At 34.9% G+C, this 67,646-nt stretch overlaps 1 protein-coding gene across 1 annotated transcript; it reads right to left on the bottom strand.

Annotated features, from left to right (window-relative positions):
* Positions 1 to 593: 593 nt before the first annotated feature.
* LOC149806270 (transmembrane protein 220-like) lies at positions 594 to 34,814 on the bottom strand. Its single transcript, XM_089951220.1, has 8 exons — positions 34,751 to 34,814; positions 22,547 to 22,613; positions 18,877 to 19,054; positions 17,593 to 17,622; positions 15,786 to 15,846; positions 10,746 to 10,878; positions 2,950 to 3,015; positions 594 to 1,996 (listed from the first exon to the last, which is right to left on the bottom strand). Exons 3-8 carry the CDS (start codon positions 19,012 to 19,014, stop codon positions 1,831 to 1,833), a joined length of 594 nt encoding a protein of 197 aa, XP_089807346.1. The 5' UTR covers positions 19,015 to 19,054; positions 22,547 to 22,613; positions 34,751 to 34,814; the 3' UTR covers positions 594 to 1,830.
* Positions 34,815 to 67,646: the final 32,832 nt, after the last annotated feature.

A 67,646-nucleotide genomic window follows, 5' to 3' on the forward strand; every position in this document is an offset into this window, starting at 1 on the left:
CACCACAATGACTGAACTTTGATCCCAAAATAAACAGGGTTCTTGCATATCCCTCAATAACCTTGACCGTTGGACCCTCAAATATACAGGCTTCTTCCCTGTCCAAAATACAACCCATCTGCAAAGTAGGGTAACTGTAGATTGTGGATTACTCATGTCTGGTAATTTTAAATGGTGGAAAACTTGTGTTACTGGTTTTCAGAAACGAAATTGATAACAAACAGCACCAACATAATGACAGGTGTATATAAATGTGGTTGGAAAGATGAAACCATTATATTGCAAATATTTAATGTATACAGCATCAGGAATTATTTATTTTAATGAGCTGATTAATTAGGCTGGCTAAAAGAAATCTAAACAGATGGACATATGGACTGAAGAGATGGGACTGAAAATGTCATTACTACATGGTTCCCATATCTAATGTGTGTCACTAATTATACCAATTTCTGTGTCTTGGTGTAGTATAATCTCTTCTGCATTAGTGTTGTGGTAAGCAAAAGAGCAAATAAACACATTAAGTTTCACAAATTTAAAAAATGCAGATTTTATTTCTTCCAACAGAATACAGAAACAAAGTAAAAGTAGACTGATTTCTATGAATGGTTTATTATTCTTGAATTAATATCATATATTATAGCTGAAAAGCAAAAGTATTTTATTTAATTAATCTTAACAAAAATGATTCCTGATACTTGAAGAAGATAAGGACAGACACATGATATACAAAATTAAGCATGTAAAAGCAAGTATTATTGGGTGTGTTACAAATAACATCATCAAGACATCCGACTTCATGCACAGAAAAAAGACAACACAAAATAATTTATTTCTATAATACATTATTTCTGAACACATAAATTAATCATAATTAGGCAAAAACAGTTCACCTAAGAAATTTCTCCTTGATGCACAGGTTGCCACTAAATGAACAAGCAGGTGCCCTCTACTATACAGGACTGCTTTTAGCAAAAGTAGCATGGAGACAGCTTCTCCTGAATGACCAACCCTCTTGTGGGACTTCAATATAGTTGACAAATGCTTGCATCAAGTTGACATAGCATTGAAATATTCTGGATTTTAAACTCTGCTATTCAAAGATTATGATTAGTTGCTGTTAGAAAATATGTATTTAAGCAATATCATCCAGTTAATAGGTCTATCAGACATAACAAAGTCAAGGTAAATGAGTAATTTATCTAGATTTCAATCCATGGTCTCTGTTTATAGGTCTCAGCTGTCAAGCTCTTCTGTGAGTCAAACAAAATTTAGTGTATCACAAATGGTAAGACACCTCTCTTGACTGTTAGCTTTTCACACCTAACAACTCACAAAAAGCTACAGTGCAGCATCAATAACTAACAGCTTGTACAGTACAGCACCACTCACAAACAGCTTGTACAGTACAGCATCACTCATTAACAGCTCATACAGTACAGCATCACTCATTAACAGCTCATACAGTACAGCATCACTCACTAACAGCTTGTAAAGTAGGACTGTTAACAAATGCTAAAAGCACTAGACTTGCTGAATACAACCAAGAGATATTTTTATGGTCATTAATTGATGTATTGTGCAATATGTATGGAGTGAATTAGGTATGACAATGTCAGTAATATCAGTATTACAGAGCATACAATCTTCATTAAAAACAACATATAACTCTGCACAAGTAATAAGTACTATTTGTTTTAATTTTTTAAATTAAGTTTGGTATTCATGATTTGAAAATTATCCACAATCAGAAATGGTCCACATGAAACAGTTGGCCCTTACAGCATTACAAACAGATCATGGAATAAATAGCAGCGATACAAAGTGACACTATGAGACAACACCAACGACAAACATGTCCTTGCAATGACCCAGTCGTGTGTGCCAGTCACTGACCAGACAGAGTGACCAAATGAATAGAGGCAGTACAGCCAGAGTAATGGTCATCACCAGGAGGGCAGACATCATGGACTTACTGGATACAATGACCCCAGGTCTGTAATGGAAAAATACACACAAATTAACAAAACCAAATTGACTGCTAGTGATGTGGGTTGAGCTGTGTACATACATTTATATATTTCATTTAACAATGCATCACTTACAGATTGTAGCCCACATCTGTAAACACAGTGGAGTATAACAAGGAAGGGAACACTAGCTGGGTGAGGTGAACAAACTAAAGGTTAAGTGTTTTAAATACCACACATTTACATAATAACTGTCAAGCACTACACATTCAATTTGTCATATTTTGGTGGACTAAAACATAAAATGTTCAAAATGGTGTGCAACAAAATACAGTTCATCCCACCCCACCCCTACCCCACATTTCAAGTCCAATGGATCAATATCCGAGTTCCATGAATCAACACAGTAGAATATGTTAATAACTAATAGAATATAAACCTAAACTTGACATAGGAGACACTCTCATATAATGGACTCCTGCTCATGTAGGACAAAATGCATATGAACTATTTCCGTCACAAAGTTACCATTAAAAAAAAGGATATATATCCACAATGAGCAAACCAATTTTGTCACTTAGCATCCTTTGTATAAAGGTTTCACTGAAGTGTCCTTTGTATAAAGGTTTCACTGCAGTGTCTTTTGTATAAAGGTTTCACTGCAGTCTACCAACATGTTAATCAGGCAAATGTAAAATCAAATATCTGCAAGAATATAATGTTTCCAGTGCTGTCAACATTGATGGGAAAACACTTAAAGCTGATGTAATATTGACTAGTAGATGGTACCAACATTTTGCTAACCCTAAACTCCTGAGTACAACACTTGCATATATAAAGGAGAATGTGGTCTACTGAAGCCATACCTGTATAAAGATTAATTAAAATACATACTAACTGCTATTTTCACCTCAGAATACCAATATTTTTTAAATAGCAGGATATTTAATGAACTGAATTTGTCTAGAAATTGTCCTACCTTCCCATGCTGGTGAATCTGCAAATGGCTAACCAGGCAATCACTATCAGCAGGCCAGCCATTTCCCTGGGGAAAGAATGATAGAAAAGTTACACATACAGTCAATAATACCCTAAACCAGACTGGAAATGAGACAATTTTCATGAACATACATATAATTTACAATGACCTTTCCATGTATAATTAGAAGCCTAGTTACACTGTATGTACACTAGCAAAAAGCAAATAGGAATACAGAAAATCAATAATATTTGCATTCCATGATCCAAAATACCATGACTGCCGGCATTCAAATGGTTTAGTGTTATTGTATTTTACACACGCTGTGTTAACAATGCAAGCTATTGTGAAAACAGGATTTTTAATGGTCATTTTTAATATCAGAAAATTATATTTAAATGCTCAAAATTGGTATCTGAGAAATAAATGCTTATTTTTGTCCATATTGGTTTGCCATACTGTTATAATCGCTACCTCAGACTGTTTGTTGCCTTTACTTTGTGTGCATTTCAATAACTGGTTTCTGCTCGTGATGCAAACTGACCTTAATATATTGCTACATAGACACCAATGTACAATCAATACTCAACTGGCCTTCCACAAGCATATACATCCTAGTTAGGCTTTTATTTATTTAATAGCAACAAACTAAGGCTGTCATGATGAAATGCATAAAGAAAAAGAGGAACAGTGAACTATGTAATTTACTCCCACCTCTAATATATTCCACCCCTCCCTGTTATGGAAAGAATCTATAACACAAAAAGCTCATACCTCATCTGAAAATAGTGATTTAATGATTTCTGAGTATGAAAAAAGTCCAACTTCAATGATTTGTCAACATGAAAACATTCTGACTTCAATGATTTCTAAGTATGAAAATAGTGTGACTTCAATGATTTGTGAGTATAAAAATTGCCTGACTTCAATGAGATGTCAACATGAAAACAGTGTGACTTCAATGATTTTTCAGTATGAAAACAGTGTGACTTCAATGATTTTTCAGTACGAAAACAGTGTGACTTCAATGATTTTTCAGTATGAAAACAGTGTGACTTCAATGATTTTTCAGTATGAAAACAGTGTGACTTCAATGATTTTTCAGTATGAAAATAGTGTGACTTCAATGATTTTTCAGTATGAAAATAGTGTGACTTCAATGATTTTTCAGTATGAAAACAGTGTGTATGTGTTTGTGATATGCAGCATGATGTCCCACCCAGTCACATTATCCTGACACCAGGCCAACCAGTCCTAACACTAACCTCTTAATGTTGAGTGTCAAGCAAGGCAGCAATTAGTATCATTTTTGTAAGTCTTTGGTATGACTCAGCCGGGGATCAAATCCACGACCTCCAGCATCTGAGGCAGATGCTCTAACCACTAGGCCACTGAAGTGGTCTGAAAATAGTGTGACTTTGATGATTTGTCAGTATGAAAATAGAGTGACTTCAATGATTTGTCAAGATGAAAATAGTGACTTCAAAGATTTGTCATCAAGCATATCTTTTGCTAATTAACATAACATGTACTAAGTTCCACAGCAATTCAATGAAAATTGCAATGTAGTTGCATTTGCAAAATTTTATGTTTTATTCAGGTGAAAGACAAAAAGGACAAGAATTCCTAAAAATATCCAATACATAGCCAATAGCCAATACACAGACTTGTACATCTTTGGATGATGACCATAAGTTCCAAGTTTCATAGCAATCCAGAAACAAAATGTAAACGCAAACAGCATGGTTAGTTGTACAATCAAGATTTGTTATACACTGCATTCAGCTACAAGAAAAAAAGGCAATAACTCTTTTCAGGAGAAAAGTGATTTGTTGACATGCAACTCTTGAGGTGATGACTTTAATATTCACTAAATTTCATGGCAATCCGTCAAAGTGTGAAGGATTAGTTGTGCTACCAACACTGTGTCTCACAGTGCCTTATGCCAGAAAAAGAAAAGATAATAACAAAAGTTGTGGAGCAAAGTGATTTGTCAATAAGCACATCTTAAAGCAAGAAATTTTATTTTTAAAAACTTGGATTAGTTGCACTAAGATGATCATGTCATAGATTGCATACAGCATAAGGACAAAATAGCCGGGGTCCTCATTAGCCAAGTGGTCTAAAGCACTCAATTTTACTGATCACTGCCATTTCACCTATGCGAGTTCAAGACTTAGGCTTGGTCAGTGTGGGTATGTGAGAAAACGTGCCAGTAGTTTCCCATGGGTCACTAATTCTTACAGGGGTTTTCCCAGGTTCTTCCTCCACAAGTTATACTGGCTACCATGTACAGCCTCTCTTGTGCTGAGAAATGGTGTAAAAACCAAAACAATAACAACAAAAAAGAGCAAACTCTAATAAAAATGGAGGGAGCAAAGTGGTTTGTTGGCATGCACATCTTCAGCTGATGACCACAATGTTCACTAAGTTTCATCGCAACTGACCAAAGACTGGGGGAAATATTGTAATTTATGGAATTTCTCATACTAATTGTTTAATAATATTGATTGATGTTTGGTCACTATCACAAAGCGCAACATACATTTTCAAAAAAAATGTCTTTGGAAGCCATCTGCTGTTTTCTTATCCAATAAAACAATTCCTCAGTAAAGCCTAAAATAAAAACCATACACCACTGGTCAAGTAGTCTTACAGTTTCATTAACCAAATTTTTATTTTTCTATTATAATTGTGAATGTCAGTAACTCAGTGAATCAAATTCTTATATATTAGTTTGACTCTATGGACTTAAACTAAGTAACAGGCAAGTGCAAAACCCAACAAGTTTGTAAAACTCGACAAATAATTTATTTCCCTAGAATAAAAAGTGAAAATTTAATAAGGGCTTATATTATTGTGGTATTAAATCCCAAATGGTCCCAAAAGTTCTCTCACCAGTCCTAATGTATAAAGTTCTAATTAAATTCCAGTGGTGCTTGAATTAAGACCCAGCACTGAAGGTGTTGATGTGCCTAGTCTTGAATGCACTAATGTACCATTGGTCTGAAGTGTTATAATGTGCTAACAGTCTACCAATTAATCACAATAATATAATCCAAGATGCCCTTGTCTGAATTCACCATGATTCCAACTTTCTTTCCAAAAATAATACTGAGCACTTTGTAATTTGTAATAATTTGAATAATTATTCCACCCAAATCAAAACCTGAACACAACAATAAAAATGTTTCTGTTTCTGATGTTACTGCAAGAATGAACAATTTTTCAAGTAAACAAGTTTATATAAAAATATTACACAAAATTTGAGCCTGAATGTAGGTCCAAAGTTCATTTCTAGAAAATGTGAAGTTATAAACAGATAAAACATGTTACTAAAATTATAATAAATAACATAGTAAACATCAGGTACAACAAGTTCATCCATGGTAAATACCAATATCCTAGACCCTGACCCAAATAAACATTTAGCTTTATGGATAATGATCCTAATGTATTTAACCCCCACTCATAGAGAAATATTAACAATGTATTATTTGTCTACAAAATAAAAATAACATAAGTGACTCTAGTTAGGTACACTGAACGTGATTTTGGACAAGGTCAAGTCCATAAAACAATTATACAAAACCTATAATCATGGGGAAAAAACTAACAAGAAATACAAATTAAACATCTATATCAGATATCTTTCAAGAGCTTGTATTATTATTTCTTGGAGATGTCTTCATTATTGAGTTTTTTTCTTCTTTAAACTGCTTGCAAAGGTTTTTTCATCACCATTTACCAATATATGCCCTGAGCCACTAAGAAAAATGTAAAAGAGGACAGGGATGACCTGGAAAAGGCCATGGTAAAGCCTCTAAGTTAAATATTGAATTTCTGATACAAAAAAGACAACAATGCCAATGATGTGAAACTGCACAAATCGTCTATCAGTGAAGTAGATAGTGCTGATGTACAAATGCCTCCAAGTGAAATGGCGCCCATTCATTCTGAGACCGTTTCTGAGCCTGCAGCAGATAAGGTAGACTAAAGTAAGGATTTGAGACACGACTGCTTCCTGATACTACTTAGTCACAAAGCAATGGAAAATACAAGACAGTTTATACAGTTTATAGTGATGTCTAGCACTGGGGCATCATGCCACAGATATTGTAGCATGATGTCCCACCCAGTCACATTATCCTGACACCAGGCCAATCAATCCTAACACTAGCCTCTTAATGCTGAGCACTATGCGAGGCAGCTGTTAGTACCATTTTTATAAGTCTTTGGTTCCAACCTGCAAATGAGGCAGACGCTCTAACCACTAGGCCACCAGAGCAGTGTGTATGGAATGATACTGTGTACTGAATGATACAGAACTATGTATGAAATGATACAATACTGTGTATTGAATGATACAGACCTATGTTAGGAATGAGACAATACTGTGTAAGGAATGAGACAATGCTGTGTATAGAATGAGAATACTGTGTATTGAATGAGACAATACTGTGTATTGAATGATACAGAACTATGTATGGAATGATACAATACTGTATATGGAATGAGACAATACTGTGTATTGAATGATATATACCTATGTTAGGAATGAGGCAATACTGTGTATGGAATGAGACAATACTGTGTATTGAATGATACAGAACTATGTTAGGAATGAGACAATACTGTGTATGGAATAAGACAATGCTGTGTATGGAATGAGAATAGTGTGTATTGAATGAGACAATACTGTGTATGGAATGAGACAATACTGTATGGAATGATACAGAACTATGTATGGAATGAGACAATACTGTGTATGGAATGAGAATACTGTGTATTGACTGAGACAATACTGTGTATTGAATGAGACAATAATGTATATGGAATGAGACCCACAGCTGTTAAGTACCATCATACACAGAGTACTCTATCTGGATGAAAATAGGAGTTTCCAGAAATGTTAAAGAATAAAAGAAGGATCTTGGTAGTGGGATGACCACTGACTACCTGACCACTGACTTGTTCATTTGAGAAAGAGCAGGCATGTATAAGCAAAATGTGACAACAAATGTACCAGTTTATTTTTTATATCAGTACCATTAGGTTGGCAAGGTATCATAGTTTACATAGATCTTTTCTGGGTCTGAACCCTTTATTTTTCATGCATGATCAGTACTCCAAAATAATGTTCTGTTACATCTGACAATTCAAACTTTGGATGAATTATTCTTTTGTGTAGGAAACATTTTATAATTATGGCAGTTATTATACATTGCATGAAGCTACAGCACAAAAGAGCAACAACTCTAAAAAGTTGAAGACAAAGGTAGTTTGTATATGTACATCTTCAGGGAATGTCTAATAATTATCAAGTTCCATGGCAATCCATTAACACATTAACCCCTGGAGCTTTCTGCCATTTTTGCCTGAAAATCGAGTAGGAGACACATTTTGAAAGCTATTTCTGAATAGACTCAAAAACACCTAATCCCTGGTCATCTTTCAATAACATACTGCCTAGTTGTGTTAGAAACATAATTTTTCTTTGGCGATTTGACTCACGCATGAGCAGAAGGGTAAAAGTTGGACTTCTTTCTTTTTTTTTTTTGCTAAACGGAGCCATTATTTTTGTATGGAGACCACTCTTTATTCCAAATGCCCATCTTATCCTACTTTTTGCAAAGGCTCATCTGTCTGCTTGCAGTTCAAACCAGTTTGCCTTAGATCTGAGACCAAAAAGTCTAAAATCCAGACACAAAATGGGATTCACCCACAGGCGAATTTTGCGTTAAAAAAAGTTGGGTCCAAAAAATGAGGTTTTTCTATCTGTATTTTGTAGTGCAACTAGATATTCAGATTATCTGGTATCATTGTAGAGCTACATCTGTCTACCTTTCTATAATGCCACCCACTTTAGTGTATCATGCATGACCATGACGCTACAGAGCTCAGCAGTAGGCTACTACCTCCTGCCCCGTAAAGCCGTCGCTAGGGGTTAATGTGTTAAATGATGTGACTAGCTGTACTAATGCGATTATGCCACACACTGTTAGAAGACATACTTGGCAATAACTCTATACAAAAAAACCAGAATGAAAGTGATTTGTTAATATGCATATCTTCAGGTGATGAAACTAATATTTACCAAGTTTCATGACAATCTGTCAAAATCTGGAGGTTGTTATGAGTTTAATGCCATTTTCAACACATGATAGGCTGTACATGACAGCCAATATATCTGGTGGAGAAAGACCCCAGAAAAACCCTGGGAATTACCACTGACCCATGGGAAGCTACTGGCTTTCTCACACACCCACATTAGCTGACCCAAGACTTGAACCCACATGGACCAAGGTCAGATGTCAACCTGTAAAGGCAAACAACTTAAACCACTAAGCCACCCAGGGTCCCCAACACAATGTGGGACTAGTTGCACTAACGAGCACTGGGTGAATGGATGGATAGATAAAAGGATAAACAAATGATTACTATACAGTGGTCCTCCTCTTATATGGCCACCCCTTCTGCACAAGGAAAGTGGAATAATAAGATGGATGGCCTTTTGAAAGGGGGGACTATATTTTTTGTGAGAAGTATATGCAATGTACATAGTAAGAAAGCTAAATACATGTACTTCAAAGCATTTAATATCTTCATTTAAAAGTAACATTAATTATTAAAATGTTCTTCTTGTCTTAAGAATAGACTTATTTCAACTGAATATACATTAATAGTTCTTATTCTTGATATAAGCATGATATGTGAGCTCGTACTGTTGTCATGCACTTAGTAAAACCATTCAAAAATGTCATTTAAATCTTGGTACATACATAATTCTCTTTCCATTTGCTCCATTTTCCCACTACTGCTGAATAATCTCCTTATCGGTTACGATGTTTATTCGAGTCTTTTCAACAAAAAATTGTTCAACAAGTCCCCCCTCCCCACCAACCCAACTTTCTTCTAAAATAATATGTCTCCATTTATGTGATGACATGAAAATATTTGGTAATGATTTGTTCAGATGTCACTATGTGATTTAATTATGCAGATGAAACTTTTGTTGAGTGGACAAAATGCCTTCTTCGATAAATGTATTGTCACCTGATTTTTTGGTTTTTGTCTGGTACCCTGTTTTGTTCAAGGTTAATTTCTCTCTGTGTTGATCCACAAAATCTATTTTAGCCTATGCTGATCATATTATGATCTTTTACGTCCAGTTGTAATCATCAAAGAGAAGAACTTGCCAGATGTGTGAAGCCCAAAACTCTATGATAACATTGATGAGCCCGTTTCCTGTAAACATCGGCTTTTATAGACAATAATATAATATTAATCTTAGTGTTACATGTACTTTAGTTAACACTTCTTTCAGTAACGGAAACCTGACAACGGGAGACATGTATCGACGGTAGACATAATCTGATTACTTACCCTACATCATGATATGAATTAATTACTGGTTCTGGACACATTTCAAATAAAAAGTGGCTGCTTATGAGGGGAAATTTTACATATTTTTGTACTAATATGCTGGCGGTTGGCCACATTAGAGGGGTGGCCATTCTTGAGGGGTACTTTTGAACACAAACTCATCGGTGCCAATGGATTCTGGCCATAAGAAGCGAGTGGTCACTTATCAGAGGGGGCCGTTCATGAGGGGGACTACTGCATAAACTTAAATATAAAAGTGTATTTAAAATCAAAGGAATCTTTATGACTATGTGAGTTCCAAACAAAATGTACATCAAGGTTAAAGCTAAAACTTTAGTGTTATTTATAAAGAGCAAAAAGGCCAATTATTGCTGCAAAATACGATAAAGAAAACAGATTAATTGAGTTACCTCCCCTCTTCATGCTTTAGTGGATTGGTAAGTTGTCCATTGATAGCCTCAAAAACAAGTACAACAGTGTAAAGACAGTAAGCACAACACAAGGTAAGATGTATTACAGATATATAGGTCCACACCTTTGTCTCTGAAAATAAGAAATCCAGAACAAAAATGAGCAGTAAATGAAAATATCTAAGTCGATGCAACAAATCAAATAGGGTGAATGTATGACTATCCCTCCCAGGTATATCTAACAAATTATTAAAATAAACAATTACCTGTGGATCCCCAAAACTGATTGAGTCACTAACCAAGAAATCATACTTGTTATCACATAAATGGTTGAAACTAATGTACTAATATTTCAACCTGCATACAAAATCCCTTAAATTATTGTTGAGAGAATAAACTAATGTCAGAGGGATCCCACTGTATCGTGTTGGGAAGAAGTTACAATTACAGAGGACAAAATATCATGTGTTACACATTTAAGCTTCTGTGTAAGTTATTTTCTGTACCTTCCATCAGCATTGCTTTCCCACTAGTTATGACTGTAGGCTCCCTCTCTCTGGCATTGAAAATTATAGAAATCTGGTAACCTGAGTGTTTAAAGGAATGATTGCAAACGGGAATCAGCTGCATACTATACATGTACTAATCTTCTTAATTTATTTATTTTGATCTGAGTAATACCTGTCTTGAGCAACCTCTGCTATCACCTGTCATTTAAGATGATAATCATCATGTGCAGATCGTGTTTATTTTATAAAATGCACTACTGTCAGCAACCACGTGCAGAACACGACCAACAACCATGATTTTTTTAATAGCAAAAAATGCATTTCAACACTGTTATGTATGACCATTTCACACAAAATAATGAACAGAGCTGACATTTATTTAATCCGTTGTAACCATTGTCTATTGTCTCCCACGACCACTTAAGAGTGTCTGAAAAGTACAGATTGTTCCAAACATTGCTACAACTAAAAGCATCGCAAAACAGAGATGAATACCAATTTCCTTTATATAATCCATCAAAACCAAGACTGTTTATGTATCTGCACTATTAAAAAGAACCCCAATAGTCAAGTCTGACAACTAAAATGTACATGTAACGCAGGTTACCATCATATACTACAGCCCATAAAGCAGACAAAAGTACATGTTAACAACCACCACTGTAGTGGCAAAGTCCTGTAAATCTCTATTATGATTAACCATTTGCTTATTTAAAAAGGGCTGTCACCAATATACACTGTTGATTCAAAAGTTTATATTGTTCATCTTTTGTGAAAAACTGCAAAAGCCAGACAACATTCCCACTGAGAACTCCAACGGTCTCATTGTATTGGTCAAGTATGTTTTTTGTCCATTTTGTTAAGAAGTAATTATCCTTTTCCAGACTCGACCATCATTACAAAAGGTTTATTTTGTTTGTTGATATTTTATGTTACCATTATTAAAACCCACACCATGTTGTCATCTGTTCCCTGTGGTGAAGATCATACAAAACCTTTTTTATCCAGTTAATCTCTTTACATTGACTCTGAAATAAGCATTTTTGTTTTGACGTTAATAAATTTATTTTCTATCTAGATAGGTCAATTCTGCCTTTTGATTTAATTCATTGGTAAATATTCATTCCATACCTAACAGAGCCTGATAAAATCCACTAGTCCATATACAGGATGAATAAATGAACAATTTTATCATAGCTAACTGTGCAGTTCTTATGCTACATTTGAAGTTAGTCTGAAATTTATACACAAGCCAAATTAACTTATGGAAAGGATAATAACATATTAACTTATGGACAGGATAAACAAATATTATGAAAAATGAATAAAATGCACACATAGCAATTGTGGATACTTTCCCTTCCTAAACCTGCTGGATTTTATCCTGGGAAAAATAGTAATCATGCTCAAACCAGTTACGAGATCACCTCTCTTGAGAGATCCCTTTTGGTTGGCAGAAGAATTGATCTCACAAGATAGATTTTACTTTATAAAAGTGGAGAGAGGTAATATATTTAGCCTGAAGAAGAAACCAATGTCTTGGTGACAGATGAAGGCAAAAAATCTTGAACTCGGGTTCAAATTTTCTGAACAATGTACATGCTATTATCATTCTAATACTATGTACATCTGATTATCGCCTACACACTCATCCCCATCACGAGGCAGTGATACTTAGGTCAGAACACAAAGTCTGTTTCATGTATAGTGTATCTTTCAAGCTATAACTGCTATGAGTTTGGTAAGAAAATATTTGACAATGTTACTGTAACTGAAAATGTACATTTGACACCTCCAATGGACCCCTTAAGAGGAAGCCAAGAATAATACTAGAGTGGACCCCCAAAGAGGAAGCCAAGAATAATACTAGAGTGGACCCCCAAAGAGGAAGCCAAGAATAATACTCCTTTGGCTCCCAGGACAGGAACCCAAGAATAATACTCCAATGAACCCCCGAGGGAGAGAGCCAAGAATAAAACTATAATGGACCCCCAGAGAAAGCCAAGAATAATACTATAATGGACCCCCAGAGAAAGCCAAGAATAATACTCCAATGGACTCCCAGAGAAGGAGCCAAGAATAATACTCCAATGGACTCCCAGAGAAGGAGCCAAGAATAATACTCCAATGGACTCCCAGAGAGGGAGCCAAAAATAATACTCCAATGAACCCCATAGAGGGAGCCAAGAATAAGATTCCATTGGACCCTTAAAGAGGAAGCCATGAATAATACTTCAAAGGACCCCCAAAGAGAGAGAGAGAGAGAGAGAGCCAAGAACAAAACTATAATGGACCCCAGAGAAAGCCAAGAATACTCCAATGGACTCCCAGAGAGGGAGCCAAGAATAATACTCCAATGGACCCCCAGAGAGAGAAAGAGCCAAGAACAAAACTATAATGGACCCCCTGAGAAAGCCAAGAATAATACTCCAATGGACTCCCAGAGAGGGAGCCAAGAACAATACTCCAATGGACTCCCAGAGAGGGAGCCAAGAATAATACTCCTATGGACTCCCAGAGAGGGAGCCAAGAATAATACTCCAATGAACCCCAGAGAGGAAACCAAGAATAATACTCCACTGAACCCCAGAAAGGGAGCCAAGAATAACACTCCAATAGATCCCCAGAGAGGAAACCATGAATAATACTCCACTGAACCCCAGAGAGGGAGCCAAGAATACCACTCCAATAGATCCCCAGAGAGGAAACCATGAATAATACTCCACTGAACCCCAGAGAGGGAGCCAAGAATAACACTCCAATAGATCCCCAGAGAGGAAACCATGAATAATACTCCAATGAACCCCAGAGAGGGAGCCAAGAATACCACTCCAATAGATCCCCAGAGAGGAAACCATGAATAATACTCCAATGAACCCCAGAGAGGGAGCCAAGAATACCACTCCAATAGATCCCCAGAGAGGAAACCATGAATAATACTCCAATGAACCCCAGAGAGGGAACCAAGAATACCACTCCAATAGATCCCCAGAGAGGAAACCATGAATAATACTCCAATGAACCCCAGAGAGGGAGCCAAGAATACCAATCCAATAGATCCCCAGAGAGGAAACCATGAATAATACTCCACTGAACCCCAGAGAGGGAGCCAAGAATAACACTCCAATAGATCCCCAGAGAGGAAACCATGAATAATACTCCAATGAACCCCAGAGAGGGAGCCAAGAATACCACTCCAATAGATCCCCAGAGAGGGAGCCAAGAATACCACTCCAATAGAACCCCAGAGAGGGAGCCAAGAATACCACTCCAATAGATCCCCAGAGAGGGAGCCAAGAATACCACTCCAATAGAACCCCAGAGAGGGAGCCAAGAATACCACTCCAATAGATCCCCAGAGAGGGAGCCAAGAATACCACTCCAATAGAACCCCAGAGAGGGAGCCAAGAATACCACTCCAATAGATCCCCAGAGAGGGAGCCAAGAATACCACTCCAATAGATCCCCAGAGAGGGAGCCAAGAATACCACTCCAATAGATCCCCAGAGAGGAAACCAAGAATACCACTCCAATAGATCCCCAGAGAGGGAGCCAAGAATACCACTCCAATAGATCCCCAGAGAGGGAGCCAAGAATACCACTCCAATAGAACCCCAGAGAGGGAGCCAAGAATACCACTCCAATAGATCCCCAGAGAGGAAGCCAAGAATACCACTCCAATAGATCCCCAGAGAGGAAACCAAGAATACCACTCCAATAGATCCCCAGAGAGGGAGCCAAGAATACCACTCCAATAGATCCCCAGAGAGGGAGCCAAGAATACCACTCCAATAGATCCCCAGAGAGGAAGCCAAGAATACCACTCCAATAGATCCCCAGAGAGGAAACCAAGAATACCACTCCAATAGATCCCCAGAGAGGAAGCCAAGAATACCACTCCAATAGATCCCCAGAGAGGAAACCAAGAATACCACTCCAATAGATCCCCAGAGAGGGAGCCAAGAATACCACTCCAATAGATCCCCAGAGAGGGAGCCAAGAATACCACTCCAATAGATCCCCAGAGAGGAGGCCAATAACAATACTGTTCTGGCAAATAATACTATATGAATAAAATTACAAAATTAAAAATACTTCAATTGACCCCGGCAGAGGGAGCCAAAGATAACAATCTTTTTGCACATACACCATAAGGACAAGTTAAAATTAAATGTAATCAAGGGACCCCTGTAGAGAGAGACAAAACTTATATTCATCTCACACATAGCACCATACAGATGAGATAAGAAACCCATTCAAAGAACCCCAACAGCAGGTGCCAAAAATTATACTCGTCTCACACACAGCACCATATGGACAAGAAAATATGCGAGTTTAGTGGATTTCCAGCAAGTTAGAAAATGTGGTAATGGACATATGGATAGATGAACAGATAGAAAAGCATATTATAATATCTCTTATTCTAGCAAACAGGTAATAAGGGACAATGCCAGTACAAAATTAATGGTATGGCATCATCTAAACATTTTGTCTGGCTGGTAATATTCCCAATCAGAAGCTAGAACCTTACCTAGTAATTCAGGCTTGAACACTAGAGGCAGACTCATCAATCCTGGCAGTGCATAAATTGGCTGCAATATTAAAGATTATTTTTAAAAATTACAACCCCTGCTAGCTAGTGCATTCAAAGTTTGGTGGTTTTAAATGGAAAAATTGGGTTTGATTTTGAGAACTCCAGTTTCCATGACACTGAATAGTTGACCTCAAACCACCATTGTGACAGTCAGGATCACCTGCTAAAATATTTTTTTTTTGTTTTTACATTTGCTGAATATACATGTGTACATAAAATTAAAAATAATGCAAAACTATAGATCTGTAATATTCTACACAAAATATTTAAAAGTTCAAAAACAGTTCATTTTAATCTGTCAATAAATGCCGATCATTTTTGAGTATGCAAATTCTTCTTTTTGCATGTTATGCTTCATTGTAAAGATAACTTTTACAATTCTCTTATGGTTATCTCTTCTCTCTTTTTTTTTTGTGGGGAGGAGGGGGAGAAAGTTTAATTAATGTTGTCATTTTAATCATACCATCAATGTTATTAATTTGACATGCATGATTTAAAACCACATAAAATGCATTTTGGTAAGGAAAAATAAACCATCATGAAATGCACCTGCAGTTAAATTGTTTTTAAAAATCATAATGATATATGTAAAACACAGATAAAATCATTATGATAGTTATAAAACACAGATAAAATCATTATATATAAAATATGTATCCATAAATAAAAATACCCTAATTGTCAACATGTCACTAAAGCAAACTAGAGTATCTGCCATAGTTCACAATGACAACACCAAGGTCTTATTAAATGTTTATCTACACACACACGGGTCTTAACACCAAATTATATATATATATATATATATATATATATATATATATATATATATATATATATATATATACACACACACACATACAAACAGTGTTTCCCTTTATCACCATTTGTGATTCAGAGGCCTGCAAATTTTTTACCCCCAGTTTTGACACCAAGGAGATTGTTTACTCTCAGACTTGAACCCATAGAGGATACACTGAAATATATATATATATATATATATATATATATATATATATATAAGAGAGATCCAAATTTTTGTATTTGTCCCTCAGTTTTGATACCAAAGTTTTTTTTATTACTCAGTCTGACCCCCAGTTTTGACACCATACATACATACATCCATCCATCCATCCATCCATCCATCCATACATACATTTACATACTAAACAGAAAGTGCTATCCCTGGGTTCTACAGGAGAAAGCTTGAGAATATTTGGCAGAATTAATATTTAATACAAATAATACTATCATGCTGGTTAGAGAAATGCCTGTACAAGTTTGGTCTAAATATATCCAATATATTCAAAAATGTTTCTTCAGCTCCTTCTCAGGGTCCAAAGCAGTGGGGTCCTCACAGATGGTCACAACAGGACCATAAGCAGTGGGGCCCTCACAGATGGTCACAACAGGACCATAAGCAGTGAGGCCCAAAAATCATACACACTCACAGACAGTCATAAAAGGGTCCCAAGCAGTGAGGCCCAAAAAAATCAACCCACTCACAGACGGAAACAACTGGGGTAATAAAGTTTGGTCAATTTCCACCCAGCAGATTATAATATTTGGTTACAGAAAGATAGATAGAGGGATGGATGAATGAATAGGCAGATGGAAAGTAACAATATATCTACAAAGTGTAAGGATTCAACTATCAACTATCTGTACTGCTAGCTAGTTGAAAATATATATTCAGTTAGTTGCAAGCATATATTAAATTCATAATAATAAAGTGTCAACTCACCACCCATAAATACCAGTCAGAATCATTAATCTAGAAAGAAAAGAAAAAATTAGAATGAACAAAAAATGTGTCAATGCATCTGCTCTGATACTTTCATGATTCCACATTCAAAAAAATTACAAAACTTATCTATGCATGTATAATATACATATATTTACAAAGTGAGGTCCCTCCATTCCCTACCAGGGGTGGGTAGGGTGGAGGTGGGAGATGTGAAACCCAATCCAAGTTGCTGTGTAGGACCTAGGAAGAAAGAATAGTTGAGGGTGTACATATGATTTATGTATATGGTGGGGGTACTTCAATAGCTCTTCACTACTTCATAGTAGGGAGGCAAGAAAAACGATAACACGAAAGTGACTAAAATTGTCTTTAAAGAAACTGTACTGAATCAATTAATGCTGCAAAATATGCATTAAAATTATGCCACTTATCCTTAACTTTTTTATCATTCGGACCAAATTAGTTGCATGTGGATAACAACGTAAGCTTTAGAAATTTATCTGTTATCTGGACAACCAATTCTTCCAACAAAATCTGTTTTTCCCAATTAATCTAAATGATCAATGTTATACTGTATTGATATGACTCGGCTCAATGTGGTGAAGACCAAAATTAAATAATGTTCCATACATACTGTATTGATATGACTCAGCTCAATGTGGTGAAGACCAAAATTAAATAATGTTCCATACATACTGTATTGATATGACTCAGCTCAATGTGGTGAAGACCAAAATTAAATAATGTTCCATACATACTGTATTGATATGACTCAGCTCAATGTGGTGAAGACCAAAATTAAATAATATTCCATACGTACTGTTTAAAGCTCCAATCAGACATAAAATATCAACAGCAATGTAATACTAATGATCTCAAATACCTACAAGCCAGACTTATTTATTGTAAATAAGATTTATTTTCCATTTTACTCAATTAGGGCCAAGAGAACATTCAATACTAAACAGAACTGAGGATTCAAGCAGCTTCATTTGCTATTTTTGTTTTGAGCTTTTATTACAGCACACATGAGAAGGCTCTGTTATGATATGAGCAAGCTGTAATGTGTTTTATGAGACATTATCATGAAACCAACATTAATACAAATGCACATAATTAGATCATTATATTCATATCATGCTGAGATATACTGATTGTAGTTCATCAATTTATTTTTAGATGCAGAAGTTGGTGGACCAAGTGGGATTTTATAACAAACACTTTCTCAGGTACTTCGTTATTTCAAGCTTTACATTACATGTCTCTTCATCGATTTCTTACATTGAAAAATGCTGCCATGAAGAAGAAAAGTGTCATCAGTAGGCAGACAACTCTCCACACCAAGGTGACCTTGGACTGAGTTTGATAGTTGGATGGTCTCCCTGGGGCTGAGGTCAGGGGATCATACTTGGGAGGCATCTTCTGGACTCCAATGTCAGTCAGTACCACAGTGGATCTGCTGGGAATAAATTACAGGGAAATAAATGACAGGTGAAACTAAGGAAAACTGTTTTTAGGGTTCTCCATAAGACTCCTTCCTTGAAAAAAGTTGGAATTCTGAACCTAAAAATAGATGTTTCCATAATGATACTAATTTGTTTCCTTGCAATAATTTGAAACATTATCCATGCATCATTGTGCCGTCCAAATAACTGTCATCCAATTGTGAAATACTGAGTATTATAATAAAAGAATGAAAACCAAAGACAATTAAGAACAGTTATAATTGCAGTTGGTTGTTTTCTTACAATTATAACATTTCTCAATTGGCTTTTCCATTCTTTATTTTCTATCTTAATTTATTTAATTAACTTTTCTCCATGTGGAAAAATGAAAATGACCATATTTCATTAACTTCATTCATTTCATCTTTAAGCAACAACCATACTACACTTGCTTAAAATTAAACACATTTCTATACTGCAGGTTTAGGATCAAAATCCTCAAGTTTGGGACCTTCCTCCATAACTCTCTTAAAATTCATTAGTTTCTTGTTTTAAATGCATACAGCTCTTTGTCTTAATAAAAAATATGCAACAAGAAACTTGCTCACAATCCACTTATGTTACAAGTGAAACCAGGATCACTTCAGCTAAAACGTACTCATCTGCAGCCTGGCACTTCAGGTACCAAAGAAATTACGTAAAGCTACCACTGGAAAAGTACACATAATAATCACTTGAAATGAAAATATATCTGAACATGACAGCTAAAATAATGCTGATTTTTATAATGATTTATTATAATTTAAGATGGGAGCTTGTATTCCTCTGAAAAACAAAAAATCCCAAAATCTTGGCACTATTTTTCTAGCAATGGTATACATAAAATGCAAATGATGCGAACAGCACACAGTTAAAATATTATGGAATAAAAGTCTGCCAATTGATGCTTATCAAAACAAGGTGACCAAGCACAGGCACATATAAATTACAGTAGTCTTCTGATCAAAATGGTCAATAGATACTGACAATCAAGGTAAGTTAACATCCATTATCAAAGATCTGGTATTTGTGGCTTCACATAATTCTTTTACAATCACATGAACTCTATAGTCAACATGTCAATCACACGAACTCTATAATCAACATGTCAATCACACAAACTCTACAGTCAACATGTCAATCACACAAACTCTACAGTCAACATGTCAATCACACAAACTCTATAGACCACATGTCAATCACACGAACTCTATAGTCAACATGTCAATCACACAAACTTTATAGTCAACATGTCAAGCACACAAACTCTATAGTCAACATGTCAATCGCACAAACTCTATAGTCAGCATGCTCCATTACTGATAATCAATTTATACTTATTGATTCAATAAAAGAGGTTTCCTAACCCCCCAAAAACTGTCAATCCAGGACTCTGCTGCTCAAATTTTTTTGTGTCCACAATTTAAAGTATATTTTCATGCATCTCACGACTGCATAATCATGTGTGCCGTACATAATTTTATTCAGTTTGACACAGACAGGTCTGTAACAAAATTAGAGACCTCTCTACTTCAGCACATAGCTCAATTTGACAATGTGGAAGAATAATAATTTCTCCCTTCCAGGCATTTGGTCCATCTAAACACCCCAAAGACATGCAAAGATGGCACAGACACACAAAAATGGCACACAGACATTTGAAACCAATCATAGTGGAAAATATTTACTACTGACACAAACTTTATAAAAAAATAAATATGTAAGAATTAGAACTGTTTGCTTTTTGTTGGTTGTTATTACTCTTTAAATATCTATTTGCACTCAATACTGTAATGAATAATATTAAAGATTTAAAATAATGCATTTTGTCAAAACAATGGAATTTCTTTATTTGTAAAATATTTGATCTCATTTAAAACAGATGCATAAATGATGAATATATATCTAATATGTATCTAATATATATCTAATATGTACATAAAGTAAGTAAAGAAAAAACAAGTGCAGAAAGACAGTGCAGAAACATTATATACTTACACTACTGGAAAATATTTACTATTGATACACAATGTATATAAATAAATATATAAGAATTAGAAATGTTTGCTTTGTCTATATGCTGATGGTTCTTTTCTTCAGATAATTAAATATTTTCATATATGGAAGTTACTTTTACTTTCCATTTTTCTTACTGACCCAGAAATGACCTCTTGGCACTTTCTGCAAATATTTAATTAAATTAAGTATTGAGAGAAGGAATAAGCCATGCAAAAGCAGACCAAGGGCACCTGCAAAATTATCTGGGGGGTGGAGGCAAACATGTAGCAGTCAGCTATTGTGTTTTATGGATTTAGACCAAAACGTGTTTTGAGGTGAAATCTGGCACCTCCCCCACCCCCACTTATGAGTGATCACCCATGAGACAGAAAGACACTGCAGAAACGCTATATACTTACAATACTGGAAAATATTTACTGTTAATACAGAATTTATATAAATAAATATATAACAAAAAGAGAAGTTTGTTTTGTCTCTGTGTTTGTATATTGAACTCAATTAACATAGTGGCAGTAGAAGGACAGATGTTTTTAAACTTACACGCTGGAAAAGATTTATTGTTGATATAAAATGTATGGTAAAGTACGCATTACAATCACAAGAAGCAGAGTAGACATGAGCTACCTTTAATTCAGTTAACTAAGCAGCAGTACAAAGACTGTCTAAAAATGTAGATTTTAAACTTTTTTACTCTGTGATTAGGATTCTCCCCCTTTAGTGATAGTGCATTCACAATTGTGTTTTTATGTAAGGTTTAGATACTAAGCAACACAATTTCTACAGTTTCAAAGTTCTCATACATGAAAGAGATACTTATCCAATTAATTGCATACATGTATTTACACCTTGGGATAGCCATACTTTAATAAAAAATTATTAATGGGGTCAGACCATGAACACCAACACTTTGGAATATGTGCCCCCTCCCACCACAAAAAAATTCTGCAGGTGACCCTGGGTGTGGCTGTCAAATTACACTGGATAAACAACTGATTAATTTCTAATAACATTAAAATATTGATAATCCTTTGCTAATTATGTTGGCAAAGTAGATGATCAAATACAAATCATCAACCAACATCAGAATTCTTTGATAACTGCGATCATTCATTACCCTGTGCTCAATATCAACTGACCTTTCATATACATGTTATACAAACTCAATCTGTTCCATTAATTGGAGTCATTGAGAACATGAAAACAGATTCCAACCTTTCAAAATCAGAACAAACTCACCCATGGAACAAATAACCATGGATGAAAATATGAATGACAACAAATCATGAACAATGTTTACAGCAAACTACAAGCAATATTTACGTCTTTAAATTGTTTCAAGCTCATATTTTTTTTTGATACCTCAACTATATATTATTCTGATGTAATTTTGAATATAAGTTTGATATAGTTTTTAAATGAATACAGATCACTACATAAAACAAACCTACTCAAAGGACTTTTCACTGTGTTTGCCTAGCTCTGAAGAAGACAGGTTCTTCTGTGGACATTCTTGTACTTGGATAATTCAGCATGTGACATAGTCAGGAAAGTTGTAATGTACATGCAAAAATCAATGGAAAATGTGACCATGTAGTGCAGATATTGACTCATTCTTACATTGTCTCATTCTTACACTGACTCATTCTTACATGCCTTATGAGACAAAACAACAAAAAGATAAAAACAAAACTGAATCTCATGTGGACAAAGAGGGGTATTCATTGTATCAAAACATGGATACCAAATAATTTTGTTCCATTAATTGGAGCCATTGAGAACATAAAAACAGATTCCAACCTTTCAAAATCATGAACAATGTTTACAGCAAACCACAAGTACTCCATTTGTTTCAAACATGAATACAGAAACATATCCACTATGTGAATCAGAGTGTGGCATTTCAAGCAATGAATGTTCCATCTCCATTTAGTCAATTGTGTCAATCATTTCAGAACTGGAAATGAGTGAAGATGAAACCATTTCTGTTGGGGCAAATGCATATGCTTGAGTGTACCATTGTTGTAAATATTGTCATTAGAGATATTCCTCCTGAAGAAAAAGTTCATACTGGAGAAAAAAAATGAAAATGTTTTAATCGTGTTAAATAAAGAGAAGAACATTAACAAGTAATAAAAATGAATATTTAGACTGCAGTGTGTGAGAGAATAAGAAAACACAGTCAAGATGCATTTTCTGCTAGAGAATATTGGAACAAATTCCTGCACTCTCAAACGAGACGTTAAGACTGCATAGTAATAGAGTAAGCCGATTTGATGGACTGCTGGCAAGTTTGGTAGCAAGGAATATTGCAGAATACATGTGATGAATAATTTCCATAGCAGAATACATGTGATGAATGATTTCCATAGCAGGATACATGTGATGAATGATTTCCATAGCAGGATACATGTGATGAATGATTTCCATAGCAGGATACATGTGATGAATGATTTCCATAGCAAGATACATGTGATGAATAATTTCCATAGCAGGATACATGTGATGAATGATTTCCATAGCAGGATACATGTGATGAATGATTTCCATAGCAGGATACATGTGATGAATAATTTCCATAGCAGGATACATGTGATGAATAATTTCCATTGCAGGATACATGTGATGAATAATTTTCACAGCAGGATACATATGATGAATGATTTCCATAGCAGGATACATGTGATGAATGATGACACTGCACAACCTCACGGCAACTCCAAAGTAAACACCCAACAGTAAAAACACACTATCAGAGTGCTTTCGATCAAGTTAAAGAAAATGTAAATTTTCAGAATGACAAATCTTACTGAACCATCTTCAATTCAGAGAACTCAAAATATTAAAAGTGTTTAATCAGCAAAAGAGAAAAGTCAAAACAACCACAACCAACTCAAAAAATGTGACTGTTGAAATACTGATTTGGACAGGATGCTGAATGAGAACAAATTTGTGGCTCAAATCGAGGAACAAATCTCCTATTATCACATGCAATACAGATGATTAGCTGTAGGACCTGCAGAGGAGTCCCAATAACCCAGACTCAAATAAACATATTTACTTCTATTAATAATGATCCTGATATTAAACCCATATACATAGTAAATATTTGTACTATGTATCAGTTGTTTATGACTTCAAAAAAAAAAAACAGTAATTCAGGTCAAGTAGATAATAAACTTGATTTTGGACAAGGTTAAGTCTAGAATACAGTGTTACATTACAATAGCATATAATGAAATTAAATAAAATTAAGAAAAGAACAAATGAACTAACAAACAATGCAAATAAAGACATACAACGTGTAACAAATACTTCAATGACTATGTGTACGAAAGAAAATAGCAAAATAAAATACTACCGGTATCTAGGAACGTTTCTCTTTGCATGAAAATTAACAAATAATTTAATTATCAAAGTTATAAAATGAAAATTTAAGAGGAAGTAAAATATTTTAAACAAAATAACTGAATGTTCCAAATGTATTCCAGATCATCAAATATTTTGGTTTGCCAACAGCACTGATGTATCAAAATGTCATTATCCTGAGCTATGAATAAATTCCCACTAGTCCAATACATGGGTCGGGGGACTTGCCCCTCCTCCAGATTTCACCTCTCAACATATTTTAGCCTACATCCGAAAATTCTTAATAGCTGACCACATTTGTCTCACCCAAAAAAAGAATAATTCTGCAGGTGCCTCTGATATAACAGTGTAGCAGAAACTAATGTTGGGAAAGAGAGCAAGGATCATTTGTTTCATTAATTTAATTTGTACAGTATAATTTATATATATGTATATTTAGATAAATGTAAAATTCTATATTTTTCATTTGCACTACCCCTTTCTCAAAGCAATGAATCTAAGCTAACAGTTGGATATAGCATTATGCTTCGGTATTTTTATCACCATCTCACTGCTGAATATACTTGGGACAGAACATGAAGAAATGTAGAGTGGTTTGTATTTTACCACAGAAACAACAAATATGAATTGAACACAATAAAAATAAGCAATTAATGTGCTTGGTATGTAGTTCATCTATGATATAATAGCATCTCTTTACTTCCTGCATAAAGATTCAGCTGAAAAATAGTTTTAAAAAATAGGCCAAAAAATCAAATAATTTTGTTAAAAATTAAAAAAAGAAAAGATTGGAAAGGCAAAAGATGATAGTATTTAAAATGCATTAGAGATGCATGTATTACAGTAGACTGACAAAGGGAAAATTTGTATTCCCTAGCAAAAAAAAAAAGACAAAATGTTATTATGTTCCCCTGATGTTTATGTACTGTATGTCCATATTCTGTTTTTGTGGTTTTCATCGACTCCCACGCAGACATGTCTACTTCTAGGCCGAAACATCAGCCCCTCCCCTGTTATGATATTGATTTCAGTTTAGGAGCTGGTATCACCTATTCATTAAAACATTAAAAAATCTGCATACAATTTTGGCTGCACATATCGATGTACATTTTATACACTTACTGGTATTTCTCGTGGCTGTGGAGCTACGGTCATCTGAAGGGTTCTTTTGGTGGCATGTACATTATATTTCCGAAGCAAATCCTATGTTTGGTGACATGTAAATTCACATGGAATAGCCCAACCATCTGTCCTGTGGCCATTTAGAATTTCGTGCTTGATATGGCTGTTACCAATTACCAGTATATGTCTAAAGTGTATGCAGGTTTGTTCCGGAAAGACTTGCATGCAGCAAAATTGCACATTTTAATGAACAGGTGACATCAGACCCACATATTGTCCATCAGTATCAACACAGATTTGGGGGTTGATTAAGCAGACTAGTCTACATGATATAAGCCCTGCAGGATCAATGCCTTTTACTTCTCCTGAAACCACCGATCCCTGTCCCCCTTGTTTTCTGTACCTATATGTGTGTAAATGCTAATATTAGTAGAAATAATCTTTGAAAAATTACAATATATATGTATGTATGTATGTATGTATATATATATATATATATATATATATATATATATACATACAGTGGAGCCTCGTTAATCTGGACTCCGTTTATCCGGAAACCTCGCTATCCGGACATAATTCAACGGGAATGGAATTCCTAAACATTAATTTGCTCCGTTAATCAAGAAATCTGCGTTCCGGATCCGGAAATCAAAATCGGGGACCAAAGTGTAAAATTACATTAAAACTTGTCTCGATAATCCGGAAATAATCTGTCCAAAAATAAGAAAATTTGAAAATCATATGTGAAAATACAATCAGAAGAATAATACATAAAACACAGTAGTGAAGCCCTTGAGAATCTATGGTCACTATCAATAACTAAGTAGCGTGACCATATTGTAACCAGCAATTGTATAAACAATGTCTGTTTTAGCTAGTCACTGACAGGGGTGTTAATAATTAAATAAACTCACTGGGATCTTATCGTCCACGCTTTTTGACATAACATATGGTAAATAAATTAAAAGTGTCATTAAGCTTCTTTGTTGTTTACCAATTGTATGTAACAATCACAGTTTATTGTTTGCTGTTCAAATACAGTTGACATTTTTAAGCTGTGGACAGTATAGGGCGTCATTTTCGAATAAAATGGGGATGCCAATCATTAGCAACTGTAAAATATGACATATAAAAATGACTGCATTTTATTAGTTTACCATTATGCATTTAACTGGGAGATAACACTTCTTCAGGAAACTGACATAATAAATGTATGTACAGTACATACATGTACATGAACATAGTGTGATGTGTTCGATGTGTTAATTGTCTAAACTTCTATTTACTGTATATGTACGTACAAGCACATGCTATAATAATGTGAAATAAACACAAATTAATAGATGTATTCATTAATTTATTTCAACCATTACTGAATATACAGTACATTACATTTAAAGCTAGCATATACATGTACATATATACGGTGTGATGATATCGTAAAATAAAAAATGTGCATGATTCAATTATCCGGAAAACTCGTTATCCGGACATATTCGCTGGGAACGAATGTGACCGGATTAATGAGGCTCCACTGTATATATATATATTTAGTCAGGTACATGCCATGTTTCTGCAGTATTGGTCATGTGGTTTGTTTCTTGTGGTAGTCATTTTGGTTCACAGCATAAACCTACTATGCATGTGTGTGCTCTCTGCAAAAATTAGCAAGGAAGAAGTTATCATTTCTTTCTAAGAATGTTCAGTTTGAAAGCCTGAAAACACTATTTTGAGACCTCTTCAAAATAATAAGAGAGGTCTATAATCTATTTAAACATGTCGACAATTAATTTATGGATTTGCTGAACGAATACCAAATTAGAGAGGTCTCTAATTCTATTAGGGAGCTCTGCAATTGAATCTCTCTTTATTCATTTGCAGAGGTCTCCAATTCAATTGAGGGGCCCCAAGTGGCCGAGTGGTCTAAAGAGCTCTCCGTTACGGATCACTGACATCTCACCTCTGTCGGCGTGGGTTCGAGTCTAGGATTCGGCCAATGTGGGTATGTGAGAAAGCTTGCCAGTAGCTTCTCGTGGGTCAGTGGTTCTTTCCGGGGATTTCCCAGGTTCTTCCTCCACCATTAATACTGGCCGCCATGCATAGCCTATCGTGTACTGAGAAATGGCGTTAAACCCCACAACAACAACAACCAATTCAATTAGAGAGTGTGGTAATATACGGTATTAACATTCTGTAACTACAAATGGTCTGACAGTTACAGGTCACTCAAGGTCAGCTCCAGGCTCTCACTCAGTTTTAATCAAGCCATTAAAGTAGTTCGACCAAACTATGTTTTGTGTTATTTAGCAAAACATAACAAGGTGTGAGAAGTATATCTCCACAACTAAAATTTAAAGTTAATGTTGTGACATCATGTTAAACCTCAATCAACCACCTGAAGTGGACTTTAATTCCCACCATCTTGCAGAAACTTGGAGGGGGTGGAAGCAGACTATGCAGTTTTACTTAGTTGTTGTGCTTGCAGATAAAGAAGACAAAGAAAAATTCAGTGCATTTCAATATGCTATTGGTCAGGATGGTAGAGACATTTACAACACATTTACATTTGAGGCCAATGAAGCTGAAAAAATGATCCACTGATAAAAAAGTTTGTGGATTATTGCAGTCAGAAGTAGAACATTACAGAAGAAAGGCACTGATTCAATACAAGACACCAACAAAAGAATGAAAGCACTGACCATTATGAAAATGGTTGCAAAGAACTACAAATATGAAATGATTGGAGACAGAATTGTCTGTGGGACTAATTCTGATAAACTAAAAGAGAAACTTTTATGAGAAGATTAGCTGACACTACAAAAAGCACTTGCTATCTGCAGACCAGACAAAGAATCCAAAAAGCAGATTCAAAGTATGCAAAATGAAGCAGCTGCATCAGAAGTTCATTGTGTGAAAAAGAGGAAAAAAGAAAAGAAAACGGAATTGGAAATGTTATATATGAAATCAGACTCCAGATTATTCAACTGTGGTAAATGTGGCAAATTACATGCAAAAGGTAGGTGTCCAGCCTATGGAAAAACTTGCTACAGGTGTCAAAAACAGCATCATTTTCTAAAATGTTGCATGACAAAATGGTTGCATTGTATGCAAGAATACTCAAGTGAAGTGGAAGAAACATCTTTTGTAGGAACAGTGACAAAGGCAAACACTGAAATCAGTGACAAAGAATGCTACGTCACTCTGACTCTTCATGGTACTGATGTCAAATTTAAAACTGATACTGGCTCGCAAGTAAACATCATTCCAAATCACATTTTTTAAAACAATGAACACTGACAACACTGAAGTAAAACCAACCAAGACCTGTCTCACAAGCTACTCTGGTGACAAGCTAATTGTCATAGGCAAATGCAAATTAAACTGCATGAATCAAGAACTTGATTTTTATATCACAAAAACAAACCAACCGCCTATTCTTGGGTTCATAGTGTCTCAAGATTTGCACTTAATACAAGTTGTTTGCAAAGTTCACAGGAATCAAGACAATCATATCGTGAAAGAATTTCCCAGTGTGTTCAAAGGTCTAGGATGCCTGAAACAAAAATACCATATAGCAATTGACAAAAGTGTGAAACCTGTTATTTAAACCTGATAATTATCAATCGACCATGGAAGGTTCCTGCTGCTTTACGAGAACAATTTAAATCAACTTTGGAAGAGACGGAACAGAAAAAATGTAATACACAAAGTAGATGAACCAAAAGAATGGGTCAGTTCATTAGTAGTTGTTGAAAAACCCAAATTTGTCTAGATCTGAGAAATCTGAATCAAGCTATCAAGTGAGAGCATTATCAACTTCCTAAAATTGAAGATATAACCACAAGGATGGCTGGATCTAAGGTTTCCTCCAAACTAGACGCCAATCATGGTTACTGGCAAATACTCCTAGATGAGAAAAGCAGTTACTGACAACATTTAACATTTGGTAGATACTGCTACTTGAGAATGCCTTGAGAATGCCTTTTGGTATTAAATCCAAGAATTGTTTCAGAAATGCATGGCACAGTGTTTGGGGGACCTGCCTGGGGTGGAGACTGACATAAATGTTTGGGAACTTGAAAAGGAAATCATGATGGAAAACTGGAAAATGTTTTAAAGAGATGCCAGGAAATAAATCTGACACTGAATATGGACAAATGCCAAACTGGACTAATAGGAGTGTGCTACATGGGACACATATTGACATCATCAGGTATTAAACCTGGCCCAGGACAAAAAGCAATTATAGTATTGCCCGCTCTGATGGAAAAGAAAGAAATTGAAAGTTTACTGGGTACAGTCAACTTCCTAGTAAAATTGATCTAAATATGTCTACAGAGACAGAACCAATCAGAGCACTTTTGAAAAGTCACACTGAATTTTTATGGGAAACTGCACAGAAACATACATTTGAAGAGATCAAACAGATTCTAAGCAAAGAACCTGTGTTGAAATACTTTGATGTTAAGAAGCCTCTCGTTGTTAGTTGTGATGCATCAAAATCAGGACTTGGAGCAGTGTTAATGCAGCCAGGCAAACCCATAGCATTTGCATCAAGGTCCTTGACAGTTGCAGAAACAAGGTATGAACAGATCGAAAAAGAACTGCTTGTTGTGTTTTTTGGTCTTAAAAGATTTAATCAATATACTTATGGTTGTCAAGTACAAGTTGAATCAGATCATATACCTCTGGAATCAATCCTCAAAAAACCTCTATCTGTAGCACCACCTAGACTTCAGAGAATGCTTTTAAGACTGCAGAAGTACAGTTTTGACTTAATGTATTGTCCAGGAAAATAGTTAATTGTAGCCGATACTTTGTCAAGAGCATACACATCTGAGATGAACATGGATAGTGAAATATACAGATTGCAGATACAAGCAATAACGAATGGAACTAAATGTGATAATAAAATGACCAAATTATGAGAAATGAGCTGGGATGGCCAAATGATAAACATCTCATACCTTTTGGAATCAGAAATTTCTGGAACTACAGAGATGAACTTCCAGAAATGGATGGGTTAGTTCTATTTAATACCAGATGCTCTTCAGAAAGAAATGCAAAAGAATTTCACAAAAGTCATATGGGCACTGAGAAGACAAAGCAAAGAACAAGAGACATTATGTATTGGCCTGGCACGAATGCACAGATTGCAGACAGTATTGAATTGTTCTACTTGCCAGGAATACAGAAAGTCAAATCAAAAAGCATCATTGTTGTCTACACAACCTACTGCACCATGGGAAATGGCTGGAACAGATTTATGTGGAATAATTACAACTATGTCTTAATAGCAGACTATTGCTCCAAATATTTTGATGTTGCCAAGTTAGAAAATACATGAGCAAGCACAGTAATCACACACACACAAGTAGTAAGGAGTGATAATGGACCACAGTTCTCAAAAGAATATGGTCAGTTTGCTAAAAACCTGGGGATTCAAACACACTACATCAAGTCCCAAGTATCCAGTCCAATGGTTTAGCATAAAGAACCATTCAAACTATCAAAGGAATTCTCAATAAGGCAAAGAGAGATGGAAAAGATCCATATTTATCTATATTGGAGTATCAAAATACACCAATGATATAGGATCTCCAGCACAAATACTGATGAGTCAAAGACTTCGATCAACTTTACCTACTACCAACATACAACTACATCTGCAAGTTATAAAAGAAAGAAACCAAAAGTGGAAACAGGGTGAAAAGAAAATTCAGCAAAAAAACAGTATGACAGAACAGCTAAAGAGCTTCTAAATCTGACTTCTGGAGACAAAGTAAAAATCAAAAGACCAGATATTTGGGAACCAGCTGTAGTCATCAGAAAAAGTACCACCCCAAGGTCGTATGATGTGAAAACCCAGGATGGTGTGATATACAGGAGAAACCAAAGACATCTGTTACAAACAAAAGAGACATTACCAGAGATATATAATACATATTTAGATACTAACAAGGAGGTCACTGAACTGAATGATGAGATGACATTAGTCATCAATCAGCCAAACCAGACAGGAGAGGTTCGAAAAAAGAGTGGACATCTAATAAAAATGCCTGTAAGATATAGAGATTTTGTTATGTGAACTTGAAAAATTTTCTCAATTAAAAAAGTGTGTCTTGTGATTATTAAAAACTGGAAGGGTTTTAGGGCTTAATAATACATCTGTTATACCACATCAGTTTATATGCAGTGGTAACAACTGAATTGAAGAAAAAAAATATTAGGACTGTAGATTTTAGTGGCAATACCAATATATCACCATGTATTTGTTTTCATGAGATTAAGAATGGTTGTGAATATAATAGGATTAGAACCTAATTTTAACTACAATTAGCAGAACTTTATCAAGTTTGAATATGTTTACAAATTTATTAAAAGAAAAGGAGAAATGAATATGTGAATTTAAAAGAAAAGCATAAAGCTCATTTTTAGGGGGAGTTATGGTAATATATGGTATTAACTTTCTGTAACTACAAATGGTCTGACAGTTACAGGCTCTCACTCAGTTCCCCCCAAAGTGGTCAGAGCATCTGCCTCAGATGCGGAAGGTCGTGGGTTCGATCTCCGGCCAAGACATACCAAAGACTTACAAAAATGGTACTAACAGCTGCCTCGCTTGGCGCTCAGCATTAAGAGGTTAGTGTTAAGATTGGTCGTCCTGGTGTCAGGATAATGTGACTGGATGTAGCATGATGCCCCAGTGATAGACATCACTATAAACTGTCACACTGCAGACATCATAGCGATATGATTTTTTTTTTTTTAAAGCTATGTCAAAAAGTCCAAATCACACAAATACAAATCAACCCCACAAATCTGTGTTGATACTGACGGATATGTTGGTCTGATGTCACCTGTTCATTAAAATGTGCAATTCTGTTGCATGCAAATCTTTCCTGAACAAACCTGCATACACTTTAGACACATACTGGTAACAGCCATATTAAGCACAAAATTCAAAACGGCCACAGGACAGATAGTTGTGCTATTCCATGTGGATTTACATGACACCAAACATATGATATGCTCCGGAAATATAATGTACATGTCACCAAAAGAACTCTACCTAGCTGCACAGCCATGAGAAATACTGTAAGTGTATAAAATGTACACCAATGTGTGCAGCCAAATTTGGATACAGATAATTGCAGCTTTTAATGAATAGGTGATATCAGCCCATCACCTGAAAATCAACATCATCAGGAGTGAAGGGCTGATTTATCTGCTTACGTCCAAGTAAGCCAGCAGAACCTAGTTCTCGACGTGACAAAAAACCCACCTATAGGCTAACAATCATAAACCTACTCCTACTTTGTAAGATATATCATTTGTTGTTTATGTTTTAGTGCTACATCTTACTACCCAAATAATAGCCTTGTATAGTGTATTCCGATGTTAGTTGACATCGGAATGAGTAGCCAAAGTTTCAGGAATATCTCACACACTTGGCAGCCCATATCAATACTCTTCCACAAATTGATACGTAATTAACATACTTACTGTGCTGTTTTTATCCTGGTGGAATCAAAATATGACACTAGCTAATGGACACATTTTCATGTTCCACTGACATACATTTGAATTTGTTTTCGAGGTATGCCGAATTATGTTCAAGTAGGTTCATGTTGGGGATATGTTCCTTGAACGAAACAAAACGTTTCTTACAGTTCCAATAGGTATAATACATTTTTATTCGTTTTGTTAAAGAATATTTCAACTTAACCCGATTTTGGCATTTTCCAGCCAATTGAAATGTAGGCCAACAAAACTTGAAACCAGGTCCATTTCTTTTTTTGCGACTTTGAATTTGTTAGAGAAAAGACATCAGGGTAAGTAAAGTCTGACAAAACATTATGAGTTTACTTTGTAGAAAAACGTCGTTGTTGGTCGCCATTTGTGTGAGATATTCCTGAAATTCTGAATTTCGTTACGCTGTTAGTCGACATAAAACACACTACACAACGCGGTTAGTTAGGCGGTAAGACCCATCACCCTCCAGAACAAAAATATTGGGTGACGTGTCTTACGTTGTATGACTATCATAAACCCACCCATAGGATTCGTTACAAAGAAAATTAGTAGTATCCGTCCATGAATCAAGGGATGGGGGGGGGGGGTCTAACCTGTGTTATATTGTTACATGTTAGACCCCCCTCCCCTGATTCATGGATAGTGATACTCCTAATTTTCTTTATAACGAACTCCTGTGAACACATCTATAACAATCGTATAAAACTTAGCTACGATGTCGTAGCCTCAACTTGAGTTGTTGTGGTTAAGGCTACGAACTGATCCCATATCATGTAATGGAGCAAAAAATATCATCACTAAAGTCAGAAAAACAAACAGTGTAAAAATCAACTACATAAGTATAATCATGTTGTGAAAGAAGTTTGGCTTATTTTGAATTTATTAAGCCCTTACACGATAAAATAAATTGGTATGGTTACTGTAACTCCATACTGTCCGCCATGACAGATAACGCGAGACTCTCGCCGTGACCCTTTTTCTACGTAAGGCTTGCCAGATCATATTTTGGATATTCTACGCTATATTTTTTCAATCAAGTGCGAATAATCGCTTCTTGGTGAATTTCGAAGTTGCCGATAACCCGTATTTACTTTTAATGCGCAGAATTTCTGACCCAAACGGCGCCAAATTTTTACTACGATTTGTTTACATTTCCAAATAAGGCGTCAATGTCCTTATACGGCTCATAAACAAACGAAGCTGAGAACGGAAGTAATCATTATTTGAAATAATATGGCGGACGATCTAAACGAAAATATCGGCTAAAAAAAGGTAAACGAGATTTTACAACTATTTCTACAATAATTTTCAACACTTCCTGTATTAAATAAGAGGACTACTCAATTTATTGGATTATATGCAAGGAATATGTTTAAAGTGTTATTATAAGGCTAAAAGAACGCCGGGTGTGATTCACACCCGGCTTGCTCCATTAACACGTATATGCTCATGTTAGTACCCTGTCCACGAGGTACGAGTAAGGGTACTAATATTAGTACTATATAAAACTGTTATCAATAAATATCGAGTACTACAGTAGCAATTAGAACCATGCAGTTGTTATAAAACGATTAGTATTCACAATGTCATGTACAATGACCAATATGCGTTGCTAACTCGCTCACCTGATGGTATGTTAGATCGCCGATGAAACAGGAAATTATTGATACACGACCTCCGGGCACCTGCTACTTCTCACGTGCATGTTGTTTTCAACATCCGGGTTCTTAAAGCATTGCACTTATCAAGTATATTTTAAGTCCGGAACGAAATAGTCAATTTGAAATCCATTTCTTGCTTATTTCGATATTTTTCAATATTTTCTATGAAATTACATGTAAATCTACTCATATTAATACAAAATCTGATAAAAATTGGTAGATATTGTTTTCTTTTTCCCCAAAGTTTAATATTAAGGACAGCTACGATTAAATTATTCCGTTTCTTTACTCAACATACATTTTGGCCTAAATAAGTTGCAGATGCTGGTATTCACATATAATATATACATGCATGTGTACTAGAAGGACGATGTTGAAGTGGACAATATTTCAGGCTGTTCCGTTGTATTTTATGTTTTGCTTTTGTGAGGTCGTGGATCATATAGAATACTGTTCGTTTTTTCAAAACAGAGCCCCTATTCCTCAGCCGAATCTAAAAAACTGCACATGGTTCAAAGAGAACAGTTGTTGTCAGCAGGAAGAAATAGATGCGACATTTGGTGGGGTGAAGCCGTTGTTAGGGGCCTCGCAGTCCTGCCAACGATACACAAATTACCTCATGTGTTATATTTGCGCGCCATATCAAAGTATCTTTTACAGGAGGGAGAGACTGGCTGTTTGTGAAGAATTCTGCAATGTTTGGTAGGCAAACTACTGATTAGTCTAATGAGATCGAACTGTTTTTTTTATTTGGTCGTGATTGCAATCAACTTACGACCAAGTAAGTAGTGATTAATTATTAATAAGCCCACAGGGGCAGACATTGTTGTTTAAAATGTACCAGTAAAAAGTACATGTACTGTATATAATATGTAATACATGTATATAATATGTAATACATGTACTATATATGGTATATGTATTATTTATATGTAAATCTGAAGCCCTGAGACTGACCCTAATAAGACCATGGATTGTTACATTTGAAACAAATTTTGATTTGAATAAAAATGTTGATATTTTGATATAGCATTTTAAATTTAAGTGATGAGGTTATTATTATTATTATTATTATTTTTATTAAACCTTATTATATTAGATTTGATGTTACATTTGCCACTCTTTATGAATTTAGTTATGTATAGAATATAGATCTAGTGTTCCTCCTAATCAATGTCGAGGTGAGATAAATCGTGAAGGAGAAAGGGTCTTTAATGTGTAAAACGACTGGGATGAAAACTGTTAATGATAGCTGTGGAGAGACACAGGTATAGTGAAATGCACCTGTGTCAAAAACTCAGCTTCTTCAATTGATTTATTTTGGCTGATCCAGTGATGAAAAGAACACTGCATCTCAATTTTGAGGTACTTCATGCTGGTTTTTTTTTTTTTTTTAGGTCGATGGCTAATCCCAGCTTCCTCTGACCCATCCCACTTCATTTTTAATATTTGGACATGTATGTTGTCGGGTGTAGGGTCAGAGGAAACTCAGACTAATCGATGGCCTGTATTATAAAGTGATGACTGTTGTTGTTAGTAGTAGTAGTAGTACAGCCAAACTGGTCTTAAAAGTCTCATATTTGAAGCTTTAACTTATCTTATATAACAATATTACACAGATTCCTGTAACTTGAATTGAGAAGAAATTAACTTTTTGTACCAATCTTAAGTGGCCATTATCTCCAAGATGGCTGCTTAATACAGAGTCAGCTGGACAATAAGAATAATACTAATTTTTGTTATTATATTATTAATCGATAACTTGCATTTGCTTTTCATTAATTTAAGCTCACAAAACATAAAGCTTTCTCTTTTTTTCTCTCATTCTGCAGTCTCCTTTTCTGTCTCTGATACAGACCTTTCTATATATTAAATGTAAACAAAAGCAATTATGCATTTTGTTATCCTTCAGTACAGTGCTTTTTATTTATAATGTTGTTATCCTTCAGTACAGTGCTTTTTTTATAATGCTGTTATCCTTTAGCACAGTACTTTCTATTTATAATGGTATTATTCTTAAATCCAGTGCTTCCTATTTATAACACTGTTATTCTTCAGTACATTGCTTCCTTGTTATAACACTGTTATCCTTCAGTACAGTGCTTTTTTGTATAATAATGTTATCCTTTAGCACAGTGCTTTCTATTTATAATGGTATTATTCTTAAATCCAGTGCTTCCTTTTATAATGATGTTATCCTTCAGTGCAGTGGTTCCTGTTTATAACTGTTATCCTTCAGTACAGTGCTTCCTATTTATAACACTGTTATCCTTCAGTACAGTGCTTCCTCCATCAGTACATTGCTTCCTATTTATAATACTGTTTATAATACTGTTATCCTTCAATGCAGTGCTTCCTAGTCATACTGCTGTTCATGGAGGTATACAAGACTTATAAGTGAGAGAACTATTTACTGAGTCATATACCAACAAGACTATCTTGCATTAAAATAGAGATATTATATAAAAATCACATTAGTTATTTCTTATTAGACAAGAATTAAAATAAAGCAAAACAATTATAATGGGAGTTATAAAATAAAAGTCAGTTTCATGGGATCCATTACTAATCTAGCATTTTAAAATGGATGGTTCTTTTGAGATGGATCATTGTATATAGATAACCTGAGTGAAATATAAATTTAATTTCCTTTAACAGACTGGAAAATTAGGTTTTCTGTAGCAGATTTTGGCACATATTGATATATTTTGTACCATGTGGTTAGAACAATTAAAGGCCTAATTATTAATTGAATATGTTTAAAAAACTGAATCTTTTGAAGGAAATAATGACTTTTAAAGGTTTTAGTATTAATTGAATATCTTTACAAAATGAATAAATGGGAGCAAATAATGACATAGGTGTGAGTTTTAATTGAATTTGTTACACAATGAATGTTTGAGAGCAAATAATGACAATTAAAGGTACAAGTATTCAGTGAATATATTTACAAACTGAATTTCTGGAAAGAAATAATGACAAAGGTATAAATATTCAGTGAATATATTTACAAACTGAATTTCTGGAAAGAAATAATGACAAAGGTATAAATATTCAGTGAATATATTTGCATACCGAATTTCGGGCAGGAAATAATGACAATTAAAAGTATAAGTGTTCAGTTAATATATTTGCAAACTGAATTTTTGGCAGGAAATAATGACTATTAAAGGTGTAAGTATTAACTGAATATGTTACAAATTGAAATAATGACAAGCATATTGTGCTTAGTGTTTCAAGTGGACAAAATTACAAACTCAATGATTGTAAAAAAAATCTGAAGTAGATGTGTAAATAAAGAAGTTAAAACTGTAAGTAGAGAAAGATTGAATTGATATATACTTTATGCACACAGGTATAAAAGGCGTCAATATTCCAGTTGAGTTTCTTATATATTTCCATCATATTTCTAAGCAGATCTAAAAGGCATCTCTAAAACAAACTGAATTCCTTATATATTTCCTGCATATTTCTAAGCAGATCTAAAAGGCATCTCTAAAACAAACTGAATTCCTTATATATTTCCATCATATTTCTAAGCAGATCTAAAAGGCATCTCTAAAACAAACTGAATTCCTTATATATTTCCTACATATTTCTACACAGTTCATGAAAGTATTACTGTACTAATTGGTTCATTATATATTTCCTTTATACCTGGTATTTCTACACAGATCTAAAAGGCATCATTATACTAATTGAGTTCCTTCATATTTCTACACAGGTCTTATAGAGCTTCACTATACTAATTGAGTACCTTAAATATTTCCTTCATATTTCTACACAGGTCTTAAAGGGCATCACTATACTAATTGAGTTCCTTAGATACATAATAACATGTCAGAACAATCACCTTTGTATAGTGGTTTACAGGGACACAATGGCCAGTCTAATATCCACTCAGAAACATTCCTACATAAATGTGATGTGTATAATGATTACAGCTTTCCTTGGCCAGGTATTTTCTAACCAAATAATGGTTTCTAATTGCTTTAAGCAGTCATTGGAGCATGACTGCAGTGACTACTTCCTTCAGGAGAAAGACATTGTTTAGATAAAGGAATATCATGTGGATCTATGTGAAAACATTTCTTATCTTGTTTTTATCACCATACTCCTGTCACATTGTCAGTGTAACTCAAGGGTGGCAGTTAGGGCAGAGGGTCTAAACTATTCCTTTGCTGGATGGTGGGAAAAGTTGTGATGTTATTGCAGCAGAAATGGAAGTCAGCTTTTGTACTTGTGTAGTAATAATAATAATAATAATAACGATAATAATAATAACATTAATGGGGGTAACTCAATTAATTGCATAACAGAACAAATCTAACTTGAAGTCCTCTAAGATGTGTTTACAGACATATACATAGTGCAGCCAGTCAACCCATTTCACACAGAAATGCTAAATTATATGATTATATACACACATTCATACACTCAGTCATGTACCCAGAAATTACAGCTCTGGTTTTAATAATTAGAAATTGTTACCACACTAACAGATAAAATTACTATCAATGTTCACTAGCCAAAATTAAAACTCATGCATAACACATACCAACATATTGTTATAACTCTATGGTCTTAAACTATGTAACAAAAAGAAAAAACCCAAAAATATTGGTAAAATCAACAAATAATTTATATCCCCTGAAAACAAAATGAAAATTCATTATTGTGCATTAAATCCCAAATACATGTAATCCTAAAGGTTCTTTCACAGCTACAAAAGTATAGAATGTTCAAGTTGAATTCCAATAATCTTGAATGTCCTGGTGTACCAGTAGTCTAGAATGCTGTGATGTGCCACCATGATATAATCCAGAATGTCTTTGAATGAGTCCTCAGTAATTCCAAAGTAGTGTTTTAGTCAATGAGCACTTTGTAATTTCAATGAATTATTTAATAATTCCTATCAGATTATATCTGAAAATAGCTATAAGTGAGTCCTCAGACTGATCATAAACAGGAAAGAATAACTATTTACCAAATATCATTAAATAAAAACTGTCATTTGACCCATGACACAACAGAATGTTCCAGAAAACTAATCGTTCTAATGGAGAATTACACTATATTATAAACATGTTCACTTCAAGAACCTTCTAAAGTTAGGGCTTGAACTCAAATTCAAGTAAACATCTTGTTTACTTCTTAGAATCATCATAACAATCAGTTTGGCAAAAACTCCATTTTCACAACTGTCAGTCATGGACATGATAAGAGTCAGGTACTTAATATAAACTAATTATACATAACACCTCCACTCATAAAGAAAAAGATTTATACAATAAAGCCTTTTTTACATGCTAGTCAAATATACATATGACACAATTATAATTATAATTACATATGAAGATGTCTTCAGCTTAATTACACAAAATATACACAAAATAAAGCAATATAGTATTTCTAGACAGTGCATCTGCAATCAGATTATATTATCCCTTAATGTACCTAATGGGAATATTGCATTCTTGCAGCATCAGGATCCATTTCAACAATCTCTGAAATTTGATTTTTGTTTTGGTAATGAAACTGAGGTGGTTGTGATCACTAACTGGAGAATGAGCTAAACTAACATACTATTCAGAAAGCTCATATCAAACCCAAACATTCCTTCTCGATTGTGGAATAATTTCTCTGTTGTTTATTGTTTTTGAAAAATAACATGCTGGTTGGTCCACAACATTTATATCTTCTTGAATCATTAGTCCACCAACCCCTACATCACTTGCTTCAACAGAGATGTTAAATGATTTAAATTTGGAAGAGCTGGTGTACCTATATATACGGTCTTTAATTTGTCAAAAGATTCCAGACATTTGTCTGATCAATGAAACTTGGATTTCTTACTCAACAGAATTGTCAGAAGCTTGACAATTATTAATAAACTTTAGGAAAATTTCCAATAATATCCACCCCAAAATTGCATCAGATGTTTTTGATTAATAGGTACTGGGAATTCAAAGATAGCCTTTACCTTGACTTTTACAAGTTAAACTTTACCTTGTCCATCAGTTTGTCCAAAAAATGTAACACAAGCACAGCAAAATGTTACTGACATAAATTAATGCATATGTTTGCTAATTTGTAGAAGGCTTGTGGGTGTTGTCAATATGTTACTGACATAAATAAATGCATGTGTTTACTAATTTGTAGAAGGCTAGTGGGTGTTGTCAATATGTTACTGACATAAATAAATGCATGTGCTTGCTATAACTGTCTCAAATGAATTCTCAGTTTAGAGAATTAAAGGCAAGCAAATAGTAACTAATCATGATTGATGAAGATTAAATTAACTTGCATAGGATAAATATATTTTTTCTTGTACCAATATGAATGTTGATGTGGAAAAATCTATTGAGTAATCATTTTAGCCCAATTAACGAAAACAAATTGTCTCCAAATTGTTTATGTTTTTTATTTTATTTTAATGAATAACTTTTTTATAATGTGTCATTTTTTGTGTCCTAAACATTTTGTTACTTTATTTATCCACTTTGTTTACTCTTCCCACCTGAAGCTTTCAATATTTCTGGAGTAATCTAGCCAGGTTGATGATGATGTTTTATTCTTTGCATTTTTAATGATCTATATTGATTGACTACATTCGAAAACAAGTCTTGGAAGTTTGTTGATTTCAGTTTCATTCAGTTCTAGATCATCATGTTGTTTTATTATAATGTAATGAAGATGTCAGTGTCATGAACTTGGTTTTATGTCAATTTCCAACTGTCAGGGGTAGTGTCATGAACTTATTTGTATGTCAATTTCCAACTGTCAGAGTAGTGCCATGAACTTATTTGTTGTCAATTTCCAACTGTCAGAGTAGTGTCATGAACTTATTTGTATCTCAGTTTCCAACTGTCAGAGTAGTGTTATGAACTTATTTGTATGTCCATTTCCAACTGTCAGAGTAGTGTCATGAGCTTGTTTCTGTCAGTTTCCAACTGTCAGAGTAGTGTCATGAACTTATTTCTATGTCAATTTCCAACTATCAGAGTAGTGTCATGAACTTATTTCTATGTCATTTTCCAACTGTCAGAGTAGTGTCATGAATTTATTTCTATGTCAATTTCCAACTGTCAGAGTATTGTCATGAACTTATTTCTATGTCAATTTCCAACTGTTAGAACAGTGTCATGAACTTATTTGCATGTCAATTTCCAACTGTCAGAACAGTGTAATGAACTTGTTTCTATGTCAATTTCCAACTGTCAGAACAGTGTAATGAACTTGTTTTTATGTCGCTTTCCAATTGTCCATAGATACTATAACTACTGCAAATGGTGAATTTTAGATTTTGATGCCTTCATGGTCAAACATTTAGTTTATCCCTCACTAATGAGCAGACCAGAAGCCCCAATGTTCTCACAGTTCTCAGTGTCATCTTGTACAGACAAATCAAGCTCTCTTATTGCAGCTCAATGTGTGTCAATACAGATTAAAAATAAGTCCCTTAACATCACTTACTTTGTCATCATAAATAGACAAATGTATATAATTTATACACAGATATGAAAAATGTACTATTCTATCCCTAAGAGTGATGAGTGTATAGGCTTTGTGCTCAGATATGAGTGCTACATGATTCTATCACTAAGGGTTATCACAGTATAGGCTTTATGCACAAATATGAGCACTGTATGATTATATCACTAAGGGTGATCACACTATAGGATTTATGCACAAATATGAGTGTTGTATGATTCTATCGCTAAGGGTGATCACAGTATAGGATTTATGCACAAATATGAGCACTGTATGATTCTGTCACTAAGGGTGATCACAGTCTAGGATTTATGCACAAATATGAGCACTGTATGATTCTGTCACTAAGGGTGATCACAGTCTAGGATTTATGCACAAATATGAGTACTGTATGATTCTGTCACTAAGGGTGATCACAGTCTAGGATTTATGCACAAATATGAGCACTGTATGATTCTGTCACTAAGGGTGATCACAGTCTAGGATTTATGCACAGATATGAGTGTTGTATGATTCTATCGCTAAGGGTGATCACAGTATAGGATTTATGCACAAATATGAGTACTGTATGATTCTGTCACTAAGGATGATCAGAGTATAGGATTTATGCACAGATCTGAGCACTGTATGATTCTGTCCAAAGTTTTGGTTTCTCACTGCGTGTAAACAAATACCATCCTCCAAATGAGCATGACCATTGACAGCAGCATTGACCCCCCCCTCCCCCCAGTGTTCTATGACTCCTTGTCACAAAACACCTAAAATTATAATATTGGACCATGTCGTACATAAGATATGGTTAAGTATGATTGCAGTAATATACATTACACATGTGTACAACTGAGTTGGTTTCATTACATATTAAATCATTTCAATGAAACTACTGTATGAGATTATTATTATAATATGAAGCCATATCTGACAAGAACAATCACACTGAATTATAAGAACCAGAACAGTACTCATCATTCAATGCATGCAATGTATAATTGAATTTAAAGTGTCTGTTCATTCATAAAAATGGCTTACTTAAAACACTGTACCCTATCTCATAGCATAGTGTTATGTGACACAGTTCTGACACTCTGTAAAATTTAGAATTAAATTCCAAAACATCCAATATATCAAACAATTCTATCCATAAAACATATAGCAAGAAAGAATACAGTTTTATGTTTCGCATATCTCTACAGCTGAAGATTGTTCCTGTAAAGTGGACAGCTTCCTGACAAAACACATTGTATTGTGATAATGCAGTGAGAATTTATTCTAATACTACCTGGTTGTGGTGAAAGCCCACAACCAGAGAACACAAGGTAATCAGGATTTCTCTTTACAGGCACTTTGCTCATGCACCAATGGGTAAAGTGGACACAGTATTTTGAGATAATCACAGCTAAAATTAGATAACCCTCAGGTGAATGATGTACATTGCAACAAAACCTAATTACAGTTTGTTCATATTTACATATTTATCTACAAACAATTCCATGACACCAGAATGAAGAAAACACATTAGAGAAACAATTTTGCAATGGAGTTTTGTTTGCATTCAACTGAAGTGTAAAATAAATTCCAGATGCAACCTTGTGACAAATTAGTGTATATCGAAGGTACATTGTAAGACAAATTAATGAGTAATGCAGGCACTTATGTAAGACAAGGTTTGGATTTGGATTTTTTTAACGTAGCTTTAACAATTTCTCAGTCATATTGCTACGATGTCTGCAGTGTGACAGTTTTTAGTGATGTCTAGCACTGGGGCATCCTGCTGCAGACATGTAGCATGATGTCCCACCCAGTCACATTATTCTGACACCAGACTGACCAGTCCTAACACTAACCTCTTAATGCTGAGCGTCAAGCGAGGCAGCTGTTAGTGCCATTTTTGTAAGTTTTTGGTATGACTCAGACAGGGATCAAACCCACGACCTCCCGCATCCAAGGCGGATGCTCTAACCACTAGGCCACCGGAGCGGGCCATATGTAAGAGAAAGAGTGTATAATGAAGGTGCTACTGTAAGACAGATTAGTATATAATGCATGGGCATCTGTACGACAAATCAGATTATTTTGCAGGTACATGTGGAAGAAAATGTTTTTTCATCCCACCTGCAAAAAGGATAATGCTTTATTTTTCAGCATTGCATTATTGAAATGTACTCTAAATTTACTTCCATATTTAATTTTACCATTGAAAAACAGCAGTGGTTGCATCTAGGATGCTTATTTTCAAAATACTTGTTCACCAGTTATTTTCCGATTGATATAATATATTTTTAGATGCAAATCTGTTGATGGTAATATCAGTGCTGAAAGAAAGATACTTGCGCATATAAACCTAACAATACAATACTAAAATGTATTTCCATAGCAAAATCATTAAATCATTAGTTAATGTATTGATCAAAATCAATAGAATATTCAGCCTTGTAGAATCTGATCAATGAATATCAACAATTTAACATTTTACTTGTGAATTAATTTCTTGTAAAGTCTTTCAAAATTTATTACTATTTTTAATATTTTGACAGTGTTTCCTAGTGTCACACTTTTACATCAGTCAGTTTCATTTATTTATTCCAGGTTTGAGGCTTGTGGGTCAGCTGTTTTAAAGGGTTCAATCATCAGTCATTTGTATACCAATGGAAGGGATTTCTGCAAGAGTCGGTCATATGAAGTAGACACAATGGTTAACAACAAGTGTTTTTTCTTTGATTCCAATTTAGACAGGAAGAGTTCAGCAGCAACTGTAAAATTCCAAAGAATACATACGGCTGTTATAGTGACCAGCAGTATATTACTAAGTTTTTGTTCATCAGTATGCATTTAGACTTTTTATCATGGACTTGCAGTATATTACTAAGTTTGTATACATCAGTATTCATTTGGACTTAAAATCATGGAGAACTGATAGTCATAATTACTACATAAATGATACAGTTGGAATCTTGTGGTAATACCTTTATATTGTTTTTCTGACCTCCTGCATAATTATTTGGTAAAATTTATGTGTTATTCAGTATAACAGTTCACATTTGTTTTTCCTATGGGAATGAAGATTTAAAGCAATCAACTTATCATTCAAGAAATCTGTCTCATGATGTTTACATAATTTTTGTAAATTCATCTGATGACTCATGTGAGGAGTTCATTGCAGATAGTAGAAGTTCACAATTTGATTAAAATCAGATCTCCACTGTCCTACATGAACACTGGAGAGTGATCCTTTAGGGGTCAGATTCAGGTGACTTATGTTATTACCATAATTGCCAAGTTTATCAGCCAATCAGATCAAGTTTTATATGGTTGCATTTGGGAGATTGAGCAGTATGGCTGAAGGGCATCAATGTTGTGCCAAACAATTTGATTAACTTTAAAATTTCTGAAAGCTGCATTTCCATTGGCTAATACAAAGGTCACCAGGAAATACCCTTAAATTGTTGCTTTCAGTTCTTTATGTAGGATAGTGGAGATTGGTTTTCAGACAGATTGTCGAAGTTCATTGCAAATAAGAGAAGTTCATTGCAAATAAGAGAAGTTCATTGCAAATAGTACAAGTTCATTCTAAATGACAGAAGTCCATTCCAATCAGAAGTTCATTGCAAATAGTAGAAATTAATTTAAAATAGAAGTTCATTGCAAATAGTAGAAGTTCATTGTAGATAGGAAAAGTTCATTGCAAATAGCAGTTCATTGCAAATAGAAGTTCATTCCAAATAGAAGTTCACTGAAAATAGAAGTGCATTACTCCAAATAGAAGTTCATTGCAGATAGTAAAAGTTCATTGCAGATAGAAGTTCATTGCAAATAGAAGTAAATTCCAAATAGAAGTTCACTGTAAATAGTAAAAGTTCATACTAAATAGAAGTTCATTCCAAATAGAAGTTCACTGTAAATAGTAAAAGTTCATACCAAATAGAAGTTCATTCCAAAAAGTAGAAATTCACTCCATATAGTAGAAGTACATTCTAAAAAGTAGAAGTTCACTCCAAATAGTAGAAGTTCATTCCAAATAGTAGAAGTTTATTCCAAATAGTAGAAGTACTTTCCAAAAAGTAGAAGTTCATTCCAAAAAGTAGAAGTTCACTCCAAATAATAGAAGTTCACTCCATATAGTAGAAGTACATTCCAAAAAGTAGAAGTTCACTCCATATAGTAGAAGTACATTCTAAAAAGTAGAAGTTCACTCCAAATAGTAGAAGTTCATTCCAAATAGTAGAAGTTTATTCCAAATAGTAGAAGTACTTTCCAAAAAGTAGAAGTTCATTCCAAAAAGTAGAAGTTCACTCCAAATAATAGAAGTTCACTCCAATTAGTAGAAGTTCACTCCAAATAGTAGAAGTTCATTCCAAATAGTAGAAGTTTATTCCAAATAGTAGAAGTACTTTCCAAAAAGTAGAAGTTCATTCCAAAAAGTAGAAGTTCACTCCAAATAGAAGTACATTGCAAAGATATTCATTCTTTACCTTGAAATGGGTGATAAAAGCTGAAGCTACATCAGTATTTAATGAAATCAAAAGCAAACCAAACCAAAGGTTGCTCTGTATCTTAGATACATTTTAAGTACAATTTTTGTCATGTATTTTATTAAGAGTAGATAAAAATGAATTGTATAAACATTAGATGAGCTCTTTTTTTTCATTTTAAAGCAAACAAATCTAAAAATTCATTGTAAGGATTAGTACATCTAATTTGATGGAGTTTGAGTCATTTTGTGTACTCTCTAACAAGTCATTAACAGAATTTGGTATACTCGATTTTCTGTCTTAAATCACTCCATGGTAAAACTACAGTATTACATGTGAATTGATGATAATATATGCTACAATGGTATATTTGTCGCTAAGATTAATTGATTTTTTAATGCATCCAAAGTTTTATGGTATGCTTTAAAACAGGAAAAAATAAAGCTTTTTTTGTCGTTCATGTAAAAATTTAAGAAATTGTAATAATGACAGTTTTAAACAGTTATTTAATGGCATGTTTTTATTAGATTATTTCTTGTAAAATTGTTAATCTGCATTTATACCTGACATTTTATGTTTGTCACATTCTGAAATAGCAAAAAGCTGCCAATTGAGAAACATATCCATCTATGATGTTTGTCTCATTTTTAAACTAAGGATTAAAATAAATTACTTTTTTGTGTATTTGTTTTGGGGGTTTCTTGACTAGATACATTTTTGTTGGTACTGAAATTTTGTTGAGTGTTGAATGGTCCAGATTTTCCAATAAAGGACCATTCTCAATGTGTCCTTAAATTGGTGGTTTTTAACAATGACAAAATCCATAAATTGGCAACCTATAATATAACTTGGTTTCATGATGAACATGGTTTTTATATATAAATTTTGTTTTCTCAATAATTTTATTTTTATGAGCGTTATATAAGCATTCCATCGTAAAGGTCACAGGGAGGAGTGTTTTAGTGCTTGCTCATGTACTTTAATGCAGGTAGGAGTGTTGTAATGGTAGGAGTATCTTAGTACTCTCACAGATAGGAATGTTTTAGTAGTTCCTCATGTACTTTATCACCATTGGGAGTGTTTTAGTACTCCCTCATGTACTTTATCATTGGTAGGAGTGTTTTAGTACTCCCTCATCCTCTTTGTCACAGGTAGGAGTGTTTTAGTACTCCCTCATGTACTTTTTCATTGGTAGGAGTTTTTTAGTACTCCCTCATGTACTTTCTCACTGGTCAGAGTATTTTAGTACTATCTAATGTACTTTGTCACAGGTAGGAGTGTTTTAGTACTCCCTCTTTCATCATTGGTAGGAGTGTTTTAGTAGTTCCTCACATATTTTATCACTGGTAGGAGTATTTTAGTACTCCCTCGTCCTCTTTGTAACAGGTATGAGTGTTTTAGTACTCCCTCATGAACTTTGTCACAGGTAGGAGTGTTTTAGTACTCCCTCATGAACTTTGTCACAGGTATGAGTGTTTTAGTACTCCCTCATGTACTTTATCATTGGTAGGATTGTTTTAGTACCCCCCCTTGTACTTTGTCAAAGGTAGGAGTGTTTTAGTACTCCCTCATGTACTGTATCCCTGATAAGAGTGTTTTAGTACTCTCATGTATTTTCTCACTGGTGGGTGTGTTTTAGTACTCCATTGTGTACTTTATCACTGGTAGGAGTGCTTTAGTACATCACTTGTACTTTATTGCTGATAGGAGTGTTTTAGTTATTGAATAAATTGAATGACATCAGGTTCAAGGTCCATGATCATGACAATGATTTGTGTACAGTACTTGTGAACTTGTCAACTCAGACATATAAGAAAATACATTTTATGCTGAATCTAGTATGTTAGACTTTCTCAGGAATGTCCAAGATGATTTCAGAACTCCCAGTTTTAAAAAAAATTAGAAAAGAAATACATGTATCTACAAGTTCTTTTCAGCCGAAAGAACATTAGTCTCATTGAGGAACTCTAGTTCCTTTTTTCTTTTACATTCCATCATGTAAATTGAAATTACTTGTACATTATGAAAATACAGCACTTTGCTTTAAGGTTCTTCATGTTAACAATTTCTTCTTATAAGAAGAGTGTGGTCACTGATACCATGAAGTCATAATAAAATCATTTTTACCATGCACTTTTGTGTAATGCAGTCTCACTAGAAGGTGGTATGCAGTATGGCCTCTTTGGATATGATTGTAATGAGGGAGTGCTGTTTTATGTATTTTATTATATGGCTCTCTCACTACAAGGTGATATACTATATGGCATCCATGGACATTATTATAATTAAGAAGTACTGTATCCTGCATTTTATTATACAGCAGTCTCACTAAAGTGGTAAACTGCTTGGCTTCTATCGACAGCATTATAATGAGGAAGTACTGTATGATGCATTTCATTACATGACAATCTCACTATCATGTGATATAATAATAATAATAACAATAATAATAATAATAATAATGAGGACTATGTATAGCGCCTAATCTTTAGAAGCTGTAAGCGCTTTACAACATTAGACAACACCTATAAGATAAAAAAAACATATAATAATATTATTACAAAAACAAACACCATGAAATTAGAAAAACATTAAAAAATAAAAACATGCTGAGAATATTTCAGGTAGGAAACATTATTAGGTCTTTAAGTTTGTTCTTGCAGTCGAAATAAGTGAGTCCATGACTCCCATGGACATCATTATAATGAGACAATACTGTATGATGTATTTCATTATATGACAATCTCACTATAATGTGATATACTCAGTGGCTCCCATAGACAGCTTTATAATGAGGGAGTACTGTATTAACAGTTCTTGGAGGCTTTCTTGCATGGTTGTTCAAGAATATTGCTCATTTGAAATAGGTTGCTTTTGTTGAAAACACATAGAAATAAATCTGCCAATGACAGATACATACAGTGCACTTTGATCTATTAATCTTTCGTAAATACTTGACAATTTAAAGAGTGGATGTATATGAAGTAAACCAGTCAATAGTTTTTATAAAGAATAAAAAAATCCACTCTGTTTTGACTAAAACAAATTCTCCCTGGGAGATTACTTGGATCAGCATCAGCAAAATTCTTCCATGCTCCCAAGCGAGCTATTTGAAGTTACTCATATATTGCATAAGAAGAGAGGTATTCCAAAACAAACGTGTTTTTATACTTTTTAAATATTGGTATTTTTTATAATAATTTTCTGATTGTGATGCAATCCTGTCTAGAGTTTGGTTTGATTTACAACTTTATTTAGGTTTGTTAAATAAACTTTCAGGGGTTTCAAAATGATTAGAATTTGTTGTCTTGTGGTACTTAGATATAGATATTATACCCTGGAGTAATGAAGAGACTCAAGAAGGTTTGATCGATCAAATATTGGTATATCCAAATAGAGAAGATTACAATAGTCCCTACATCAGCTGTCAGGAACATCTAAAACCTAACAAAGTCTGTATCAACTATAAGGAGCATCCTAAAAATTGCTTAATATAATTTCAGTATGACCTTTTGGTAAAGGATACTTAATGAATCACTGAATTTGGCCTTTGTAGGCAGTTGTCCTTTATATACAGGTTAAAATGTATTACTGAAATTTGTGAGAAAATGATTGAAAATGGAGACTTTTATATGGTAATCCATAAAAGGTACCAACAGGTGCCCATGCAAAAGGATAATCAGGTGGGATATAGAAGTATGTGACCTAGATCAGTATCCACCAATACCACCATTATGACACTACTCATGAGTGTTTATTAAGATCATCAATACTTGTATGATAAACGAAGTAAGCACTATTTATTACACATTAAACCTATGCAGACAAGTCACGTTTTCAGTCAGACTAAGACTATAACTAAACTTTTCTATGCAACTTCAGAAATAGGATGTCTTATCGCTACTACGCTGTATCTAATTTTCTCAGTAGCAGAGTTCATATTTTATATTGACTTTGAATCTGATTTTTATTAGCAATTAGAACTCTCAGGCCAATTGTCCGATTGACTGTACCAGATATTTTCCAATATCAATCGATATTTGCAATGCAAATTGGTTCAAAATTAAGTAACCAATTAATAAAAGCTAAGTTTTCTAGCAAACACCCAGACTTGATGGGTAAAACATTTACTAACAAAATACTGGAATGCAAGACTATGAATTGCAGTTTCGGCATGAAAATGGATAAATCTAAAATCTTTGGAAGCACATTTACAAAACTCAAATATAAATCAAAACAATGAGGACATTTTGCAACACACAATATCATACCTATCAACTTGTACGGGTTAGCAGTCATTTGTACATTGTTTTCTTATTTTTTGTTGGTGTACAGCTGTGCAACCATTTTGTAGTTTTTTTCTTATAAAAATTCACATCAGTGCAGACTGTGAGGCATTTTTCTATGATGAAAAAAATACAGATTGTAGGAAGTCTCTGAACACACTAACATTTTTTTACAGTGTAAAATAAACATTGCTGCATAGGCTTTAAGACCCCTGATTACATTTTGAAAAGGTGCATGTGTTGCATATAATAACGTGTGTGTGTTCCAACACACTCAAAATGAAAAAAATGAAATAAAATAAAATTTCAGAGATGTAAATAATTATGTAAATGTGTGCAAAATTAGTTCATATATGGCATTTGTTGTTTTAACACCGTTGATCTTATATAATGTATAATACATTTTTTTGTGTAAAGGTTGTTTTGGTCTTTTGAGGTTTTTATTGGTCTGAAATACAGGCTTTCATCTCGAGAGGTAGACAGGTATGCAATATCAATTACTTACCTACCGTCAGTGTGGCAAACAATAGGTAAGAGTAAAAGGGAATTCCAAGTGAAAATAAAAGAACATTTTAGGAATATCCATAACCATAAAGATTTCCCAGTGTCTAAACATTTTAACCAATCAGACCACAACATACAAATGATTAAATCTGATCCAGAGCTCTCTAGTAGCACCATTTATTGGAAAGATAGAGAACATTTTTGGATACACCAGTTACATACTCTACAATCAGTAGGGACGAATATGATTTCTGTTTATATGGAGTCCAGGTATTTTTAACTTAGTATTTTATATTGAATATGGATGAATTTTATATTAAACTCTTATGTTATAATGGCAAAATGTACAGATTGATATAGTATTTTGGAAGAATTTATGGATATATCCAATTGTGGCATCATTCTGTCAGACCAGTGGAGTGTTTCTAATGTTTCATCAAAGATTAAATCACTGTTTTGTTGGAATGCATCATACAGATTTGTTAAACAGATATCTGGATCTATTTGATAAATTAAGTTAGGAATTATCTTGAAATCACAACAATGCAGACTTGGAAAACAATATTACAAAAAATATATATCATATGATATTCTGCAAGAAAATTTTATGTTAACCGAGTCATCAGTGATCCAACTTAGTGATGAAGAAAGTATATACAGTGACACTGACAGTGTAACAATTAACAAATCAAATTAGATACTTTAGTATTAATATAACACCTATAAACTGGAAGAATTGTTTTGAAATGAGATACAACACTGCAGAAGTGGACCAGTGCAAGCAGTGGGAGAAATTCTTAAAAAGTTATCACCAAAAACAATGAAGCGAATACATGTACTCTTGAGGAAATTTATAGGCACTCCAAGACATTTGATATCAATGGATATAAATGTACAAAGGCTTATAGGATTTGCTGATTTTGGCTCATTGCTTTTTGAAAGATATTTTATTTTATAATGCAGGAGAATTTTATGATCCAGAAAAGAACAAGCTTGCTTATTTGCAAAGGGCTGCTTTTTCACAACTTTGTATTACTATAAAGCCAACATATGATTGGTTGCTTGATGGACTTTGTAAAAGTGTAATATATAAAGCAGATGATTTTTCACTCTGTAAAATACCACTGGAAGCCAATAATAGATATACTGTTACATATAAAAGTCCAGTAGCATTAAGACATAATGCTATAGATGTGTATATCTTGGAAAATATGAACTATACAACAGAACATTCCATTATGAATCTTGTAAATCCCATTTGCTAGCATTACATGTTGGTGTAGGTTTTCAACTCTGTCTTAAAATGTGATATATGAGTAAAGCATAATAAGCATTGCTGACCATATGGATCTGTTTGCGAGCATTATCACACAAACAGGCGAAGACGTGCTAGCACTGATATTGTGGAACATATCATTGTAGAAGCAGCTGATAATGTCAGTGCTGTTGAGGAAACATAAGTAAATGAAATAATAGCCAGGATTGAAGAGTCTGCCGTTTCTGACCATGATAAAGTAAAGACAATAATAAAATATTTCTCAATTTGAGAATGATTTCCCATATATATTAACATGTCAACAATTAGATTATAATTTCCCTTATATATTAACATATCAACTGTGATTCAGCTAAGGCAACTTGCACGAGAACATGGAATACAAATACCAAGTGGGAAAGCTGACATATTGTTAGGACTTTCTCAAGAAGGCCGTGGTTAACTGTAAGCAACTTTGCAAAATAACAATGCAGTATTATATCAAGATTCCTATGCAGGCCAGATGTGTTGAAATAATACAGGTAGTTGGTGATGAACATCATTGCTGCATAACAGATACCATTGCTACTGAGTATGCCATGAAAGCACAACAGTTACAAGTACATGAATTTCAGTTTCAAAAGCATATTGGTAAATTACAAAATTATCGGCCAATTATTCCAGCTGAATATGTGCCAGGTACATACCTGTAAGACCTTTTTCAAAGATGCATCCAGGAATCGTATTGACGTTATAGTGCACAGACACGTCTGGAGTTAAAGCAGATTTAATTTTCTACGAGCATATGAGTAATAACACTTAACCATGGCAAAAATCACAACCTCTTGACTTCATTGTGTTCCATTTATAATCTTAGATCACAAAGACACCTAGGCTATTAATGATGAAATCGACAAAGAAATGGAAAAGATTCTCTGGACATTGGAAAAATACACTTGACTTATGCGTACTAGTGGAAGTACATAGTTTTCCATTTCAACCTATCTGCAAGTCGAGTTCTATTCCAACACCAGCATGTATTCCATGGTGAGCTGTTTGTTTTGGAACAAAAGTCTGCAACGAATTCAGAAGATTCATGCAGGTTAATATTAAATTAATTTATTATTATTGCATGATTAAGAGTTGAGGTACCATTATGTCTGGATGAAAAATTTCCCATGAATGATATACAGTCATAGTAAGTATGAGGGTAGAACATTTTCATGCAGACATTGCATACATGTATTTAGCACCCAACAACTGCTCCATGATAATGACTTTTACTGCAGAGGTATCAGTAGAAAACTGAAGGGTATGATTATGCCAAAACCTGGTAAAATCATTCTAAAGTTTATAGTGATTCAACAAAAGATGAAAGTACATTTTATCATTTACATGGAGAATTTCGCATGTTCGAACACAGTATGCTTCCAACAACCAAAATAATACAAAATAATGTTTGATGCAATGGACAACCTGAGCCACCAATGTTACATCGTGGCAAGGACTAGTTTGAAGTGTTTCCTAAATCACTTGAGATTATGGAGGGAAAAAATAAACATGATTATGACTAACGATGTCATTTGTGAGTTTTCTGCAGCCATTTATTGCTTGATGGTGCTTGAGGCCAGTCCACCAATGAAAATGTACACAATTACTGTCACATTATGGAGGAGCTGCAAACAGCACAAACAATTTAAAGATGCAAAAAAAACCAAGTAGAACAATAATTCCTGTGACACTTCCTAACCTGCATGGGTAAGATGGCCATTTAATAATGCAGGCTAGTTAACCGTCTTGCTGCAGAAATCTTCAAAATCACTAGCCAGAATTGTTTCACTAACACTGACTTGATAACTAGAAATTTAAAGGAGTGTGTCCCTACCAGTATATGGGCAACTGTGGCAAGTTTGCCGAAACTCGTTATGAAGGCATTTTGTAAGTCATTGTCTTGCAAATGTATATCCACCAACGTCTATGCATGCGCAAACAATATCTAGTCTGCATTCAAATGCAAAAACATAGGTGGCTGTCATCATCTGTATTTGAAACCAGAAGTGTTTCTGCTTGTGGATGCCTTTGGGGTGTTTCATGACACTGCTCTGCAGGTATATAAGTTAGACCCTGTACATTACTTTACATAATTGGGAATGGCTGGGATACATTGCCGTCAAAAGCAAAGGTGGAGTTGGAACTATTCGCTGGTATTAATATGCATCTATTGAGCATTAGCTTTGTGATGGATTTCAATCACAGGCCATCAATATGCTCTCGAAGACAGCCTAAACATAGTTGGATATGACCCCACTGTCCCAAAGTTGTATCATGTAATTGTACACCTACAATCTTGGATGGGCAATGATGCAGCCCCTGCCTGTTGGTGGGTTTGACTGGATTGATCCCTTGCACATGGATATTCATAAATATACACGAGTATGACAGCAATAATGACTACATATACCATTTTGAAATTGATCTGGAATACTCTGAAGAAGTTCACCACACTCAAAATGATTATCTGCTTGCACTGGAAGAGAGTGGCTGTCCCCTTATCAACGTGGAATTGTGGATGAATATAGACAAAAGTTCACTGAATGCACCAAGCTTGCCCGAATATTCGGACCAAACACAATTATGTAGTGCACATAGGAAACTTGTAGTTGTATCTGCGATTGGGATTGTTATGACTCTGTCAAAAAGAAGAGGTTGTTGTTGTTGTTGTTGTTGTGGGGTTTAACGCCATTTTTCAGCGCGATAGGGCTATACATGGCGGCCAGTATTAATGGTGGAGGAAGAACCCGGAAAACCCCGGAAAGAACCACCGACCCACGAGAAGCTACTGGCAAGCTTTCTCACATGCCCACATTGGCTGAATCTTAGACTCGAACCGCCGCAGACATAGGTGAGATGGCAGTGATCCGTAACGAAGAGCGCTTTAGACCACTCGGCCACTCGGGGCCCCAAAAGAAGAGGTAAAACCAGCAAGTTTGAGTAAAGTTTAGCAAACAATTTATTTCTCTAAGTTAGAATTTGTCGATCTGTATGAACACAGATGGGGGGGGGGACGGCAATTATCGAACTATGAAAATACGAATTGGAATCAGAAACTTCACATAGGTGCATACCAGTGCGCTGCAGTGAGTTTGTCACTGCTTGATATCAAACAGTGAATTCTCCCAGCCAGAATTACTACTTATCTGTGGCCTAACTGATGTATTAATGCATTAAAATAGACTTTGGTGGTAGTATTCGCAGGAACAGTTTTCAATTCCTGTTGTTCAAATGCTCTGTGAGGTGGATGCTTTGCCTCCCATGGATGGACTGCAGGTACTAGATGGCAACATGTTGGCTGTTTTGAAAAATCAGTTAGGTCTGAAAATGTAGATACATTGATGGACCATGCTGGGTCAGAAGCACAACATTGCCCGCCTTTTAGTTTTAACTCCCCTGGTGAATACAGTCACTGAACGAATTTGTTTCAGAATGGTTCTAATGGCAATGGTTGTGAAATCATTTTATAAGTAACAGCGACAGTTTTCTGCATAATAAGCATGGTTTTAATCCTATTGAGCACGTGATTTCATTATATAATGCTTGTATGCCTGGAAGAGGCCGTGTTACCACTTGTGAAATTGAGCACTCCAAGACTTCATTCTCTTGTGCGTACTGATGGCCGAGTGTGTGGTGAAACCATTCCACAATAACTTGGTCACAACGTATATTAACATGTTCAACATGGATCCATACCAGTTTTTATTTTATCTATGCAGCAACAGATCCAAAACATTCTTGACCTGTATCCCTTTGTAACTGCCATGGACATGGACATGTCCATGGTCCACATGCTTAAATACGTTTAAGCACATCTTTGCAACAATTGCTCAATCTTTGGACATTCCTTGTATCTGCTGGCAACATCTATGATAGTTAACCAGTACTCGTATGTTTACAGATAACTTTGTTTTTGCTAGATCACATGGAAGAAACCAAAAATTAGTCACGTAAATTTAATTATGTGTTTCTTCCGCAGATAGGTAATATTGCCACAGCACTTGTTTGGCCAATCATGCGCAAACAATACCATTGTTGACTTTTGCTGCAACTGCTAACATTTCAACAGCAGCTTCACCTTAAAACAGCATCAGAAGAGTACCACAAGATACCACTACCTCAAGTCTTTACTGACAAAACTCAAGAGTCAATTTTTCTAAATCACATAACTATCACTGTTAACTGACTTGGGAAAAATTTTTGTGGAACCCTATCTCAAAAAAGAAACTCAATACGAGGTGCTCTTTAGGGACAATTTTCATGGCAAATAAGTACCCAACATCACCTCCACTCACCAAAATGTTTATGGAATTGCAAAATGTAGCTCGAGATGACTACTAAAACAGTAGTGCAATATTTAACTGGCTTGAAATGTCTGAAGTTTCTCTGCAGTTAAACAACCATCTGGAACCAACCAAAGAAGTTTTACTTGACTTTGCAGACAGTCAAGTTAACCATGTATATCAAGTTGCTGCAGTTGGGTTAGCATCAAAACATTGACACAGTTGTGCAGACCTTCATGCGTTGTATCCAATTTTTTATTTTCATTGGAACACAAGGAGTTGCTACTGATCACTTCCTCAATTACATATACGTTACTGTAATTCTGTCATATAAGTTTATGTTGTTGGAGAGCGAGGGTGGTAAAATGAGGGCCATTGACATGTAGTAATTAAATCTGTAATGTTTTCAAATAATAATATCCTGCTATTAAAGGTTTGACTTAGCCCAAATAAAGAACACAATGATTGCAGGGGCACAAAGAAACTTTCTTTGGCAACATTAACTGGAATTATCTCTGTGTTGTTGACTGGAATTGTCCCTGTGCTGTTGACTGAAATTATCCAAGCATTGTTGACTGGAATTATCCCCATGGTGTTAACTGGAATTATCCCTGTGTTGTTGACTGGAATTATCCCAGCATTGTTGACTGGAATTATCCCCATGGTGTTTACTGGAATTATCCCTGTGTTGTTGACTGGAATTATCCTTGTGTTGTTGACTGGAAGTATCCCCATGTTGTTAACTGGAATTATCCCCATGGTGTTAACTGGAATTATCCCTGTGTTGTTGACTGGAATTATCCTTGTGTTGTTGACTGGAATAATCCCCGTGTTGTTAACTGGAATTATCCCCATGGTATTAACTGGAATTATCCCTGTGTTGTTGACTGGAATTATCCCTGTGTTGTTGACTGGAATTATCCCCATGTTGTTAACTGAATTATCCCCGTGTTGTTGACTGGAATTATCCCTGTGTTGTTGACTGGAATTATACCCATGTTGTTAACTGGAATTATCCCCGTGCTGTTGACTGGAATTATACCCATGCTGTTAACTGGAATTATACCCATGTTGTTAACTGGAATTATACCCATGGTATTAACTGGAATTATCCCTGTGTTGTTGACTGGAATTACCCCTGTGTTGTTGACTGGAATTATCCCCATGTTGTTAACTGGAATTATCCCCATGTTGTTAACTGGAATTATCCCCATGTTGTTGACTGGAATTATACCCATGTTGTTAACTGGAATTATACCCATGTTGTTAACTGGAATTATACCCATGTTGTTAACTGGAATTATCCCCATGGTGTTAACTGGAATTATCCCTGTGTTGTTGACTGGAATTATCCTTGTGTTGTTGACTGGAATAATCCCCGTGTTGTTAACTGGAATTATCCCCATGGTATTAACTGGAATTATCCCTGTGTTGTTGACTGGAATTATCCCCATGTTGTTAACTGGAATTATCCCCGTGTTGTTGACTGGAATTATCCCTGTGTTGTTGACTGGAATTATACCCATGTTGTTAACTGGAATTATCCCCGTGCTGTTGACTGGAATTATACCCATGTTGTTAACTGGAATTATACCCATGTTGTTAACTGGAATTATCCCCATTGTATTAACTGGAATTATCCCTGTGTTGTTGACTGGAATTACCCCTGTGTTGTTGACTGGAATTATCCCCATGTTGTTAACTGGAATTATACCCATGTTGTTAACTGGAATTATACCCATGGTATTAACTGGAATTACCCCTGTGTTGTTGACTGGAATTATCCCTGTGTTGTTGACTGGAATTATCCCCATGTTGTTAACTGAATTATCCCCGTGTTGTTGAGTGGAATTATCCCTGTGTTGTTGACTGGAATTATACCCATGTTGTTAACTGGAATTATCCCCGTGCTGTTGACTGGAATTATACCCATGCTGTTAACTGGAATTATACCCATGTTGTTAACTGGAATTATACCCATGGTATTAACTGGAATTATCCCTGTGTTGTTGACTGGAATTATCCCTGTGTTGGTGACTGGAATTATCCCCATGTTGTTAACTGGAATTATCCCCATGTTGTTAACTGGAATTATCCCCATGTTGTTGACTGGAATTATACCCATGTTGTTAACTGGAATTATACCCATGTTGTTAACTGGAATTATACCCATGTTGTTAACTGGAATTATCCCCATGGTGTTAACTGGAATTATCCCTGTGTTGTTGACTGGAATTATCCTTGTGTTGTTGACTGGAATAATCCCCGTGTTGTTAACTGGAATTATCCCCATGGTATTAACTGGAATTATCCCTGTGTTGTTGACTGGAATTATCCCCATGTTGTTAACTGGAATTATCCCCGTGTTGTTGACTGGAATTATCCCTGTGTTGTTGACTGGAATTATACCCATGTTGTTAACTGGAATTATCCCCGTGCTGTTGACTGGAATTATACCCATGTTGTTAACTGGAATTATACCCATGTTGTTAACTGGAATTATCCCCATTGTATTAACTGGAATTATCCCTGTGTTGTTGACTGGAATTACCCCTGTGTTGTTGACTGGAATTATCCCCATGTTGTTAACTGGAATTATACCCATGTTGTTAACTGGAATTATACCCATGGTATTAACTGGAATTACCCCTGTGTTGTTGACTGGAATTATCCCTGTGTTGTTGACTGGAATTATCCCCATGTTGTTAACTGAATTATCCCCGTGTTGTTGAGTGGAATTATCCCTGTGTTGTTGACTGGAATTATACCCATGTTGTTAACTGGAATTATCCCCGTGCTGTTGACTGGAATTATACCCATGCTGTTAACTGGAATTATACCCATGTTGTTAACTGGAATTATACCCATGGTATTAACTGGAATTATCCCTGTGTTGTTGACTGGAATTATCCCTGTGTTGGTGACTGGAATTATCCCCATGTTGTTAACTGGAATTATACCCATGTTGTTAACTGGAATTATCCCCATGTTGTTGACTGGAATTATACCCATGTTGTTAACTGGAATTATACCCATGTTGTTAACTGGAATTATACCCATGTTGTTAACTGGAATTATCCCCATGGTGTTAACTGGAATTATCCCTGTGTTGTTGACTGGAATTATCCTTGTGTTGTTGACTGGAATAATCCCCGTGTTGTTAACTGGAATTATCCCCATGGTATTAACTGGAATTATCCCTGTGTTGTTGACTGGAATTATCCCCATGTTGTTAACTGGAATTATCCCCGTGTTGTTGACTGGAATTATCCCTGTGTTGTTGACTGGAATTATACCCATGTTGTTAACTGGAATTATCCCCGTGCTGTTGACTGGAATTATACCCATGTTGTTAACTGGAATTATACCCATGTTGTTAACTGGAATTATCCCCATTGTATTAACTGGACTTATCCCTGTGTTGTTGACTGGAATTACCCCTGTGTTGTTGACTGGAATTATCCCCATGTTGTTAACTGGAATTATACCCATGTTGTTAACTGGAATTATACCCATGGTATTAACTGGAATTATCCCTGTGTTGTTGACTGGAATTATCCCTGTGTTGTTGACTGGAATTATCCCCATGTTGTTAACTGGAATTATACCCATGTTGTTAACTGGAATTATCCCCATGTTGTTGACTGGAATTATACCCATGTTGTTAACTGGAATTATACCCATGTTGTTAACTGGAATTATCCCCATGGTGTTAACTGGAATTATCCCTGTGTTGTTGACTGGAATTATCCTTGTGTTGTTGACTGGAATAATCCCCGTGTTGTTAACTGGAATTATCCCCATGGTATTAACTGGAATTATCCCTGTGTTGTTGACTGGAATTATCCCTGTGTTGTTGACTGGAATTATCCCCATGTTGTTAACTGGAATTATACCCATGTTGTTAACTGGAATTATCCCCATGTTGTTGACTGGAATTATACCCATGTTGTTAACTGGAATTATACCCATGTTGTTGACTGGAATTATACCCATGTTGTTAACTGGAATTATCCCCATGTTGTGACCCAAATGCAATTTAATCAGCTTAATATGAACAATGAAAGAACAGCTTGGTGACTTGAAAGTTCTTAAAGTCAGCGATGGCACAAATGGAGAAAAAAAAACCCACGGTAGAATATTTCCATTTCTTGCGGCCATTCCATTGCTGTTATCGGATGCAGCTCCCATGCTTGCAAAAGCAGCTAAATTAGGGGCAGTCAAAGGTCTTCGATTACTTGGGACATACTGCAGAATACCCTCAGGCAGAGGTCTTTGGCTGCCCTGTGCAACTTGTAAAAGGTCTTGTGTTCATTTACTAATTTTGATCTACTTGACATGTAAAGGCAGTCAAGCAACTTTGAGTTGTCTTTATGTTGGATGAACCCAGAGCCAAAGGTTCTCCCCTCAAGTGGAAAACTGGCATCATTAAGCTGCATTAATCAACAGGACCTTGGACTTGGGTCAAATATGTGGCAGTTTTGCATTTTTACGTGTATGGGCTTGCACCATCACTTGAAGTTGCTGATTATTTAACCTGAAGCGGTAGATGCCAACCACTGTTTCATTCGACACTGCCATTACAATCCTATTTGGATGGGCCAATATGTAGTCATATTGTTGTAAAGCAATGCATGACACAAGCATTCATGAACCCCTGCAAACACTTATTGATTTTACATTAAAGGTTGCTTAACATTATACAAAATGTCTAATAACATTTATAGACGCTACTCTACAATATGCGGCAGTGATAAAACAATACACAAATGAACAGATTGCAAATGTGTCTCCACCTCCACCTCTATGTGTAGTAAGTTCTGGAGCTGACTTCAGGGAATATTAATTACAGAAGTAGAGGAAAAAAGTGATGAGGTAACCTTAGCAAATGGTCAACTTGTTTTCAGTTCTGATGCAGATGGTTTTGGTGCATGATTCAGCACTGGTTTATCCTAACTGTAATTAAGTGGCATCAGTCCTAAATGTAATTAAGTGGCATCAATCCTAACTGTAATTAAGTGGCATCAGTCCTAACTGTAATTAAGTGGCATCAATCCTAACTGTAATTAAGTGGCATCAATCCTAACTGTAATTAAGTGGCATCAGTCCTAACTGTAATTAAGTGGCATCAATCCTAACTAATTAAGTGGCATCAATCCTAACTGTAATTAAGTGGCATCAATCCTAACTGTAATTAAGTGGCATCAGTCCTAACTGTAATTAAGTGGCATCAATCCTAACTGTAATTAAGTGGCATCAATCCTAACTGTAATTAAGTGACATCAAATTGGAAGCTTGATGAATGATCAGAAGAGGTTGTTGATAAATTTTAAGTACATGCATTATCAACATCTCTTATGCATATTTTATTTATAATGTCTCTTTAACTTTTGTTCATGATTGTAATTTGTAAACAGGATTTTTACATAGCTAACTTTTGCCAATGATTGTAAGTTGTAAACAGAATGTTTACATAGCATTTAAGTTCAAGATCAGTCTTATTTTCAATTAGACATTTTTTTCATGGGAGTGCTTCACATTCTGTTACAATATACGTCAAAGTGAAAATGTGTATAAATAGGGATTTATAAATCATTCATTCCTGCTTTTGGTCAGTCTGTGGAAATCCATTTTGATCAGAGTTTACAGTTATATTACTGAAATCATATGATTCAAGACAAATTATTTATTTAAAATATTGATTGGAATTGCTAAAGTACTCTTTGACTTTTGGATTAATTCATTAATTTGATTTCTTATACTCATTCAAAGTCATTTCTGGATTACATATTTGTGTTATATTAGGACATTCAAGACTACTGGAATTCATTTGGAATGTTCAGTATTTTTGGACTTGTGATATGATGTTTAAGATTATTTGAAATTTAATTCACAATTTGTGTCTATTAAATTTCATTTAGTATTGTAGGGAAATAAATGAATTGCTTGTTGATTTTACTTAACTTGTTGGTTAAACATTCTTTTTATTTTAAGACCCAGAGTTGTAACAATATCTGCTTCAAAATTTTGTTACCAGACCCTTGTATACACTCAAATATAATCTTGCTAAAGGCCACATAGAAATTGACCCTTGGAACCAACCTGATGTACCACTAACAACTCAAAGAGATCATGGAATCATTGCATACATGATGTACCACTAACAACTCAAAGAGATCATGGAATCATTGCATACATGAAAACGTTTAATTAAGTTAACTGCACAGCCAGGTATAAAAACACTCGGGATTGATTCTACAACAAGGAAGTTGAATTCACTGCTGAACCCTGGTTGCATTCCTTATTGATTATGTTGCACAAATATTGAATCAACCAGGAAGAATAAAATCTGAACTGTTATTAAACAAGGAAACACATGTCCTTGTAATAATTATTGGAGAAAGACGAGAATGATCATTTCAGATGATTCAATGGAGTAATCATTATTGTTTTATATTAATAAAATGCCACCTCTTAAGAATACACAATTGCTTGAGACTTAAATATTCCTCAGGCAGAAATTTTCTATGATTATATGACAGTTCTATCAGTAAAAATGAATAATTGGTTACATGTGCAAGTTGTCAAGCAAAATATACTATGCAATGACATTATTGAACCAAGAATTATAATGGACCTTCAATGTTGCTGACCAGAAAAATAAAAGATTACTCAAGAAAAACCAATGCTTGCATATGTTTTTGTGTGCTTGCCATAGTAACAACTGTTGGCCTTTGCATGGTGGGAATCATGACCAACACAACTATTATTGGGATGCCGGTCAGAATTTACTGGTGTCTCTTGTGGTGCTAGCAAACAATCAGTATGATTACAGCAATGAATATGTATCCATGCGGAACAAAGTGGTCTCAATATGATTAGTAAATTGTACTCATTGACTACTGGGGATAAAATTATTGGCATGATGAGTTCAAGACTGTTGATGGAAATGGAAAACCACTGACAACTCAAAGCATATATATGGACAGGCAGTAAGAGTAACATCATTTCCTTCTAAAACGTAAATTGTATATTAAAAAGATGCACTGCAAACTATTGTGGAAATACAATGCCTGCAAGGTTTCATTTCTACAAAGGAAGTTCAGGCAATGAAAGGAGTCAGATTGTATCAGATATGGAATCCTCCCTTGGCTGTAAAAAAACCTGGTATCAACCAAAAAGATCTACAGCCAACTGCGGTATTGGCAAAGTGCATTCAAATTGCAGCAGTCGACTACACAATAAGCAAAAGTCTCCATTGGTGCAATGTGCTTGTCTTCCAATTCCACATGGATGGCATCTGCAATGACCTCAACCAAGACTGTTTCCATGCATGACCAGGACAGTAATCACCAAGACATGGACAATTGTATGAGTCATACCTGTTTAGTTAGATACCCTTGCATTTGTCTGCTTGCATGGTTGTTTGTGTTGTTGTATTGTTAATTGTACATAACACATTGCATATTTGACTCAGACCTTTTGTGCAAAACCACAACACAAGCTAATCCAATGTATTGTTGATGAGCATCTATCAGACTGGCATTGTCCTTCACAAAATTCAAAGTATAAGATCGTTTAGTTAGCTGTGTGTTACTGTATCATTGCATTTGTCATTCACAGGCTTATGCATTGCATTTAGATCGTCATGTTGACTGACAAGTACACATAAGTAGTGTTATAATGTCAGTTTTGTTGGTTATTGATCTAGGTCACAGCCCTTTATACCCCACATGACTATCCTCTTGCATGGGCACCTGTTGGTAACTTTAACAGATTACAATCTGTGATATCACCTGATATGAGGACAATGTCAATGTGGCTGTAAAAGGCTCTGATATGAAGACAATGTCATTTGGGCTGTAAAAGGCTCTGATATGAGGACAATGTCAATGGGACTGTAAAAGTCTCTGATATGAGGACAATGTCAATGGGGCTGTAAAAGGCTCTGATATGAGGACAGTGTCAGTTGGGCTGTAAAAGGCTGATATGAGGACAATGTCAATTGGGCTGTAAAAGTCTCTGATATGAGGACAATGTCAATGGGGCTGTAAAAGGCTCTGTTATGAAGACAATATCAATGGGGCTGTAAAAGGCTCTGATATGAAGACAACATCAATGGGGCTGTAAAAGTCTCTGATATGAGGACAATGTCAATGGGGCTGTAAAAGGCTCTAATATGAGGACAATGTCAATGGGGCTGTAAAAGGCTCTGATATGAGGACAACATCAATGGGGCTGTAAAAGTCTCTGATATGAGGACAATGTCAATGGGGCTGTAAAAGGCTCTGATATGAGGACAACATCAATGGGGCTGTAAAAGGCTCTGATATGAGGACAATGTCAATTGGGCTGTAAAAGGCTCTGATATGAAGACAATATCAATAGGGCTGTAAAAGGCTCTGATATGAAGACCCTATCGTTGGGGCTGTAAAAGGCTCTGATATGAAGACAATATCAATGGGGCTGTAAAAGTCTCTGATATGAGGACAATGTCAGTGGGGCTGTAAAAGTCTCTGATATGAGGACAATGTCAATGGGGCTGTAAAAGGCTCTGATATGAAGACAATATCAATGGGGCTGTAAAAGGCTCTGATATGAAGACAACATCAATGGGGCTGTAAAAGTCTCTGATATGAGGACAATGTCAATGGGGCTGTAAAAGGCTCTGATATGAGGACAATGTCAATGGGGCTGTAAAAGGCTCTGATATGAGGACAACATCAATGGGGCTGTAAAAGGCTCTGATATGAGGACAATGTCAATTGGGCTGTAAAAGGCTCTGATATGAAGACAATATCAATAGGGCTGTAAAAGGCTCTGATATGAAGACCCTATCGTTAGGGCTGTAAAAGGCTCTGATATGAAGACAATATCAATGGGGCTGTAAAAGGCTCTGATATGAAGACGATATCAATGGGGCTGTAAAAGTCTCTGATATGAGGACAATGTCAGTGGGGCTGTAAAAGGCTCTGACTTAGTTACAAAAATACAAAACTGCTGTTATAACACTACTGTATGATTTGCATTTCATCAGTAGGCTACTTCGCATCCCTCATTATACAGTGCCTGATTATAACATGGTCCTGGATATAGCACATTTGGTCATGGATCCTATTATACCATTTCATTCAAATTTTCTAAATAGTGTCAGCCAGCATAAGGCAACCTGATATATCACGGTACACTTTTTAGCTCCTCAAAACAGGGACCATCAGTACGTGTGGAAAGTCTCAGACCAATTATTGACATGAAGATACAGAAAAGTTACATCTAAAGGAAGGTATCATTTATCTTCCAGTGATCAAAACTCTGACGTAAATACAAACTATGATGCAATTAGGGTGTGGAAACAGCGAAAAGTAGATGCCATTGAGAAATATATCAAGCCATATTGTAACATTTTACCTGAGATGCATCGGCATTCAAGCCTGATTTTTAAGTTTTTATGACACAAAATGAGCACATAAATCACTGAAGTAAAAAATATGGTCACAGTTCCTTGTATTTAGCATGGAAATTAGCTACTGTTCAGGATCTTCAGATTTACAGTGTCATTAGTTTTGTGACTGTCATGTAACCATCATGCTGATCTATACACAACAACTATAATCACAATGGTTTTGTGACTGGCATGTAACCATCATGCTGATCTTTACACAACAACTATAATCACATTGGTTTTGTGACTGTCATGTAACCATCATGCTGATCTATACACAACAACTATAATCACATTGGTTTTGTGACTGTCATGTAACCATCATGCTGATCTATACAACTATAATCACATTGGTATTGTGACTGTCATGTAACCATCATGCTGATCTATACACAACAACTATAATCACATTAATGTGAAAAGCGTGCATATTGAAGAAAAAAAAATTGTGGTCAAACTACAAAAATGAAAATCAAAAGAGAGCCTGTCAAACATTAAAGTATATTTATTTTAAGAATTACAGCTTTATAAACAGAAAATACAGTGTGTATAACAAGAATTTAGTGATATTCTCCATTAAAACTGTATAAAGCAGACATAATATGGCAAATACTTATATACAGCACCATAACCTTGATAATGTTTACATGCCAGCATTACAGATTTGTGCAGCTGATCATTGACTGTACTATATATATATATATATATATATATATAGATATATATATATATATATATATATATATATATATATATATATATATATATATATATATATATTGCATAGTGTTAAGACATACCTTCAATACACATAATCATCTTACAAACTTGGCATAACACATCAATCTCATTATTTTACACTGCATGCATCTTTAATTTTTAGATTGTCATTATGTAATGGCCAACTGCAACATTTAGTATAAAAAAATCTTTAATCAAATTTACGAGCTACTTAGACAAGAAAAACAGTGAAGATAAATAGCTGGTACATGTGTTTGGAGCACTATATCATTTTCATGCAATATTCCTTATAATAAAAGGATGGACAAAAACTTAACTTGCTTCAAAATCCGTCA

The sequence above is a fragment of the Sinohyriopsis cumingii genome, chromosome 2 (genome assembly GCF_028554795.1).
Source record: "Sinohyriopsis cumingii isolate HCF-2022 chromosome 2, ASM2855479v2, whole genome shotgun sequence".
Classification (NCBI taxonomy): Eukaryota; Metazoa; Mollusca; class Bivalvia; order Unionida; family Unionidae; genus Sinohyriopsis; species Sinohyriopsis cumingii.

Coding starts and splice junctions, on each gene's coding strand:
- LOC149806270 (XM_089951220.1), bottom strand. CDS start 19,014: ATGCCTCCCAAGTATGATCCCCTGACCTCAGCCCCAGGGAGACCATCC. Junction 15,847..17,592: donor CTGACTGGTATTTATGGGTG/GTGAGTTGACAC, acceptor TTAATATTGCAG/CCAATTTATGCACTGCCAGG. Junction 10,879..15,785: donor GTTCAAGCCTGAATTACTAG/GTAAGGTTCTAG, acceptor TCTTATTTTCAG/AGACAAAGGTGTGGACCTAT.